This window comes from Vanellus vanellus (genome assembly GCF_965231255.1).
Source record: "Vanellus vanellus genome assembly, chromosome: 1".
Classification (NCBI taxonomy): Eukaryota; Metazoa; Chordata; class Aves; order Charadriiformes; family Charadriidae; genus Vanellus; species Vanellus vanellus.
In genome coordinates, this window is record NC_138905.1 from 64,119,335 (window position 1) to 64,191,423 (window position 72,089).

General features: G+C 45.3%; 1 protein-coding gene across 1 annotated transcript; it reads left to right on the top strand.

Annotated features, from left to right (window-relative positions):
- Positions 1-11,702: 11,702 nt before the first annotated feature.
- Positions 11,703-47,176, top strand: AKR1D1 (aldo-keto reductase family 1 member D1). Its single transcript, XM_082487132.1, has 9 exons — positions 11,703-11,951; positions 28,366-28,533; positions 33,037-33,153; positions 37,565-37,642; positions 39,885-40,007; positions 41,775-41,884; positions 42,366-42,531; positions 43,300-43,382; positions 47,021-47,176. Exons 1-9 carry the CDS (start codon positions 11,859-11,861, stop codon positions 47,061-47,063), a joined length of 981 nt encoding a protein of 326 aa, XP_082343258.1. The 5' UTR covers positions 11,703-11,858; the 3' UTR covers positions 47,064-47,176.
- Positions 47,177-72,089: the final 24,913 nt, after the last annotated feature.

Consider the following 72,089-nt stretch of genomic DNA (forward strand, 5'->3'; position numbering starts at 1 on the left):
CCCAGACCCCACTAATCACATTTCCATAGTACCATCACAGCAACAAAGTGCAAAAGTTTGCCAAAACCGGTCAGAAAACCCCCAAATTACCTTTCTTTTTTTTTTTTTTTCAATTTAATTCAAGTTTCTAACTATATTTGCACAAAAGACCGTAAGATGTTGTACAGAGGTATAACCAAATGACAGCTGTCTTCATCAAATGCTGTTTGCATTCCGAGAAGTGATGGGAAGCGCTTTATGGCAACTTTTTCCCAGGAGAAACACTTGAGTTGCTGCAAGTTCCCAGCCCCAGGGAAGGTCTGGCTGGTGAGAAGCAGGATGAGCCCCGGCAGCCGCAGGGGTTATGGGGGAGAACATGAAGGAGAAAGTTTAATTCCTTGTTGCAACAGATTTCAGCAAAGGCTTGAATTTGTCTCCTACATCTCACCCAGGTGCTCTCCTCTCATGGTTAAGTTAATCGCCATTTGTTTTCTCATTTTTCTTCTCACTTTTTGAATCTTTAAACATTGATCAAGAGGGGAACAGCCCCAGCCAGCGCACTCACAGGCGCAGTGGCTTCGGGTCTATGTTCAGGTCCACCCCAGCTGTGACTTGAAACCAGTTGCCTCTTCACCTCCCTCCTCACCAGACAGGGCTTTATCTCCCGAAATCTCCCCTCCTCGTGTTTCTTCCCGCCATCACTTATAAAACTCTCCTTTTGCTTTGATGAAGAATGAAACCCAGACGTGCCAATCCTGACTTTTTCACGAGAAAATCCCTCACCGCCACTTCCTGCCAACCCCAGTTGTTGCCTTGTTAACACGTATGTGTTTCAGGGGTACAGACTGCCTCGACTGGTGGAAATTTAGATAGGAATTGTGGAGCAAGGGCACAACATGCAACGCAACAAGGATCTCGATAAGGAGAAAATTTGGACTGCCAATACTTGTACAAATGTGTTGCTACAGTATATATGATGATTTCTGCAGAACAGAGGGTATTTCAAAAAATGAAATTGTCCTGAAGGGAACAGCAAGTGAAGAAAGTGAACAAAGGAGGAGATGAAATGAAGAGATTTCTAAAAGAACAGGACCTTTAAAAATACAATGATGGGGCAACCTATAGTGAATTTAAATACCAGCCTGCAATAAACTCCATGTAACAGGATCCCCGAACACAGCCCCGCTCTGAGGGAGGTTTCAGCTCCACTTTCCAGGCCTATCTCTTCGACCTTGTCTCTGTCACATAAACGAACTGAAATGAACATATGTTTTTAAGTTTGTTTCTAAAATAACCAGACCGAAGCAGAAATACTGCGCTGCCCACACGAGTCTCCCCCCGCCTTCCTCAGGGGAAAGAGCAGAGAAAAACCATGCGTGTTAGTCACTTCAGATGAAGTGCTACGGCAAGGGGGGTTTATACAAAACAGAGCCCAAAAAAAGGGCTGCCGGGTCCCAGCTGTGGGCGGACAACGAGCTGTGAGTCCAGGCGGTGACGGCGGGCCAAGGGTCCCTCACCCCCAGTCTGTCTGGGCCCCCCGGGGCACCATCAAGCCCTGCAAGCGTGCGAGAGGTCACCAGGCACATTGCAGGGACGTGTCCACCTTCTGCAATGTGCAGAGCTGAGGATGGGCACTGAGAGCATCCTGTAAGCGGGCTGGGCAGGAGGGGCACGATATTGCTGGCCTCGCCTTTGCTGTCCTTTCAGAGACAGGCAGACCACATCCAAGGGACTTTAGGTGTCAAGGAGATGCTTCTGTCCTTCAGGGGATGCTACAGCAGCCCAAGAGGTGCCCCAACAGGCTCCTTTCTAAAGAGCAAGGAGTTCAAATCACAGTTACTTCTAAATTCCTTTTTAGTTGTTAAGAGACATGTGTGGACCTGGCAAGGAATAGACATAAGCAGGGAATAAAGAATGGATGAAATCGGCTGCTTCCCAGCGAGAAAGGAGACAGTTAAGAGCGTGCGCACTTTTCATTTTGATTGATCCCAACAAAAGTAATTTCTGCTTCTGCTTCAAAACACAAACAAAACCGTCATAACAAAGTTATCTAGTCTAAAAAGCTGTTCTTTACCTTATCTTATTCCACACTCAGCAGACTCCGTAACCTCAGGAGTGCTTATTTTATTTCAAAGTTTATATCCCAAAGGATAGGTTTGCACCTTATGAAGAAGATAAGGAGACCACGGGGCTCTGGCAGCCTCCAGTTTTTTATTCCCACTCTGTCTATTGGTCTGTGCTGCAAAAAACTCAAGGCAAATTCTATGTGCAGCATCAATGATTTCCTGTAGTTCCTCTGCATATTTCTCATTGCTGCAAGTACATCGTTACCTACAAAAGCCAACTGTGACTGCATCTATGTCCACTTGTCTCCTTTCTACCCTGAACGCTGAGCCCTGCAGAGCCTTTTCCTTTCACAGGGCTGCTTGTTCCTTGAAAATCCAGGCTGAATGCTCTCCGTCACACAAAAAAAGGACATTTTACACCCCTGTCTACAATAAGCAGAACAATATACCTGAAATGACAGCTTGGCTTTTCATGAAAGCCAGTTTTCATGAAATTCAGACATATGGACTATCTAATAATTATTATCATGATCACAAAATTATTTTCTCATTTCTCATTTTGGAGACTTGATAGTTTTCAGGAAGGATTATCTGAAAAAGACATCATCAAATTGGTAGGAGAACTCAAACCCTCCTGTTTAAAATGTCACTTACTGAGGCTACGAGTAGGATTTAAAATACTTCTGTAAATGAAGGAAGCTAGGAAAAATGATTTTCCTCTTTGGAGCATTTTATTTGTTGTCTGCACACAACAGTACTGTGCATAACTAGTTGAACTGCTGTCACAGTATAGGGTCAGCATCAGCAGAGCGTATGTGGCTATGTTTTTGAAATGATTAAAAATGTCAGGATCTAGCGCTTCAAAGGTGATTTGACAGCAGTGGAAAAAATTTCCTTTGCAAAATTTAAAAAAGCACAAATTGGCAATGTCTCTTTAGTTGGTTTTAAAACATTTAATAAAAGTTTTATGGTACAATCCTACCCTAGGGCCACCGTTAATCCCTTATAGCTATGAGAGATACCAAGTAAGCTATGGAAGCTGGAAGAGAACATTTCGTCCTTTGTTTCCCACCTATAACTGTTTACTAAACTAATTACAGAAGATTTAATAAATGATCTCAGAAAAATAAGTTGCTGCAAGCTCTCCTTTCTTGTTATGACAGGCAGCCTCATGACTTATTCTGGGTTCTAGCCCCAGCTCTGCCCCGACTGCTTTTCCAGTCTTACGCAAAGGAAGGAATTGTTCGTCTGCCTCCATTTCCTAATTCCAAAGTTGATCGCTACCATTTGATTCGCAGAGACGCTACGCAACGCCTCGGAAAAAGGAGGTTTAACATCATGCTGCCTCGTTGCACAAGATGACACAAGGCATGGGAAAGTGGTGGGGTAGAAGGACGGGCCTTTCATAAAAGGCAGCTATTTGGGCATAAGCTTGAATAAACCCGACAGTGAAGTCCAAATGGGCAAGGTGGTATGGAAGACAAGCGATAGGCTGCTACAGCTTGGCAGAAGATGATGAGTGTGTTTCACAATACATCAGGAGATTTCCCAATCTGCCAATGTTCATGAGAACATCAAAAATCCAGTGGCAATGTGGGAAAAGAAAAGCGGGGGATGAAAAAAAGAATTTTTTTACCTCCGCTGCAAAGCAGACAAAAAGAATGGCCACTGAAAGGGTAATGAGAGGGAAAAAACACCTTTTGGTCAGCGTGCAGCAACTTGGTACTAAATGTGGAATGAAAAGTCAAACGCAGCTCTAAGTCCCACCAGTCCCGATAAAACCTCTGTTCATAACGCACAGACACCGAAAGGAGACTTTGCTTCCTTGGGCAGCTTCCTTGCCCCCCCCCCCAGCGCTGCCGTCCTCCCCAGTCAGAGCACAGAGAGCTCCTCCAGCACACCAGCTTCAGGTAAAGGAGCAAAGCCGAGCTTATCTGGCCTTTTAAAGCACTCTGGCACACTTTAAAAGGCATGCAGGTAGACTAAAATGCATCAGTAGGATGCTTTAAAGCCTACTCTTCTAAATTCCCTGTTCCTGCTTACAGAGAGCATTGCCCGCTAGCAGGTGGCAACCAGCAAAACCCCACAATAACTGCTATTTTTAAAGCATCCACAGGAAATACTCGCAAGCGAAGAAACCAGCAGGCTGTCAGACTTGACCCGCGGGGCTCTCTTTACAAGCTAATAGCTTCCTCCTCCGAACGTTGGCTTTGGCCCAAGTGAGATGTACTTCAAAGGAAGAGCCTCCCTGGGAGGGACTTGAAGCTGGAAGTGCTGCGATCGCTGGGGACTGACCACTTTTGGGACCCTCATCTCCAAGCCTGTGCTGCTTTCGCCCTTTTGAATAGTAAAAGCTCAGGGAAAGAAACCACGAGTGGCTGTTCCCTGCTATTTTATCTCAAGACCGTTTGCCAGGTGGTGCGCCGGGGAAAAACCTTGTGCGCTTTGCTCGCTGTCCCGACAGCGAGAAGGTGCCAGGGAGGCTCTGTTGCAATTAGTCAGATGTGTCTGCTTGTTGCTGCAGGCAAGGAAAGAAACAAGGTGTCAGCGAGGCTCTTAAAGCAGGTAACACTGAAAACAGCTGTCTATCCGGCACAAGCGATTAAAATGATGGTGCATCAGAGCTGAACTAAGAAGACATCCTGCGAAGCCCCTGCAGTGGACCCAAGGGAGCTGTGTGAGGTGAGCTCTCCGGTAAACATGGGAGGCGGCTGGAAGAGCGGTGGTGTACTGAGGCAAGGTAAGCTTGGCCGAGCTCTGTATTAAAAGGAGACAAGAGAGATCTCACATTTTTGGAATGTGCTGAGACCTGGTGATGCTTCTTACTCTATCCCAAGAGCCTGATTCGAAGTAAAGGCCTCGCACGGGGGCACGGCCCTCTCAGTGAGTCACTCGCACCGAATCAGTAGGAAAAAAACCCTACAACACTCAAACTCCCCGAAACACCTTAGCCGCATGACACAGGCGGTGCCAACATCTTCCCACGGTGGCTGTCCCTCCTTGGTACAAGAAAGAGAGCTGACACAGAGGGAGCCACCACGGCTCCTCCGTCCCCCTTGCCTCTGTGAGCGAGAGCGGCTGTGAGGACACGGCCACCTCTTCTGGGGCTGCCCCTTCTGCCACCACTCACTCAGAGCTGGCCGCAACGCACAGGGTATTTTCCACTGGCACCAGGAGGATGGCATACTGGAAATCATCAAGATGGGGCTTAGATTTGCGGGATGCCAAAGGAGAGAGGGCTTTATATTGGAGAGGATCAAATAGCAGGCCAGACTAAATGAGGTGAGATACGAGGACGCTTACTCGGGGCCAAAGGTTAACGCCTCCCCACATGACAGGGGTCGGTATCTGAGGAATCCAGAGGCCACCATGCAGCCACCGACCTTTGCCCGGGGATCTGAGAGAGGGTGCTCACCAGCTCCAGGGTTGCGACTGTGCCATAGCAGAAACTATGCAGAAACTGTGTCTGGAGCAGAAACTGAGATACTGTTGCTAGAAGAAAGTGATAACATCAGTAAACAGGGAGGGGGGGAGGGAGGGGAATAAGCGGGCTTGTGGCTTGATTTGTTGGAAGCCCTGCTAACACTGAACTCGAGCACCGGGACAGTGCCCAAAAGACAGATGGCTGATGAGACAGTGCCTGTGTAAACCACACCGGTAAAGGACTGGGGGATTACCTTTCCAAAGGATTGGGAGGATTACCTTTCCAAACAGAGCATCTCTCTCCCTCTCCCGACAGCTCCTGGTCCTCCACAGGAGCTCCAGGTCCTCCACAGGGCTTTTCAGCCCAGCAGTACCACTCCCTGGAGGATAACACAGCAACTCAGCACCCGAAACGGACCCCAAAAGGCAAAAAAAAGTCCCATTTTAAGGGCCATACTGCTAGCACCGGCCACCCTCCTGTTGTGCCATAGGAAACACGGCGATGGTGTATAAACAGCCCAGCTAATTTTTGTCTCTCGTCTTGTGAGATTTTGCTTCCTCTCCTCTCCCTGGGCTGCAGAGAGGGCAAACTCTCCCGCGTGGCTGCTGCCTCTGGTACAGCATCCACCACAGCTGCATTTGGCTACAACAATCCAAACAAGACGGGGGGTGATGGTGGATTTAAACTGCTGAGCGGGCACTCACTATTTGTACAAGCGCCGTCCCTGGCAGAGCACCCTCCGGCAGCCCACGCAAGGGCTGTGGCAGACTGCCTTCAAGGTGATGCCGTGGCCCCGGGGGCTCTGCACCTGCTCCCAGGTGGCACAGGGACAGAGACGGACCGGGATGACCCGCGGGGAAGCCCCCACCGCCCCGCCAGGGTGCGAGCGCGGCTCCACAGCTGCTGGAATTGACAGAAGGATAATCTGGAGCAGCTGCTGGCATTCCTCCTCTACCCTAGGAACGATCAAAGCCCAGCGGTGGCCTGGCTTTTCCAGTGTTACTAGGAGCAATGGAAGAGTGTCAAGGATAGCTAGGAATTTCCCTTTTATCGCGGCTGTAGCCGCAGCGCGTTTATAGGAAGCAGAAGGGATAAGTGTCCCAGCCGTCAAATATTTCCCTAATTCTCTCCGCAAGCACAAGTGGTACGTACCTTTGCTCCCTGTCCTCATGCTCTCCCTAAGGATCAAGCAGAAGTGCTGTACCAATGCTGGAAAAGTGGGGCAAGATGAGGTCTTTGGAGGTCAGGTACTGCTTTGTGGGTCTTGCAGTGAAGAGTTTCACTAAAAGTGCACATATATTATACTCCCATCTCTACCAAGCTGTAAGTCAGACACAATTTGAAAGCAAACTCTGGGCCTTCAAAGGAGGACTTACCAAGAACAAGTCCTGAGCAGACATAGAAAATTATTTAAATAAACAAGGGCACATCACTTAAGTGTTTCATTGTTTGCAGAGCAGTTCACATGCACCAGCGGGAGCTAGGGAAAAAAGTGTTTGCACAGAAACTGCTAAGAAGGCCTATTATATCACACTTCCCGACAAAGCCCAGGCTGTTATCCCGGCTGTGATCAGCCTCATTGTGCAACAAAGATGATCAAAGGGAAAACACCACAAACGCTTCTGTATGAGAAGCCCCTTGGCCACTCAAGGAGGGAATCACTCAGGCGGTATAAGGTACCACTTGTCTCACTGGGTGTCCTTGACACCTATACCATGACATACATGAGGATCTGGGAATAAAGAGTAAAAAGATGCTACAACATTTTTTGCCAGAGAAGTGTTCTCCAGTTCACTTTATACCATTTATTGCCACACCGAAAAAAGCACTAAGAAGAAAAAAACCCTCCCTTCATTTATAGTCCCCCGACAAAATGCTACACAGACCTTATTTTTTAGAGTTAAAAAGTGAAACTAGAACTTCTCGATATGTGTTAGTTTATCATATTTAACGGTAAAAAATTAAAAGAAATATTAGTCATGACACATGCTACCAAAATCTCTAAGCTAAATCATTGAAAATATATATTATAAATAGATATTCCACATGCACAATGGACACATGCTAGTTTATGCGAGTTATTAAAGGACTAGGCTGAAAATATGCAGACTTTAAGACCATGTTTTAAGAAATTTTAACTAAAAACACATGCAGAGTATGCATTCTAGCAGATAATTACACATAGAGCAGAGCATGGCTCATACAGAAAATAGAAAGAGTGTAGCAAAACGCACTTTTTATCTAATAAATACATGTATTATAAAAGTACTTCCTATTTTCCTTTTTAAAAAAGCTAATTTTTAGGCAGTACAGGTCACCCACCTCTAGAATCTCACTAATCTAATCTACAATGTGTAAACACACCCAGATTTACAAGATCCAGGAGAATACTATTTTTAACATCTTCCCTTGCCCAAAATAACAGCTTGCTAAAAAAAAAAAAAGGAAAAAGGGACACAATCCACAAATCTCAGAGAAACCATGAAACCTGGAAGATGACGAGGCCAGTCCTTCCCAATTGACAACTCCTTCTCGTTTCCATCTTTTATCCTCCAAGAACTGGGGAGGCTATATTTAAAGGCCTCACACATTTTCTCCTGTTACCAGGATACTCAGCGATTTGAGATAAAATGAGTAAAAGGGTGACCTCTTTACTTTAAAAGATTGCTGACAAGTTTTGTTCAGGTAAGGAGGCTGTTAAGTACTTTACCTGAGATTTTTGCAATTTTTTAGCAGTAAGAAACCTCAGATGTCTGATCTACTTCTCCTCTGAAAACTTATATCTAATTTTTCTTTATATTTTTTAATCTATTTTGTTTGTGTGCATATACAGGGGGAAACCCCCCATTTAAGTATAAGATACTGCTTTTCAAATCCCTACTCTTCACTTCTCTGGGATGACTAAAGTAGCTATAAAACTCTCTGCCATCGATCCAGGAATCGTGAACCTTAGCTGCTTTTGAAGGTGTTTTCGTGTGCGTTACAGGCTTTGCTAGAGACGGCGAACTTGTGTCGGTAGGATGGTAATTCTCGTTACTTGCTAGTAAGGCCAGGCTGAAACCTCATTGTTTTTGTTTCCTAGAGAAAGGACTGAGATCACATCTGCATTTTATAAAAGCTCCTGAATAGTTGCTGATCAACAACAACCAGCAGCCAAAGCTTTGCCTCTAGAAACTTGCATTGTTTTGCACTTGGAGTTGCTAGATACTGTGTCCTCGTAAAAAGTCTGGTGAAGTCATTTAAGCTCTGAAACCGAGAACCGTACTCCCCTGAACAGCTAGCAGAAATTATTACTAACGAGAACTATATGCAACAGCCTCTGGGCCGCATTATTTGGCTTCCTTTGTTCTTCAAAGGATACTTATCGTCAGCTTAAAACCCGCTAGTATTTCGAGGTTCTATGAAATAAGGCTATTTAGAGTTAGTAACTCAGATGTAAATGGAAAAAAAATACATTTTTCCTATCTGTTTTCTGGGGTTTAATATGAAATCTGCAAAGGCATTAAAGCAGAAGGGCGCTAGAGCTGCTAGGGGAATTAAAAAGTCGCACGTCTAAGAACTGTTCACACTATTTGCTGTCGGTTAAAGCGGGGGGGGGGGGGAGGACTTGTAAAACCCTCTGCCTCTCTCCAATTTCTCGGACAAGAACGTTGGCTGAATTTTAAAAGGACTGGTCTAACAGTGAATCTAGAAGAGAGGTGACTTTTGCCTGTTACCCCACGGCTGTCTGTCACCCCTGAACCTACCCGGTGCTGGGGGCTCCTGCCTGTAGCTCCCGCCTGGGGCTGCCCGGCTCGCCTTGCCGGGTGACGGACCGCTTTGCCCGACTGTTCCTAGAAGCAGGAGTTGTTCTGCTGCCCAAGCTCCCTTTTCTGTGAATTATGGCAAGTCTGTCAATCCTTCTTTCCCAGTTGTCGTTGAGGGCTATCGTGTATCAGGCTAGCGTCCTGCTGCCAGAGAGGCTCCTTGAACTTGCTCACTTGCCCAGGACAGGCACCGCAGACACAGCCGTGCTTTGCTTAGCTCGGGATCACGCGCAGCTCTGGGCACGCATTGCTCTGATGCCAGAGCACATGAGCAAGCTGGACGTGCTCCGAGCCTGAAGCAAAGGAGCGAGCTGTGCCGTAAAATCCCCTGCAAGCTGCTGGATTAGGAGGAATTACAGAAAAGTGGGTTCTGGGGTGGATTTTGAACACGGGAGGTCAGGGGTAGGAATCAGCCACTGGGCAGCAGCGCCTCTTCGTGGGATACTAGTGCTGGGCTGAAAATAGGGAGGCCTCTGAATGCCCTCTGCCACATCAGACTCTTCTCTACTCACCCCATTTCCATCTCTCTCCATGCTTTTGCTCCTCTGTCGGAAATACTACAGAACAAGGGCTGCAGATCAGAGATGTGGCAGTCTGTTCCACACACTGGCATCCACTTGTCCTACAAACACACAGCATGTGCTTAGGCATGGTTGGCATGGAGGGAGGAGATAAGAGCTTCTCCTGTAGCAAGAAAATGGTAGCCAGCTATACAGAAACAACGGGGAGGCACGGAGGAGGTCAGCGGGTTCCCTTTCTCCATATCACATGTAAATACCTGCTCCCACAGGTACCCACAGCTTACAATAACATGCGGACGGGATCTACCAGGACCAGGCTCCCCATGGTAATTACAGCCAGGTTGTAGTTCGCCCCAGGTCTGTGTCCCCCACCCCACCCCGAGATGAGAACCCAGTCACCTTGCAGCTAGTTCTTTGCATTGCGTTGTCCAGGTAAAGCACAGGCTGTTGGGAAAGCTTTGGCCACACTCAGCCCACCTCCCAAGGAGCATTTTACACCTTTGTCCTACAGGACATCTTAGCTATCGAGCAATTTTTGGGCAGGGATGAAGTGGGTTTGTGCTTAGTCATGAGCTGCTTGGCATGTTCCTACCAGTAAAAGTGGCAATTTTACCATCTCCACTGGAGATCCTTGCAGGTATCTAACGTGTACCACTAAAAAAGTATCTTGGTAGGGTATTCTGCAGGTAGGTCCCCAGCCTTAACAGCCACTAACCCTTCCCCAAATGCAAACTAGTGCGCACCTATTGATTTCAAGAACCCTGCAAAGATAACTTATCGTGATTGATCCATTAACCCCTCTTGGAATTGCATAACCTGCTGAACTATTACCATGCACAGAAAGCTAAGTGGGGTATTAGAGGAGATAAAATAATCTGCCAGGCACGGGACATTGTTATGGCTGAGGAATAATGTTTGCTGAGGGCTTATTTCAGATTGATCTGGGAAGCCACATAAGACCATATATTTCCAAATTAAATGGGGAGAACTCAGCATAGACACAGCTGCAGGACACAAAATAGCTGGCTCAGGACAGGGAACGTCTTTGCAGTGTGGCATAAAAGCATAGCTCTGAGTGTTCTATTAGGGCCAGAAATGACAGTAAGAGCCGTGGCTTGAATTTCATAAAGAACGTTGTGCCCTTCTGGGATATCAGTGATAGGAAATACATACATTTTTTCCACAGCGGAGCAGAACCACACTGCAAGGAACTTGAGCCCATTCACTGTAATTTGGGACTCATGCTGAGGCAGAGGAACTATTCACCAGTGTCCTGCCTGCCTGGGATTTTCTTCCTTCGCTTCCTTGCCCCTCCAGCAGTGGTTTTCAACCTGTAGCCTTTGGAAAGGAGAGGTGGAAACTGTCCCCGGAGGACACAAAGTGTCCTTGATAACCCCGAATTTGAGGTTTTAAAAGGGGGATTTACACCTCTGTGGGAAAAGCTCCAAAGTCTCCCACCCTAAAGCCTGGGAAGCCCGTGCCCTGCTGCTGAGGGGGGCAAAAACACCCCGGCAGGCAGGGGCCGGACCCCTCCCCGGCAGCACCGGGCGGAACAACCCCGAGGGGGATCCTCGGCAGCGGGCATGGGGACACCCCCCACAAGTCTCCCGGGGTGCGGGACCCCCACCGGCCCGCCTCGACTTTCACATGAAGCGGCCTTTGCCTTGCGCGCAGCTTCTGCCGGAGGAACCCCGCGGGGGTCACCCGGGGCGGTGTGCGGGGGGTCGGCGGGGGCCGGCCCGGGGGTCCGCGGGGACCGTCCCGGGGCGGTGCGCGGTGGCCGCGGCGGGGCGGGGCGCGGGGCGGGGCGCGGCGGGGCGCGGTGCCGGGCCGCCAGGGGCACACGTGGCTCAGCCCCCCAAAAAGGCACTCCCCGCCGGCGGGAGCGGGCAGTTCGTACCTCGGTCCCTGCAGAGGCGCCGTCGGTCCGGTCGGGTCCGGTCCGGTCCGGTCGGTGGGTGGGTGGGTGCCGGTGCGCAGGGGCAGCGGTTGGCTGCGGAGCGGCGGCTCCCGCCCCTGCGGAGGCAGCCCCGGGCTCGGTCCGGCCCTACCTGCCGGCACTATGAACCTGACAGCCGAGAGCCACCGCGTCCCGCTGAGCGACGGGAACAGCATCCCGCTGTTGGGGCTGGGCACCTACGCCGACCCCCAGAAAGTAAGTCCGGGGGGCGCCGGGACGCGCCGCTCCGCTGGCGGGGGCAGGTGGCGGCCGCCCTGCCTGCAGACCCCCCGAGCCGGGGCTACCCCCCTATTCCCCTCCCCTCCTCCTTTCCTCCCCTTCCGGCTATTTCTCTTTTTGCTCCTTTCCCCCTGCAAAGTTAAAGCCCGAGCTCTCCCGTGGGCAGCTCGCGGGGCGCAGAGGAGGAAAAGGTGGGAATAAAAACTCCCAAAATCCCGCCCAGCTTGCGGTGTGCCGTTCAGCTCCGCGCCGGTGGGAGCAGGGGAAGGGGGCACGGGGGACCGAGGTTCTGCCGCTGCCCCGGGGGCTGGGGAGCCGGGAGGTGCAACCCCCGGGGCCGCCGCGGTCACCGGGACGGGATGTGAGACCTAGCGAGCGCCAGCTCCCCGGTAAGGCGGTCCGGAGACCTCGGTCCCGAGGAGCCTAGAGCCTGGCGGGGGGTACGGGGACGATGGACGGTGCCGCCGGGTTCCCCCCGGGCCGGTCCCGCTGCCTCCCTGCTCCGAGCGCAGATAAGATGAGGGATTTCGAACCGTCTTGCAGCTTGGCCCCGGCACTTTCCAAGGAATGTTCCTGAAACAAAGACCCAAATTCCTGCATCCTGATTCCTGCGGCTCCCACAGCTGAATGCCAGCGGCCAAACCACTCTCAAATATTCCGCATCTTTTCGGTTTTGGCGGGTCTCGGGCAGGCATCCCATCTAACTGTCGCTGCTTCGGCTGCGTCGGGGCTGTGGAAGCATACCTGATGCTCCTTCCCTCTGCGCACAAGGGATCGAGCGCAAAGGCATCTCGTTGGCTGCTGCCTTTCGCTCTCCTAATCCTAAACTGCCTGATCTTTCGGCACCTTTTTTTTTTTTTTTTTTTTATTGTTTGAAGAGTAGGCAAAGAGATATCGTGGCCAGAAGCCTTCTTGTGTAATAGTATCAGAGTTGAGATGCAATGTTGTGTGTACGACTCCGCACACCACAAGGTATTTAAAAATACCTTTTTAAAGAAAACTCTTTATTGAAGCTGTCTAACAACGACTAATTGTACTATGATATATTAGTAAGTGTCAAAGAAGATCTTCACTAAACACAGCTGCAGGCAGTGCATGAGTGATGCAGAAAGGGTGTAAGAAATCCTCAGGGCTGCAGATCTCCCTGGTTAACAATGCTGGTTTACATGGGGAGAATTAGTGAGAATCTGCAATTTCAAAGGCTGGGCACTGTCCCCCACATCACTAAAGTCTTTGGAGATATTTTCAGCTAGTTTGTTCTTTCAATAACGGTTAGTGAAACAAAATTAAGCTCTCTGACAGGAGTTTTAATGTAGCAAAGCAGAACGTTGCATAATTCAGTGACAAAATAGCTCTGAGCAAACTTGAAGCCTCTCTTTCCAGACTTGCATATCATGTCCCCAACCCTCGAGTTACAATTTCACGGTAGTTTGAAGTTGAGAAAAGCAAGGCTGCCAGCAGAAGGGGTGCTCCTGCCTCCCTGCGCTTCCTTCCCACCTGCAGCCCGGGTGAGCTGTGGCCCGATGCTGTGGCATTATCCAGGCTCAGGCAGGGAGCTCAGAGCGGCATATAACCTGCTGGAGCCGAGAGGGGAGGCAGATGGGATTCCCCTTTCGGAGGCAGCTTCTTGGCAATGCTGTAACCCCGCTAAGAGTTCGTTCTGCAGAAATTCAAATGTCCCAAAATCAGCACAGCAACAGTCCTGCTCCTTCTTCCCTAGCCCTGCAAAATCCTGCCACCTCCTTTGCCCTCCTGTCTGTCAAGGTGGACAGTGAGCCTTTGCATGGAGCTCATCAAGAGAAAAAGAATCATTTTTAGGTGGTGATGATTTTCAGCTGAATCAGCCCTGGGTTGTGGCTTTTTTGGTTTTGCATGTACCTCTTTTGTTTTTTGGTGACAGGAGGGGGGGGACACACCAGGACGATGCAGGCAGGGCATTGCTATGGCAACTCCAATTTGGAGGAATTGAAGCTGCTGTGTAACTGCACCCTCAGCAGGGATGGGTGCATATACCCAACCACCCATTCTCCCTCCCCCCACGTTTGTAGGAGTTTGATTTTCTGAGCTGTCTTTGTCTTTCTATGTGGTAAACATGTTCAAAAGTTATGGGTGGGAGGAGGAGCTGAGAAGAGGTAGAGAAAGCAGCACTGATAAAGCACTTGCAAAAGACTCATTTTTGCAAAAGAGCAGGTGAACCACTGTATATTTATCTGGAAGAGCTGGGCTGAGGATTTACGTTGGGATTAAGACTGCATATTTGAGTCGGGGAACTTGTCACAGAGAAAAGGTGGCAACAGGGTGCTACAGGATTTGTTGCAGAATTGTTTGCAGCTACCAGTCGGTGATGTGGCAGGGCATATAAATAGGTCATGGCTTAAAGCTTGCCCATCTCAAAAAGGCTGCTTTGCTGATAAGAGGACAGGGCGGAGGGGCTTCTGTCACCACCTTGCTGTGGCAGTGAAGTGCCACTTAGCCGGGACAAGCTGCTCTGCCGAGTGCTGACTTGTGCCTGGTGCAACTTCCACCAGGATGCCTGGCGAGGTTTCTGTCCAGTTCCTCTCGCCTCGAGAGCCGAAGGGCTTTGTGGCAACTCAGGTCCGTTTCAAAGTTAACCTTAACAAGGGAGGCTATAAACTAGCACTGACACGTTTCTCTTAAAATGCTTAGCTGTAGCCTTTTTGTGGCTGAATTGCTTAAGAAGCAGCATCTGAGCCACCCATTCTCCAGCAGCCAGGCCAGGCAGCTGGTGGTAGCAATTGTGCCAGCCGTCCCCAGCACACTATTTCTGCTCATGAGTCAGATCTCCACAACTTCTAGTCATTTTGTGCTTTGATATAAAATACAGAGCCATTCATTTGTCAGATTATTCATCTTGCTCTTGGAGGCAGATTTTTTTTTTTTTTTTTTTCCAAAGGTTATTCACCCTGGCATCTCAGTGTCAGAGCAGCTTGTCCAAAACAAATCTGTTTTCTCAATCTCACACTCTAGCCCAGTAGCTTGTAATGAGCCTGGAGTGTTCTTCCTGAAGTGCAGGAATGCGCTTACTGGTTAAGCAAACCAGGCAGATCTAGTTAGCCACGGAGCAGGGAAATCTGCTTCTCCGACAGTCGGTTACAAGAAAACAGAGGCAGGAGGCCAGCTTTCATGATTCGGGCTTTGTCTGGATAAACTGCACAGCAGTGCCTTCAGAATTGAAGTGTGTCAGCAGCTTGCCTTGCTCATCTTAGATAACTTAATTGTTCTCCCAAAGACGACTTTGGGAGATAAGTCATGCTTCTCCAGTTGTGAAACACTGAACAAAAAAATAAATCCGTTGACTGAAATCTGGTCCCCTGTGCAAGTTTACTGACTCAACGAAGTACATCACTCAACTGGAGGAGAGCTGGACTGCTGCAGAAAAGGTCTATTTGATAATCAGATTAATTTTAATTGAACATTCTTTCCCCCTAGATGTAAGAAAGCTTTTCTTCTGACTGGATACAGGTCAGGATGAGAAGAATTCAGCTAATTCTTTGAGACTGAAAACACTGGTAGTGCAATGTTGGGGGTTTCTTTTTGCTTTACTGTCCTAGCACAGCAAGAAAGTGGGATGAATCCATTTGCTATCGGTTCATCTGCTGGCAAAAAGAGAGGCTTCTTCACTGGGTCATAGAATTAGTGATAAATTTGGGTTGTTTATCAAGAAAAGCACTTGGAAATATTTTTTTCTGCTTTAATTGGCGTTTCCTATCCTTATTTTTAAGGGAAGGTAACAATTGTATAACTAGAAAGCTTAGTTTGCTTTTGGGTGCAGATTTCAGTGCGTTGAAGTTGGTTTTGTGTTCTCCTTCACACAGGGAAGGAAATGTATAAACTGTATTAGATTCTTGCCTACGTAAATTAGGCTGTTCATCCCAGCAAGGACGGACTCTAGCGGAACACTGAAAATCTCAGTCACTGCCTTCCCCTGTTCTCTCTTCCCTTCCCCAAATATTCCCTCTCCTCATGGGTGTGGGAGGGAACCACGGCGGGAGCAGTGAATCCGGACTATCAAGGTCCTCCAGACGGCTTTAAAATTCGAGGCCGATTCTGCCTCTGTCTGGCTCTGCGGATCCTTCTGGCAAAGCCCCGTGCGTGCAGGAGCGGCTCTGCCAAGGCTCCAGCAGATGCGCCGTGTCCAGCTTTCCCTCCCTGAGGGCCCCCGAGCCGTTGACCCAATTCTCTGGGGTATTAGATGGATCTGGGGGGGGAGAAGGGAGAGGGCAGCTCCACAGGGGAGGGTGGAGGAGGACAGCCCCCTTGATGAGCCCGCGGCATCGCCCCGTGCCACGGCAGAGCCACCTCCCAGCATTGATGCTCAGCTCCCAGCACAGCCCGGCGAGCGGTACTGGTACCCATCTGGAAGCGGATGAGGCGCGGGGACGAGCAGGCTCAGAGGGGAAAGGTGCTAAAAACACTCCTAAATCCTGGAAATCCTATGCCTCGTTAAAACGGCACTTACGCCCGCTTCACTTTATAACTCATCCCTGTCAACACAGCTAAGATCATCAGCCCAGTGCTTCCACATAAATACCCGCTGTCTCCCTGGAAGGTCAAGGGGCCTTGGCCGCAGCTCCTCTCCTGCCTTCCTGTTTTGACTGAGGGAGGAGAGGGCTTGGAGGGAAGGTTGTAGCAACCGCACTGTACACAGGCGCTGCTTCTGAAACATAAGATTGGGCAGTGCGCTCAAGAATAGCACTGGGTGAGGGTTTTTGGCAAGCTGCGACTTTGCTAAAAATGAGGTTCTGAGGTAGCCAAATCCATTCATAAATTGGAAGCAGTTTTGTGGAATATTTTCAGGCAAAACAAATGGCAAAGCATTTCATTTTGGGCACTGGCAGTACAAGCTGAGGAATCAAAGGATTATTAAAGCAGTTGGAGGTAGCAGTTGCCTTTCCCTGAATAGCCTGCTGGTGAGGGAATCCACACAGGCGGCGGGAAACCAGATTCAGTCCTCCTCTCTGCCTCCGGGCATTAAATTCATATCGCACAGCCCAGGGAAATAACGTGATCGGGGGGGGGGGGGGGAGGGGGTATGCGATAGCTAGAGAGAAGCAAGAAGAAACACGTACAGGCTGGAGCGGGAGGAGCACCCTTCCCGCAGGAAAGCGTGCTGCCCACCAGCCCCACAGCTTTGGATGCTGAAGAACTCGGTATGGCACCCAGCCAGGAGGGAGAGAGACCCGTTTTCCCCAAATCCTTAACTACCACAAAGTAACCCTTGTGAGCGCCCAGACAGCCTGGGTTTTGTTTAAGAAGAAATTGCTGGTTTGAATCAGGGAGAGGAGAAGTTCATCCAGGGCTCCCCTATCCAATCTGAGTGACCAAGTAAAAAAAAAAAAAAAAAAAAAAAAAAAAATCTGTTTCAGATAAGTAAAAACACTGTTTTGGCACCCTGAATTACTTTTTACACCCAAGCTAGAAGCTGAACAGAGTAACTTTTCGTTGTACAGGCCGAACAGCCCCTTGTGCTCTCGTAGGACCTCTCATGCCAAAAAGTTTCTCGCACAAGGATGTGCACGCACAAACTATTTCAATTGCTCTTAATGGTTCAGGCTGCATCTCTCCTGCGGGCTGCCCGCCTTTGGAGCTGCCCGCCTTTGGAGCTGCCCTAGGCTACCTTTAAGTCGAAAGAGTTAATAAGTGACGTGTTCCCCTGATGCGATCTGGATCTCTGAGCTGCAGTAAGTGGGGGATTACACACAATTTAATTCCCTCTGTTTTCCTCCTGGCCATCACCGGCTTCGGAAACACGATCGCCTGGAGACAGCAGTGATTTCAGGTGACTTGTAGAGAAAGTCACCTGGCCTGACCCAAAGCTCATGTATTGAAAGTCCCAGGAAGGAGTGACACCTGAGATCTCTGAAGACAGGGTTGAAGCTTAAAGGCTTCCACTTCTTGATATCTTTCCTACAAATTTCTCCTTCTCTGACTCAGACAACTGTCTTCCTCTGTCTTCCTGAGGTAAACCTCCCACTCAGCTTCTAGATAGTTTTCTTGAAAGAGATGAGAGGCAGTGGCAAGAACAGGAACTGCCCTAACATGCAAGTGTCCTTACAGTCTTAGCTTACTTCCCATGGCACGCTATTAAAATAAATGTATAAAGAAAACACCACAGTCCTTTTAATGTGAACAATAACACATGAATATGTGTTCGAACTCAGCAAGTGCTGAGTCTGAAGTTAGCTCCGCAATGAAATGTTTGTTATGAACCTACATGAAATCACCACAGATGTAGGACAGGGAGATATTTTGCCTTTCTCTTCCCTAAAAAAGGCTATTGGGAACCTGACTGGAACAGAACTGGAGGGACTTAGCTGGGATATTTGGCTACAGAGCCTCATATTTATGCCCTGAACTTAAGAAGTGCAGAAAGTTCCCAAAATGAAATTGTTTTTTTTAAAGTTGTTGGGCCATATCCCCTGACCAGCATTTCCAGAGGACATTGTGCCCCTTTACAGCCCCTTTCAGTAACCACCACTGGCTTTCTCAAGCTGTTTGCTTTCTGAGCGGCAGTATTACCTCATGCGGTACTAATTTTTCTCGTCTTCAGGGAGCGCTTCGGAGCGGCGGAGCCACGGCTGGCTGACACACAGTGACACGCGGTCTTTCAGGGTTGGGATTTCTGAGATGTTTCAGAGGGTGGCCTTATGTTCCCTTGGTCTCTGAGGATATCCTAAAACCATACTCCCAAACCGAGACCTGTACACTTGAGGCAAGGGGAGAAGGGATGCAGATATGTTACTGCAGCCCAGGAAGAGAACCGTGCCTGATCTGCTACGCGTCCTGGAGGGCTCCCGGCCTGCCTGTTAGTAAACTTTTAGCCTATCGTTCATGCTGAACGATCTTTATCCTGAAACTGTGTATCTGTAGCCACATCACTCACTGACAAAGTTGTGACCCAGTTAGTTTCACACTTGGAGGACTAAACCATACTCAGACGATTCATCTTGCACAGACTGCAGGTGGGACGGACACCTTACCTTTGGTGGCCGGTATCCTGGTGTTCAGTGATGCCCTTATTGCTTGATCTCCCAGATTTTACTCCTTGTTCTTTGACTAATTCACAGTTACTGGCAAGACCCAGTTGCCAAGAGCGGATAAAGGCGGGATTTCTTGTTATTTGGTCCCCAGATGCCTTGAGGAGGTGCAGTAGCAGGCGTCAGCTTTTAGCAGGCAGCAGAGCAACGCGGCTCTCGGGCAGGAGCGCGGCTGCTCGCTGGAAACACGATCAAAAGCACTGTAAGGACATACGGGAGAAGGAGTCTGCGTGAGGATTCAAGAAACTGCAGCAGCTCTGGGCTGTATTATTGTCTTAATCCATCCCTGCTGTTTGCTACAGAGGTGGCAAATATGCCAGAGGGTGAGGGATGAACAGATGTGCACTTAAGATGCTGCTTTCACAGATCGGACTTCTCATAGCAAATAAGTGAGAGTACAGAGTAGAAGGCGGCACTAAATAAAAAGGGTCTCAGACAAATTCTGCTTTCATCAATGACTTACTAAAACTTAATGTTGCATGACACATTTTAAAGTTCCCTTTCGTTTATGTTTTTATGGCATATTTACCGCCTACAAAAAGCAGAGTTTGTTTCTCTTACATTCACCTTTTCTGTTCTACTGCTGGAACAGTCTTTCTACATTGCTGTGCCTTCAACATTTTGTCATCTTGATCTTCAGCCATGACCTCTCCTCCCCTGCCTGCAACCACCTCTTGACGCCTCAATTCCTGCTAGCTCGCTGTAATCTCATGTTATACAATGAAATATTTTTGGCTTGCATAAATGCAAGATTGCATCTTTATCTCATTAAGAAAGGAAAATTAAGTCATCTAATTAGAAAAAACAGGTAGTCAGAAAAGGCGCTGTTTTTTTTCTGAAATGTGGCAGGCTCAAAACCTCATGGCTTTTGTGTAAGAACCATACTTTAACCATGAAAGTTGGATTTTGGCAAAACGACTTATCACTCTGTCAAGGTAGAGGAAAGATTTTTGCATGCAAATATGTTGAGGACACAAGCTTTGTTCTTATAACTTTGATTTGCACAAAACACACGGCTCTAAGACACTGTTGAATTTGCAGAAATGCTCGTTTACCTTCATGTATCTTCTCTGCTGACATCTCTGTGGTTCTTCATTTCTATGAATCCTGAAGTTTAATAGAAAACAAATTGATAGTATGACTCATCTCTGCTTTGTGCCAATGGGTTCTGTGGTGTTTCCAGCTATGAACACAATTAGTGCCTAATCATGTGTGGCAGATTAAAAGCTGCATTTACTGAAACAGTCAACACACAAAACTCGCAATGAGGATGGGCCCAGCCTTGTAGATGGGGGTGAATGAGAGACTAGCTTTGTAGCTACAAAGCTCATCAACTTACGGAGGACTTCTGAGCCAAATAGCTACAAAAGTGCTAGTTCTGGAAAAGGGTGGATTTTTTAGTTTGCTCGGAGGATTAGACTGTGCTCAGATGACACCACCACCACCACCACCACCCCCCCCCCCAGACCCGAGCATGCCTTAAACCATGAGTCTTCAAAAAACCTCTTCTTAAAAAGATAGTACCGCTAACCTACGCTAACATCTCAGCTGCTACATGAAAACATTTTCAGGCTGCTCCGGGACCGAGACACATATTCCCCTGCAGAGCAGAGGACTTATACTAATGAAACCGTTGACAGCCAGATAATCGCCTGGCCCCAGCGCAGTGATGCCTGCCTAATCCAAGTAGAGGGGCTGGCTCTTACAGCCAACCTGGCACTGCGTCCCTTGGCTCCCAAACGCTGTACCGACACCGCAAGAGCGCTCCAGAGGAAAACGCTCCCAGAGCAAGGTGACATTTAGGAGATGACAACTTTGTCTGGGAGTCAGTATGGCTTTCGGATGGTGAATATCAGATGCCAACATCACCCACTGAGCTACGCGTCTGGCTGTGACATCGAGTGGAATTGCGTTCAATCAGCCCAGATCCAAAATTGATAGAAAGGTAATCCAGATAAGCTTTTAGGAAAGTAGCACTACCCAAGACCAGTCGTAGGGATTCTTGTTTGAAAAGTAAACAAACAGAAAGCAGACCTTTTCCATTTTATAGCTGTGTACTGCAGTGACAAGCACTAGCTGTTTCAGTATACCCCTCTTCCAAAACCGACAAAGCTAGCTGTTACCAGCTATCAAGACCAAATATTAACACACAGAAAAAAAAAAAATTGTTTTCACTTTTCCTCTGGCTTTCTAAATGTGCTAGATTTTTAACCCTGCTCAAGAGCCACAGGGAAAGCTGTCCTATGTAAATAAAAGTTATGAAGATTTTTTTACAGAAGATGAGACAGGGAATCACTGGCATTGTCAAAGAGGGGAAAAAACTGAACACCTATGAGTGAGTAATCTGAATTAACACAACTGAAAGATACGCTTTTTGGCAAGAACATTTAGATCCCAATTTTCCAGACAAACCTCCATTTTCTAAAACATCCTTGACTGGCTCCATACGTTAAATATGACTGTGCATTCCCATGTGTCCCTGATTCCCCGCAGTTCTCTGAAGAACAGCATAAGCATGTTCTTACAGCTCATGCGGGAAGCTAACATCTGGGTTGTGTCTTCGGTTGACCTAGGAGGCCACATTTGTCAAAACTTGAAAATGCTGCGCAGAAAATGCCTCTCTAGGCTTCATCAAAGCCAACTTTTGTTGGTTCAGCTAACTAGGTGGTGGAATTCCCCAAGTTTTACATCTGCCTTTGCAAACACTTCTGCGAACTGGCGCCAGAAACCTCCCCCCTTTAAGTCTAGGGAATGAAGTAGAAGAACTACTGGCAACCTTTTCCTTCTCATCTGTTATTTCACAAGCTGGTGCTTTATCTTCCCCTTGTACCTCCCGCATCCCTGGGATCACATGTCTTCTCTGAAGGGTATTTTGATAGCATCCACCCTTCCAGTTAGATCCACACTTTCCGGGGCTGGCCGGCTGGCTATTGTGTCCTCCAACTCTTCAGGAGACTGTCCCAGTCCACCCGGCTGGCACTGGCAGTGTGGGGTGCTGGTGTGCACATCCTTTGCTTGGTTTGCTTTAATCCTCTAGCTGCCGACAGGGAGGCATGGCAGCCCTTTAACTCAGGCTTGCATTATTGAGTGAACTTGCATCAAGTGAAAAGTTGTGGCAATCCTAAAACTGAGGATTCTGCAATCAAGTAGTAAAAATAACTCCAGCAGCCCCTGCCAGCTACAATAAGGCGGCTTTCCTGAACTCAGCTTTGGCTAAATCCTAGAATAACAATGTCATAGTCATTCTAGAAATGCTAAATCTGCAGTTATGCAATCTAATTTCTGTCGTATGGGCAATCAAACCTCGCACTTCAAGCCACTGACAGCACATCAGGCTGGAGGAGAAAGGCACCCCCTGTCCCCGCTCATTCACAGCGTGACACGAGGCAGCAAGCATCACCATTCCCCCCATCTTCTCGGGGCGCATTTGCTGTCCTCCACTTTCTATAAGGCAACGCACTGCGTGACACAGCGCAAAGCTCTGGGCCGGCACAGCAGCTCGTGGCTCTCAGCTGTGCTCTCTGCCTCCCTTCTCAGCTCTACCTGCTGTTGCAGAGATCCCTTCGCTGGGTTTTGCTTCCTGGATGGTGGCTGCCAATGCTTCCGGGGGATGAAAGCCAGATTTTCCTGTGTACGAGAGAGGAGGATGTGCTGGCGGTTGCATTTTCCAAGAAAGAGGTGTACAGTACAGCTTCTCCTTTACAAGATTAAACAATTCTAAGAATGTGCCCTTGCGCGGCTCATATCCTCTGGCTTTGTAAACTCAACCTGTGCTTTCCTGTAATGCCTTCAGTACACATGTTTTCTATGCTCTGTTCCTAACATCTTAAGCCAGTCCTCTTTGCCAGTTTGTCCAGAAAACAGGCAAATAGAAATAAGCAATTGGGCTTCTAGAAACTTGCATAAGAATCTGTGTGTGAGTGCCGAGGTCGAGCGAAGGAGGCTCTGAGCCCAGGAATGTACCTACTTTCTCCTTCCTGTATTTAGCTGACTAAGATTCCTAAACAGAGGCTCCACATCTTAAATTATAGGTTAGGACCGGAGCACTTAGCCCACGGTTTGGATCTCTTGTGTAATTCAGCTGCAGCTACATTCAGATTTTTTCCAGGAGATGGCCCTGTCTTTCCCAACACCTCAAGCTCTTCCTCTGAGGATCGCTGTTCCCAGCTGAGGGACTGGATACCGTTGCACCAACCAGGTGAGGTGCTCAGGACTAAGGTGAACGGCTCCTTCCCTGAAGTGCTGCTTCCTCAGCTCTCACAAGCTGCCCAGACTGGTGTGACTCTCTAAAGCTGCACACGTGAAACGAGGCAGAGCAGAATCTGAGAACCTAAGTCAGACTCTTTTCCTTTACTGTATGCACTCAATAAAGAATAAATGACAATAGTGACGTTGATACATTTATAAAAGCGGTGCTGGTGGTAGTTGTTCATGTGGTTTGCAAGATCACGATCTGCCGCTAAAGTGCCCCGTTACATTTGTCTTTGGAGGTAATAAGAATCCCTCTTTACCAGCTGGAAAGCCGATGGAAATCGCTGACCAGAAAAGGATGCTACAGAAAAAGCAAAAGGATTGGTGGGCAGCTGAAATGCCACACCAAATAGCAGTAATGAGTAAGACAACCGCTAACACTGCTGAGCAAATACTGTTCTACGTGGGTACGCCTGCACAAAAAATACTCTCCTGTGGCTTGGTCACATGCAATCCTGAGCAAAACTGAAGGTGTACATTTTCTGTGGTAGGCAGAATAGTTTTTGACAAAATGGGATGTGATGGAAGGTGTCTGGAATAAACATTAAAAAATAAAAAAGCTCACAGTCTCAGAGGAAAAAGAGAGCGGACCCTTTCAGACAGGCAGAACCAACGAAGCACATAGCTTTTTCAGACTCATAAAACGTGGTAACTGGCCAGTTGGCTACCTCATCCACGGAGAAGTGGCCAAATTGCTTCTTCCTTTTTTTCAGTGAAGGTGCAAACCTGAGTCTGCTCCCCCCGCCCTTCTGCCAGATTTATTTACTACGGAACCTGAAGGAAATGGGTACCGGTTTGATCTGTCGCACGTGGTGGTAAATCGGCAGGTTTACAAGCTATTGATTGATAGAGGGAATAATAGTGTGTGTTGTTTCCTTAAACTCTATGACCTTAAAAACAGCCTAGATGCTATTGAAGGAGTTATTAGTGATTGAGAGAGCGGTTCTAGTCAACCAAGCAGTTTTTTCTTTCATCGTAGAGCATGTAATAAATTTAATACCTTTTCTGGCACAAATTAGTGACTGACTGCAAGAGCACTGAAGATAAACATCTGGCTTACAGTGTACAAGTGGTTATAAATTTCCAGTTCTAAAAGAGCAGTCCTTGATCAAAGTAGCATGGTTGCGGGGCACACTGATTAGAAGCTCAAACATTAATTATAGCTAAGGATCATGCATACCTCTTATCTACACTTAAATAAAATGTAATAAAGAAGCAAAGATTTGTCTTAAGGCCAAAGCGTCCTGAATTGCTACTGGCAAAGCACGAAGGTTCATAGGACTGACACATTTCAGCACCTCATCTGGCATCTGTGCTGCTCTAAATGGGAGCCCTGCTTATTTGGGAATGGTGCAAGAATAAAAGCTTATCTGAAATGAGTAGACAGCATAGGCAACTACATTTTAGATAACTTGCACTAGTGGATATAACCCACAGTAAGGAGGAGGAGGAGGCTTTCCTGGTAGAGTAAAGGTGGGTGCTTGGTGGCCAGGCAGCCTGGGAGGCACTGCTCCATCAGCTGCTGCGATTGAAGTGCAGACCCTTATACAACACCACGAGATATAAAAGCAGTCATATCACAAGCTCGTATCTGCACTTAAGTAAAAGTCGGTTTTCAGTTGCTAATCTCCGATCCAGCCACTACTAGGTAAGGAATTTATTTCAATGAAAGACACCAGAAATTAAAACACCTCAGGCTGAGCAGTGGGGTAGAAGGGAAAGATGCAGGTTTGTGCCTTCTCTGATGGAAAGATGGATGAGCAGTGGTGATCCGAGTCATCCAGCTTTAATATTGTGTGTCAGGAAACAATGGAATAAGATACGACACTTAAGGCAACACTTCTAAAAAGCGGCAAAACCACAATATGACTAGACTGTGCAACTCATCAGCACAGTTTACCACAGCCCATTACTGAGGATTTGGAAGGATTAGATATGTGAAATGCTAGAAATGATAGTTTCTCCATTAGAATGAAAATAAACATATGTTATAAAGTTTCCAGACTCGCAGATGTCCCAGGTCTTCAGCTGGGACAGTTCAATAGAGGCAGGATTTTCCAAAAACTGTTCCCTAAGTTGCCTTGCATTTTTATATGAAGCACCTTAGACCAGAATCTGTCAGAACTAATATACCACATCAGATGAAATGAACTAGTGCAATGAAAACATTTATATTTAATATAAACTAATCTCCAGCCATTGGTAATCAAGGCTTGATCCAAAAAAAGCCTCCTCAAGCCCCTAAAGAATAAGATTAATCCTTGGGATGGTAGAGTCTTTCACAAGATTATTTGTACAGATGTGTGTAAGTCCCATGCAAAAGATTAAGAAATACATAGAAATTCAGCTCTAACATAAGTTAACTGATGCAGCCAAAGGCAATTGCAGTAACTGCAAGGTTTCTTATTTTCCTCTGTTCCACCCTTCTCCTGAGCCTGCAACTATGCCATTGCCCTCTATGTGAGAGATGGCAAAGGTGAGACTACGTGAGACTACCCTTCTTCACTTATTCCTTCAGCTTTTGTTACTGACCAAACTGGCCCTGGTGTTTGAGAAAAGATGCTACACTCAAAAATCAACATTTCCTTGCTTTGCGAGGTTTAGTTTACAGCTTGAGGAAATGACTGGGAGCTGCGGTCATGCAACCTCTCAAGAGTGCAAAGAGAAGAGAGAGAAAATCCTAGGATCAGGCCCACACCCCATTTTCAGGTTCTTCAACAAAAGGGAAAAAGTTAAAAAAAACAACAACCAAGCAAACAACAAAACTTTTTTTAAAAAAAATCTGTATTAAAGTAATGCATCACTAAATGCTCTGCTTTCATACACTTGAATGGTCAAGTCAAACAGGCTGAAGTCATCTGAAAGTCACGCTGTCTGAAAAATCGGGTTTCATAGAGAAAAACACCGATTGCACTTTTAAATATCTATTTCTCGTTTGGATAACTAGTCATCGCTTGGACTTGAGCTCACAAGACCTTTCCGCTGAGCCCCGTTGCTCTGTGCTAGTCAGCCTGAGCTCGGCAACCGCGGCTACAGCCTCGAGCAGCTCATTGCTGAGACAGAGGTCTGAGGTTACTGGCATCAGTAACTGCAGGCTTGTAGTACTCGTGTCAGAGATTTTTGCCTGCTGCCTTCCTCAAACCCTTCCTTGCAGGTTCAGGCAGGGACAAAGCAGCGAACATGTTGGAGGTTGTCACTGCTCTGTGCCTCCTGCTTCTGTAATGCTGCCCGAGATACCCTGAGGGAAAACTAGCTATTGACTGCTCCTGAAAGGCTTTTAGTCGCCGTGGTCTTCATTACATCCTACTAACAACTCGAAAAGGGCCGTGGCAGGGGCCGAGCACGCCTTTGGGACGCTTCCGCAGCAAAAGCAGCAAAGCATTGAAACAAGTGTTTCGTTGTGTCTCGCAATTAAGCAGACAAGATTGTGTCATCGTTGCTGTAAATACCTTAGCGTGCCAAATTGTGCCATTTTGCCTCTCAGACCTCACCCACGTCTATAATAAAAAGGGCAAGTGTGAGCAGCTTTGCATATTAAGTAACCCTTAGGAACTGCATCCTGCAGCAGAAAGTCCCCCCTTAGTCTGAATAGATGTCGGTCCAGTCATGTCCAACTGCGGCCAGCCCGGGCGGGATGCTGAAGAGCAGAGTGAGCAGGCCGGGATACGGTCCCGTTACCCCAGAATAATTTGCCACCAACCTACAGCTCTGGGACTAGAAGACAGAGAGGTTGACCCCCATGTGTCTTCAGCAGTCCTTCACAGATCTTTCTTCCACGGGGAGAGGGAGACTGATTGCTCTGGTGAAAAGCAATCCTTCCTAACAGCACCTATTGCCAGTCCTGCTTCTTGTCTTTCTCTGGCATCAGCAAAACCAACAAGTTTGAAATCCTCTCTTCATATCCTGTCTCATTTCCAGATGTCTCTGGCATCTGTTTTGTTCATAGAAGAAGCAGCGTGGTCTTGGCCCTTCACTTGGAGGTAGCAAAATTCACCTCTTGGCATACACTGCTAGCAGACAGCAGCACAGCAGACCAGGTTGACTCACCCTATTTCAGTTTTCATTTAAGTGAATCAGATGTCCCTGTCACAGCAGAGCAATGCCCGTGAAAAGGGTGGGAGAACAGTGTTGCCACGTGTCACTGAGAGCCCTTGACCACCACCACTTAGAGCTGCCCTCTCATTATCTAAAGTGTGGCAACAATAGGACATTTTCAGTACAATTTTAGTGACCAGTCAAATGATTTCAGTGACCAGTCTTATGCTTTTTCATTTGGTTTGGCCTACATGTATTTTGCTTGCCACATTGGCTAATGGAAAACATGACAGTTCTGAAAAAACAAGCTTACTCTGGATTTCAGCAAAGACAAGTAAACATAAGTGCAGCACACAGTACAAAAATGCCACTTGGACTCATTAAGAGGTTTCTTGGTCTCATCTTAACCTGAAGCAGTAAGATATATAAAGATATATAAACGTACACTAAAGCATCTACCAGTTCTCAGCCACGTGCTAAGACAACTGTCCAGAACCAGGGATACCAGTAGACAGTCCTGAGCTGTCACCCTTCGGATTGTGATACCACCAATGGTAAGTTGATTTGAGGAGAAAGAAGTCAAATCCGAAATCCTGCTCTGCTGAAAGCTCTACTGGGCCATAAGATATTCAAACAGCCTCTGATCTGGCTCAACCAAAAAGCCCTTTTCCCTTCAAGTAAGGGATTTTATCAAACAGCTGTTGTAGGAAAGCTCTTGCTCTCTAGATAAGAAACTCTGAAATAATTTTCTTATCGAATACATTCAGTTCTACTTTCTGAGGACTCTAGTACTTTCTCTTTCCCAGAGTCATAGAGAATTTTTTGCTTTGCTCCTTTTCCCAGTGTAATTCCACATTTGCGGCACTTCTGAAGAAAAGCGCAGAGCACGTTTTTATTCACAAACACGGGTATCTGGGGAGGTACGGGATGGTTAGACTGGATGAACTCCAGCATAAACATTGTGCATATCTCAGGGACTCTATAGCATTGCAGGAGAGGCGAGCAGGAGGCTGAAACTATGTTTATTCTTTTTGTTCTCCCATTAGACTCCCAAAGGTTCCTGTTTGGAGTCGGTGAAGATTGCCATTGATACTGGTTACCGCCATATTGACGGTGCCTTTGTCTACTACAATGAGCATGAAGTGGGACAAGCCATCCGGGAGAAGATTGCTGAAGGAAGGATCAAGCGAGAGGACATTTTTTACTGTGGCAAGGTAAGAAGCTGCACTCAGATTTTTTTACACTAAATCCAGGATTTCTGTGAATAGGCTTTCTTAAGAATGCTGGTGGTCAACATCTGGCATGCTTCCAAACTCAACACCCTTTATTGTTCTTTCCTAGCATTGCCACAATGCCGCAGAGCTTTATGAGCACTAGGTTCACTGTTAAGCACAGGAATCACTGTTGTTCTCAGTTTAATGCTCTGTTAGCAATGGGAACCATGCAACATCCATTCTGCCTATTATTGTAAGCACCTGCAAGTTTAGACCGTTGCTACACTCGGCAATGCTGCCTAAGCTGTTACTACTGTCCCATGCGTCGTGCTGTCATGCACATTTGTATAGTCACACACTGAGCCCGACCTGGACAATGATCCTGCAAATGAGTTATTTTCTGTTAGAACAATTCCCCATACAGGTTTGCTCCGAGATTGCACAATGAAAGGGGTGGAAGCAAGCACGTGTATGCAAGTGCCTGCGTACAGGAGAACAGCAAGTGCTTACATTGGTACTACTGCCAGAAAATTACTCATCAAGCTACACCCTTAGTTACTGTATCACCTGTCATTAAAAAGTTTGAGGATAGTGAATCAGCTTACTTGCAGAGATGTCATCACACTTCTGCTCTAGAGCAACGAGGCCAGAGTAATGCATGAGCAAGTTAATCCTTTAAAGTCTTAGCCATAAGAGCTGTTTCTCTGCTAGAAGAATGAAATCCCGTGTCCGAAGAAGTGTCTGACAAAAGCTGTTACAACTACAGTAGCTAGATCCTATGTATAAGAGAGAGAACTCATGGCACGTTGCAGAATAAAGATCAGATGGCCCCAGAAAGTTCACGGTGCCTGTCCAGTTTCTAATGGAGTTTATGGCCTGAAGTTCCCTTCCTGCAGAGCTTCTTTGGACATATCAACCTAATATTTTCCCCTTCTCCTTTCCCAAATAAGACGTAATCCTCAAAAGTTACTCAACAGCCTTGGAAATAAATATCACGATTCCTAGAGTGAAAGATCCCATGGGATAAAAGACCTGTTTTACTGTGAGCAATATAGTTAAGCTCTGTGATCTGGGAAACTAAGCTTTGGATTGGGTAGTTTGCAGACCAAGTGGATTTTCAGCAGCTATAGACCAATTTCCAAGTACAGCAATTTCCAATCTGTAAAGTATGCAACTCTTTTCCAAGTTCCCTGCTCAGTTCTACTGGTAACAACCTTGCCATCCTGAGAAAAGAGTCACATCCTCAAATTTTCCACCTTTACCAGGGTAGTCTCTCATATGCCAAATATGTTGATTTGGATCAGTCAAAATATTTTGTTTCAACTGTTTTATAGTTTCACTACTGCAAATTACCAGTAATACTTCAAATCAAAACCACAAAGTTGTGCCAAAAGGTTAGAACCAGATGTCGTAACAATTTTGAGTCTTCAACTTTCCCAACTGCTTCCCCTGCACATTGTTTTCCCATATAAACCTTTAGGTTCTGTGAAAGTGCATCTCTTGGTAAAATTTTATCACACTTTTAAAACTTACTTTATTTATTAAGCCTTTCTGTATTCAGTTGTTCGATCTAATCACTAGATGATATTCCTAGCTGATGACCACTACTTAAACATTGAGCCACCTGTGAAACTGCATTTGATTTCTTGATTGTAAGTTCAGTTGTTCCCTACACTGCAGATCCTGCAAGCCGCAGGGCTGCAACTCACAGTACCACGATAGTCAATACCTGTGGTTCCAGCCTGCTTTGTGACAGTGAGATCGGACACGAGTGGATTTTTCTTTCTGTCGTGTCCTGTTTGCGCTTGACAAAACTTCAGGTGCTCAGGGCGGTAGTTCATTAGAGCATCTCTGTGGTCTTTAAAGAGTTCAAAGGCAGAAGTGGAAAATAATCTGCAACCAATTCAATCTGTCATGATCCAGGATTTTCATAGGTTTCACTGAACGTTTTAACAGCAGTTCTGAACTTTCCAGGAGGAATGGGACTGGATGTCCCCTGCCTTACGACCTTATGTATCTTCAGCTTTACGTACCTTTCTAACTTTGGTATCTTATGAACTATAGACAAATATCAAGCCACCAGTAGATGCATCAGCCATTGATTGGTAACTGACCAATATGAACTGTTGCATTTCCTGGGAAACCTGGAAGATACAGTATACCATTCTTGAAAGTTGTCTGCACAACAAAAGTTGGTTTTATTTCCAGCCTTCCTAACATAAGAAGTACTAGAATTTCCCAAGACCCTTCAGACACAGGCCCCTCATGCAGATCTTTCCTTAAACAAAGATGATGCAAATTGAAGGCCCGTCCATGAGCAGGGCCTAACAAGAAGAGCCCCACTGAGTGGCAGAGTTACTGGAATAGTGACTTGGTGCAATGGAGCTGCATCTGCCAGTTGAAATCATCAGCACTTGCACTTGGCTCTCGCTGCTGGCTGGCTGATCAGGCAGAGCAGCTCAGCATCCAGAAATTTTAGAGGTTTTATATCTAACTGCCAACATCTCGCTTGGCTTATATAGCAAGACCTTTTTGGTCTCCTTTTTCATCCCAGGATATTTCTTTCATTAAACTAGAAGTAACATTTCCAGGAAGTGCGGTGTCCCAAAATGCCAAAGCCAGCTGGCAGCTTTGACTGCTCAAAAGTCTACATGGGTTCTACTTAGGCAGATAATACAATAACTTGTACAAGTCATGAAAACAGTTATGAAACTCTAAAGTTTCCATGGCATCCATGTATTAACATAGTACAAATGTTTGCTATTTCTAAAGGCTGTTTCTTTAGAACCTCTGCAGATTTTTAAAGGGAAATATATTCACTGGCAGGTACTGAGCTCAATAGCACTGGGCTAGAAAGGGCACTCGGAAAAACGGCTTCTAAACTATCAACATACCTCAGGTTACTAAATTGCTAAAACACAGTAACAAAACAAACTAAACGTGAAGACTATACAGACTCATTTCCTTACCTATATTTAAGTCCAAAACAACATCTCATTTTACATGTAAAATGCTTAAAAAACACCCAGACCAAAGGCTTTCAGGAAATCCAGCGGAACAGCTTAAAACTCTGAGAGCGGGACCTTGGTCCCTTTACTGCAGTACACCTCAGCCTGTGTAACCACTGCCTAGTGATCACAAACTCTTCACACCTTGCAATGTGCAGCTGGGGAAGGCATAGTACGAATTTCCAGGTGTCAACCACTGCTTCGGTTTGTCAGCTTAGGGCAGGGTTAGATGTGCGGCTCTCAGTGCGACTGAACTTCAAGATAACATGCCCTTGCCTCTGCTGGCAGAACCGAGCAGATGGTTTTCCTGGGGAATAACTATAATCCGGTTTAAAAAAAAAACAACATACATCTAAAACACTTTAAAACTTACCCAGGCTATGTTCTTTGACACCTGTAATCAATATCTTCTCCTGAAAATGACAATTCAAGTGTTTTGTGTCTCAAGAGTGAATTCGTTGTATACCTTAGCATGCAATGAACTGGCTGGACAATGACCATACAGACAAACAGCAGTTTTTTCCAGCCGATAAAGGTGCCAAAAACCTCAACATGACTCCATATGTCAGTTTTGTCCACTGAAAAAAGAAGATAAAATAGCCCAGCTTGTTGTGTACAAACAAATGGCACTTTAAACCTTCTATTGTGTGTTAATTCTGGTTTTTTAACTGCAGCAATCAGTTTACAAAGAGCTCTTGGTTACTAATTACCATGCTATGGTTTTACTCTTGCAAGAGATTTGCATCAGCCGAGTTCAGTTAGAGATAGTACTGAAAGCTAATCAACTAAGCACACTGCATAGCAACCTCAGGGCATGACCCCAAAAAGACAGTTGAAATTAAAGAGGTTGAAAAGGCTGTGCTTTAACTAATCACACCTGTGTTACAGCAACTAAACAATAGTATATCTTTCAGTGAGGACTGGGGAGTAAATTAAAACTTCCCTAGGTCAGGCAGTCACTCAGGCTCCACGACCACAGGAGAAAACCAAAAGATTCTCTGTGCCGGGTGCTTGGCTGTTCAATAGCTAACTCACATGATCTGAGCTTCTGCCTTCAAGCATAAAACTGACCACAGATTTCTTGTGGGAACAAAGTTTTCCAGTGAAAGCATATGCTTGGAAAGCTCAGAAAACAAAAGGAATCTGCCTAAGTTCATTGAGAAAGAGTTTGCAGTATACTCAACTCAGAAGAACCTGTCTTGTAATAAACAAATATGCAAAGGCTTAACTGGGTCAGCACCAGGGCAGTCCCAAGCAAGGATTCCTGTCTTAACCTCTTCATCTGCCTCTGGCAGAGGACAGGACAAGGCCCCTCACCTTTGTCTTGTCTTGCAGTGATGTAGACCATATTGTCTTTGCTCTGTGCATAATGGGTTCTGTCAGAAGGACGGGAGAGAGAGAGAGAGAGAGAGAGAGAGAGAGAGAGTGGTGCCAGCTGGAGGATGTTCACCATTCCTCCTGGCACCCAAAAAAGAGCCTGTGCTTGCCTCTCCAGCTATGGAATACCTGCCACCCCCCAGAGCTGGTGCGTCCCACGCTGGAGAAAACCCTGAAGATCCTGCAGCTGGACTACGTTGACCTTTACATTATTGAGCTGCCAATGGCTTTCAAGGTAAAAAGAAAAATTGTCCTCAAAAAGTGCATGATTGGCTTGAACCAAGGTCTCCATCCAGCATCTTCCTTGCAGCTTCCAGTCCTTGCTGAAAATAGCACTTTGGCCAGGTAATGTTTGATATATACTGCATGCATACATTTCTGTGCACTTACCCACGCAGAGAGCCTTATAGGTGGTGTGAGAGCAGTTACTGACAGCTGTAGTATGGGGTCTCTCCATTGGAGGGAGAAGCCTCCTAACTGGGGTTCAACACCTATGCTGAAGAATTAGTGTAGCTGAAGCAGTACATGCATCTTCATCCTCTCCGAGCCATGAGCCAGTCACTGGAGGAAAGTGGTTATAGAAAGCAGCGAAGGCCTAGGGGCAAAGTTTGAAGGGAGAGTGGGAAAGTGGAAAAAGCCACCAAGTTGATTTCCTTACTCTGTTCCAAAACCCAAATAGCCTCAGTACTATTAAAGCCGCTGGGCAAATCATGGTTATGATCGTAATCTCCTTAACTCCAGTGCTCCTCTCTGACAGCTCCACCAGATCACAGTTGGTCCCAAACGTGGCTTGTCCATCTCTCGCTCTCAAAAGTTAAAACCTGACATTCCTTCATACTGTTGGCTCTGGGCAACTTGTAGCCAAAACCTTTGAATGGAAAGAGCTCACATTGCATGCCTCCCTCCCAACAAGCTCTTTCAAGTCCCCAAACTTTCTGGTTTCACAGCCGTTTGTACCTTGCTTTACAGTTTTCCTCTGCAAGTACATGATATAAAGGCAAATTAAATAATAGTGAAATTAGAAGAATGAGATTCAAAACGTATTTAAGTGGTTTTTAACCAATTAAATCCTTTTTCTTACAGAGCATAGGGTCAGGCAATTAGCTGAGTAATTGTTTCTGTGGGAGGTTTAAGCTCTAAACTGGCCTCTTTTTGCAAGGAAGGTAGTTCTCTGACTATTAAAATTATATTTTACTGTGGAGTCCCAACTGCCAGAAGCATCAGGTAAGAAGCAATTTACCAACGAAGCAATCACCTTAGACTTGCAGTTCCTTTTTCCCCATGGAAGCCATATGCCATTAAGACCTGTATAGGAGTAACTGCACTTAGATATTAAAACTTTATTTATACAGTCCCATGTATAGAATCCTTTTGGCTACATTTTTAAAAATTTCCCACCACTTGCAATTTCCTTTTTCCCTTTGTTTGTGTTTGTATTCTCTGGTAGTTCATTCTCCCACATAGCGAAGGTCATTGTCTCACAATATAAAGATATAGACAGCTGGCTTTAAAGTAACGTACATCTGGCTCCTCGAGGCCTGTATCAACAATCTGAGTTGTTAAAGGAGTAGCAGTCCTGGAGACTCATTCAAGTCCCCCTTGAGAGGAGAGAAAAAAAAAAAAAAAAGTTGCTTTCTGCCTGAAAAATATACATTTTTCTATGCCAAACACAAAAAGGACTCCCACCCCACCTTCGCAATGGTGACAGGTTTCCTTTCTTTACTCCCTCTCCCAAATATGCCCATCCCACACGCAATGCTTGCCTTTGGTGAGGAGTGTGCAGGTGTAACGCCCGCAAACTCCTACTCTGCCCTAGTCTGCAAACGTTGGTGCTTTTCTGTTCTCCCCAAAAGCCTTCTAACAAAACTAGCCTCTGCTTGGAAATCGGTGAAGAACATGAGACAAAGCTTACAGTCCCACTCTGAAACCAGTAAAAAACATGGCCCTGCAGAGCCCAGCAGTGCAAGCTCTCATAGGGGCTTGTAGGTAGAGTAAGAGGAATCTATCTGCAGAGATCATCACTCAAAGGAGGAAAGCCCCACCACACCAGCACTTTTGGATGGATCAAGAATGGCTGACGTCTAGGGTGACATTTCACTGACCTACCAACATCAGCCTGCATCTCCCTGTATTTTTCTCTCACACAGATTCCCCATTCAGGACTTTTGTCCTTCCTCCCTTTAGCCCAGCAATGGTCATCAGCCCCTCTACCCTAGCAAGGCAGATGACCAGCAGGAACAGGTCTTCTCCAGGCCACCACGTGCCGTCTGTGCCTGGGAGCTCATACCCACTGACAGGTTTTCTCGGGGGCTCTGCTCAGACAACTGATCCATCAGTAAGCAGGTACCTGTGCACTAAATGATCTCCAAATCCCTCCCAACTAAATTATCCTGTGTTCTAGCAGGGAAGCAGGTATTTTAGCCTTACATTGAACAAGTCTCATCCAAATATCTTCTTGTTATTTTAAGAGAATAAATCAAAACAGACCAACGGCCTCACTATTTGACTTCCTATTGCCTTCTGTTTATACAATAGGCATTCACAAGTTGTTAAAATTGCTCTCTTGAGAAAGCCCGCTTGTCAAAGACCATGTTGTGAAAGCGATGGGATGTGCAGACCTGTCTTCCTGCATCTGTGTTGGTGAGGAAATTATTATGATGGGAACAGGGCTTTTCCTCTCAGTGGTTACCAACTGCTGTGTTTTAAATACACAAGTAAGTTGTCTGGTAGCTTTTGGAGTGCCTCCAGACTTGGAACATGACATGATACGATGTGATCCCTGCATAGTGGCAGTGACTGTACAGTATTGTCCCACCTATTTCAGTGCTTGTACCGCAACATGATAGGATGGCACCTTACATTCAGTCTAAGGTGCGTGGCTATCTCCAAGAGAACTGCAAAAGAAGACAACAGCATTTGTGGGAATGACTGGTGTGGTATAGTCCATAAGAACTCAAAGCTGAGAAATGTGACCAACTTCAGAAAGACCTTCTCAAAGACCCAGTAATCACCATCAAAACACTGCCTTTCTCTCAGCACTTTATCCATCTGCAGACAGTTATTCCACTCAGGAACTCCCTTGCATAAAAAGGTAGCTTGGCAGGGAAAGTATTGCCTGGATACTGTTGAGCAGAGACAACTGTACTTCAACATCTTGTGCAGTTCCATGGAGGCAGGAAGGAGGATTAATCCTTGTGGAAATCCACAATCACTTATCTCAGTAAAGATAAGTTCATCTTCAAGCACCCTGTCCTTTTTTGCTTTTTAGAACACAAGTGACAGAAATAGAGGAAAATGGTAAATTAACTAGTGTAATTGCTGCCTATACACTACTTTTAAAAAGTAATTTTGAACAAAAGTTAATTAATTAGAAATGGAACAGGGTAAAAAGGTCTTGAATTCAGACTCGTTCCCTGAAGTCAAAGAAGTCCAACTGCTATACATTGAGCCTGGAGAGTCTGCTAGGATATCATGGGGATGAATGATTTGTTCCAAAATACCATGGGATGGTTTTGTCAACAGGGCTTCTCCACCTCAAGTTACGATGGCAAGCGGTTTGCCTTCTAATAGAAAAATGTACCCAAGAGCCACCTATCTCCTTGTAGTCAAGACTTCTTTTTTTTTTCCTTCGGCAAGACACAGCAACAAAGGCAGTAAGTTGTCTTTGTGGAATTCATTGAGGAAAACCAGCGCATTTGGAGGAGACAGGCTTGTGCCTGTAACTTAGACCTTGGCCTCTGAAATCTGAGACTGTGTTTTCCTTAGGATCACTTTTCCCATGAAATGCCTTGAATTTGAACTTCTTGACTGAATTGGGAGGCACCAGTTACTGATCATATTAGTCACAGCTGCACATTCCCAAGGAGTTACCATCTCAACATCTTGTACCCAGGCCTTTGAAATGTAGCGGTTTGCAGTCAGATCAAATGTCAAACACCACTGAAGAGTATTTATGAAAAAAAAAGTGAAATTGGAAACAGACAAAAGGGAGAGAGGTGTTAATGCATTGCCTGCAACAGCAGTGAAATGAGCAGCAAATAAGAGAAAGCTGTGCTCGTGAGATATCAGCTCATAACTCATCTCTGAAGTCTTATTTATGGGGGAACAGAGGTGGGAAGAGAGTTCCTAGTACCCAAAGAAAGGTGGATAATGCACTTAGGAGGTTCACAGCCTGTACTACGCACATAGCCCTTTATTAGTAAGTAACTCTTGGAAATGGTCCCTCCAGCTGTTGGGAGCTGTACTGAGCTGGTACTCTTCCCAGATGCCTAGGACACAAGCAGGATCAAGGGAAGGGCTGGAAAGAAAGCAGGGAAGAAGTGGAAGAGAACACAAGCTGGTACTCTAACCCAGCCCTTTGGAAGTAGACTAGTCCTATGGATGCATAACATAAAGGTCAAAAGTTTATTGAAAAACAAGGCTATGCAGGAACTCCTGAGTGTGCACTCATGTGACAGTTCAGAAGTGTTTCCAAGGATGATCTGGCAGTGGAGGATGTGGTAAGCCCAGCATTAATGACCTGTTGAACTTAGGGTGTTTTTGAATTTTTTTTTTTTGTTTGCTAGTAGAAGAGTCCGTGGAAAAATCTTTGCTCTAAGGAGTGAAAAATTTTCTTTAAAGCACAAAATTGTGGTTTCACTTTTCAGCCTGGAGATGCAATCTACCCAAAAGATGAAAATGGAAAATTTATCTACCATGAGACAAACTTATGTGCCACTTGGGAGGTAAGCAAACACAACATCCATCCACATATGCTTTAAAAACACAGATCCTCATTGTCAGTTTTACTTGTGGCCCTCATAAACATGGCTGAGGCATATCGACAGGGCAAATGGATCAAATTCTACTAGCTCCATGGATAAGTTTTACTTCTGTCCCTAAGGATGTTGCTTCTTGCAATCACTTAATTATTTTTATATCAAAATAAAATGTTGTTGAAATATCTGACACTCACATTCCTCCTTTCAGAGAGTGCATTCTACATTTGCTAGTTGAGATATCCATAGGTTTTTACCAAGTTCTCCTCTTTATCAGATCTTTATAGCAGGAGAAAGTTGGAGCCCCAAGAAATGTCTGAATCCTTCTCAAAATAAAAGGAAGTTTTTCATCTTCAAGAAAAAGAAAAAAAAAACACACAGAACTTGCCCTAAAGCTCACAAAAAAAAAGACACCACAAAAAAAACCAAACCAAAACAAAACAAACCAATAAACCCCAAGCAAATTCACTCACTTCTAAATTTAGTTATCAGATGAGAGTGCAAGCTTTTTCTGTTAAGAAAACTTGGAGGGAAGTAGCATCTGCCTGAAAGATTGCAGCCTAAATTTTTTGTGATGCACTCTAGTCCTATAGCCAAATGTCTCCTTAAGCCTACTGCCACTTGGCTTCAGAATGTCAGGTGAGGCAGAAAGTGAGATTAGCAATCTGCTCACGTTCCTGCCTTTCAAAACCTTGGATGCCCTTTAACCAATGGCCGAAGCTTATAAGATCTCCTTTTGCACCAGGTCTGCTACAAAAGCATCACTAATTCAGCCCAGTTCACACCAAGAGAGATAACATGGGCTACTACGCGTTCCACTTCAGCTTGCACTGCCCAGAGCTGGATAGTTGTGTCCCAATTTAGCTCTACTTGAGGCGCAGCAGACAAAGATGGAGAATGGGGAAAATCCTGAGTGAAAGTTCAGAGTGGGAGAGAGCTCGGGGTGGGCTTGGGCTTTCCCCTGGCAGTGGAGCCATCCAGGCTGGGTCTCAGGGGGAACGGGGACTTCCACATTAGCTGTTTATGTTACCCTTGCCTTTGGCTGATGCAGATCATTCCTCTCTCTCGCATTGCTCAAATGTTGAAAGCAACAGCTGTCCGAACGCTGTTATCTTTTTATCTTCAAGCTGGTGCTTATTGTAAAGGATATATTGTAGCAGGTCGCTCCCGTTGGCTAAGAAGCCATGAGAAAAATAGGTGGTGGTGAGTGCCTGCAAATAATAGCATCAATCTAAATAAAACTGGCTAAACTCAACCCAGATTGTTTCACTCTCTCAGCATGGCGCTAGCAGGCAAAAATGGCTCCAGATGATTATATTTGCTGACCTGTCACTGAGTGATACGAAGCATATGAGGCCAACTAGAGGTCATCAAATACATGGTGCCTCTTACCTCCCTGCTTTCAGCTCCTGTGAGACAGAAAGGAATAACAAAAATGGCAGGAGGGGCATCCAGCTCCACGGTGGGGTCTGCTCTGCCTCAAACAGTCACTAAATCATTTGTGTGCAGAGTTTCTGGGAGCAAAGGGGCAGGCCATAGGAAAGGACCCTCTTTCCCCTTAATAACCCAGCAGATGAAGCTGATGAAGACCAGGGCATGTATTCATATCCAGTATTGTTAAGGCTTTCACAGCTATTAGGATTTGTCTGAAGTGCAGAATATTTAGAATGCCTCTCTCCTCCCTTTTATTTCTACTTTATACTGTATGGAAATTTTCTGTGCTGGTTTTGTGATATGCCTTCCAGATATTTGGGGGATTTCACTGGATAGAGACTTCATACGAAAAACTGTCATACAATCAAAAGGAATAAATTGACTTATGAGGAAAGCAATCTGTCTTGTTCGCTCTCCCTTCTCCAACTTTGAGGCAGTGCTAAAGCAGCATAAAGTAAGCAAAACTCTTTGAAAGCAGATGTCTAGCATTTAAGTATCTATATCTCAGATTAATCTTTCTGCTCTCCAGACAAACTCTACCCCCACAGGAAGTATAAAACATTAGGGTTTGGTCTGGAAAGTGGGTCTACATGGGAATGGAGTTTAGAATAGCAGAGTGGCACCAGCCCTCACGCTAACAGAGCTGTTGGTTGTGCTGCAGCAAAGGTTTTTCTGCAGTCTCAAGAATGGACTATCTTCCACCTATCTCTAAAATGCATGTTCCAAGGAGTCAAGCCAACATGTAGGACTCCACTCATCTTTGCTTTCCTTGCAGGCTATGGAAGCATGTAAAGATGCAGGCTTGGCAAAGTCTATTGGAGTATCCAATTTCAACCGCAGGCAGCTGGAGATGATCCTGAACAAGCCAGGACTTAAGTATAAACCTGTCAGCAACCAGGTATGACTGCAAGCCAAGGGCAGTGCTGCGGGGCCACTGCCCTGTAGGGAACACAGAGGCAACACGTGGCCTAAGCCACCGTGTGCAGACAGGTGACATACGCTTTGCCACAGATGCTGCCCTCCATACTGTCGCACTTCCATTTCTAGCTTGAAAACATTACTTATCCTATTTAGGCTAGAGATAAATATTTGAAGATGCTGGAACTATCACTCTCTTCAGTTCCTGCTCCAGGGCTGTAAAACTGGTGCCTCTGTGACAAAGCTCCATAACAAGGTTGAATGCTGAGTCAATGCAGATCTTAAGTCTCTGCCATGTACTTTACTTCAAGCCCAAAAGATTCCCAAGACAAACCATTCAGAGCTAACCGGTCCTCAATGAAGCCACGTTTACTTTAGCTGACACCAAACCAAAACAACCCTCAGTGTCAGGGATCCTGAGTCACTCTAAGCTTCCCAAGTTTAAAAGCCGTTAGAAGTAACTCCTAAATTTCCTGTTCTTGCTCTCCTGTGCCTATCCTATAAGACGTCAGTAAGAGTTAGAGAAAAACCTAAATTAAAGAGGATACCTCATTAAGCGACCAACTTGAGCTGAACAAGCCCACGAAGATGATAGGGATGTCCAAGGCAAATCGCAGTAGTGGGGCCCAGAGAAGGCGGTAAGTGGCAGTGACCCATCTGAATGCTCAATACCCTTAACTCTGGCATTTGGCAGCTCACTGCGTTTCCTAGAAATCACTGGGAAGCAATTCCAACTCATCTGGCACAAACAGATATCCATGTTAGCAGTATCGGAGAGGAGGCCAGAGACCAACTGGGACCGACTTCCCACCCTCAGCTCATGGCCTGGAGAGCCAGGATTGACATGGGGCATGGCAGGTTGCCTGGCCATAGCCTTCATTTCTGTCTTTGGCCTGCAGGGAAAGGCAGCCTGCGAGAGGAGGAAATTCCAGCACCTTTCACTGGTATTAACATGCCCAGCGGGTGCAAAATGCAACTGTTGTTTCTGGCGTGCCCCTAAGACTGCACTGAGCATTGCTGCTGCTTCCTGGGGTCAAGGAAAACCGGGCACAAGATTAAGCCCTGCTTAGGGCAGCGAGCCAGCAAGCAAGCATGGATGTGCCAGCTAACTTCAGACTGCCTGCAAATAGTGGTTGCTCTGTGACCTCGTAGACATCCCTTTCCCAGAGACTGAGAATGCAGCCAGAAAATCCCTGCCTGTATGGGAATGATGCACAGTATTTGCAATGTGGGAGGGCAGAGCTTGTAACAAGGTCATAACCGTTATAGAGTTGTCTCACCTTTTACGTATCCCCACCCTCACCTTTCTATCTGGGACAGCTCATGCCAACACTTCCCCCAAAACCAACATCAGATCAGTCATCCTGAATGCAAGAGACAGAGAAACAAAGATCTGACCCACATGGGACGGGTTGCCTTCTCAGCCTACTTCTCTAGTGAGCTTCCCTCCCCTCCAGCCCCACCACCACTTATTGCCACCTTTCCACTCAGGGCCAATAAAAATTCCCTGCAGCCAAATTATAATCAAACGTTGATTGATCTGCTGTCCACCAAAAAAAAAATAATCCATCACCCAGCAATGTACAGTTAAAACAGTAATCACAGATTGAGTTTCCCTATTCCTTAACATACACATATCCTTTCCTGAAAGCATGACCTGTTCTGTAGCTCTCACAAATATTGGGACACCATCTACTTCTGTATCTGGTCCTGTTGATTAATCATTCTTCCTATGTTAATCTTCTAGGTTGAATGCCATCCCTATTTCACCCAACCCAAACTCTTAGAATTTTGCAGACAACATGACATTGTTATTGTTGGGTACAGCCCATTAGGAACCTCAAGGGATGAAACATGGTAAGTCCCCACATTACTTTCTAATAGAAGGACAATATTCAAGAAAAGAATAGCAGTTCTCTACTGATGGGTCTCAATGCAAAATACCTTTGTCCCCATTTTTCACAGCAGTTTTTAACTTCAGTGTCTAAATATTATTGTTGTGAATGTAAACTTGCAACACTCCTGCTACATGCTGTCATCAAACAATGCCAGGTGTCTGTGTAGGAGTTCACATTAGGTCTCCTCTAACAGAAAGCAAGTGTCTGTAATTGACAATGTTTAGGCTTAGGTGAGGAAGTAGAAACTAAATCAACATTAGGGCGTCACATAGTTGCCTTTGACAGCCTGCAAGCCTAAATACCAAAGCTTTTCTCCCATCTTTCGCAGTACTTGTCAAAAAGGTGTAGTATTCTGTCCACAAACAAGTAGATGCCTCTATGTTTTGACATTAAAGGTAAAGAGTTTTTTTTTATTTTCTTTTTTTCCAATTTTCTTCCAGGGTAAATGTGTCCTCCCCTCCTTTACTGAAGGATCCTGTGCTGAATGCCATTGGCAAAAAGTACAACAAGACAGCTGCGCAGGTTGCTTTGCGTTTCAGCATCCAGCGAGGAGTGGTGGTTATCCCAAAAAGCTTCAATCCACAACGCATCAGAGAGAATTTCCAGGTAAATTCATGCTCCGATGGTGCATGGATGAATCTGCTTACACTGGCTTAGCTCCTATAGAAGGTGATTTTCTCATTTCTTTCTGTAGACATAAGGTTTGACCAACATCAAGCTTTGCCACATTTGATGTTTTTTGTCTCCGTCACTTAATGGTACCATGATATGACAATAATAGAGCAAAGCAGAGAGGAAATTTTGGTGTCTTTTAACCCTCTGGATTAGCTCAAGTTCCAGCCGGTGGTGTATCCCAGAGCACTAGTTGCTGCAGAGAGCAGGACAAGCTAGATGAAGTAATTCAGTAGGTCAGCAGCCCAAGGTTGCTGGCTGTAGGCGTTCACGAATGACTGGCTTGTTCTGCCCAGTCTTCAGGTACGGGACGGCTTTGTTAGGGAAGGGTTACTTCATACAGATGTGCCAGAAACGCTCATAACCACACCACCAGAAAGCATCTGGCTTGACCACCACACTCAAATAAGATGAAGCATTTGCTCCCATGTCCCTTGCAGGGTTCAGTTGCTCCCCATTTTCCCTGCCAATGTATTGCTTTCAAAGCTGGTGGCCCAGTACTTGCCAGACTGCCTTTCTCTTCTTGCAAAAGAGTGGAAGAAAACGTGACTGGAATTTTTCATGCCCTCAAGACTTTCCAATAAATGCAAGCAAGTATGGATTTGTGGGGAAGAGGGGGGATCGTACTTCTGAAATCTGGAACATATGAATGTTGATTATGACAAGAAATGCTGACTTATTCCTAACATCTCTTTCCACTAGATCTTTGACTTCTCCCTCACCGAGAAAGAAATGAAAGAAATTGAAGCCCTGAACAAAAATGTTCGTTATGTGGAACTGTTAATGTAAGTACAGGAAGAATCTTAGATCATCACAGAACATTCCTGTCTTTTCAGAGGATTTTTAAAAAGTCACTTCCTTTTAAAAATTAATTTTTGTATTAACAACCTTATTTTAAGGTAAGGCTTAAGTATGGGAGGTCTTTAATGAATCCTGAATGTGCTCCTGGACCTGTTAGAAAAAACGTGTGCAATACTTGCTTACACCTCAGATGTCAAAAGCTCACCTAGGAGAAAGTGACTGCATCTAGCCGTTCCATCTTTGCTCCGTCTCCTGAAATGCTTTTTGCCATATGTTGTAAAAACAGTACCAGCCACTTACAAGGTGTAGCATTGCCCTTTCTTAGCAGTGTGGAGATCAGAGCTGAAATCCAAATAGGAGCACTTTTATTGTCCTTCTCCTCCTTCCCACCTTCACTTCTAGTGCTCAGCAAATCACGTCACTGTTCAAGTACAACGGCTTATGGATTGTAAACCAGAGGCAACTTGTCCTAAACTGCCACGTGGAAAGCTAAGAATGAAGAACACTGCTACGTGAAACCACAGGGCTAGTTTAGGGAGAGCTCGTTCCTTCTTGCTTAATATTTTGGTTATAACATCAAAATTTGCCTACCCAACTTCCTCATAAAAGACGATACACATTAGTGACCACAAGTGGTCTGAAACGTTGTTTTGGCCTTTCCTCTGATGTCTTCTTCAGCAGTCTCCCACTCCTGCTGTCATGGCGAGTCGTTCCTTCTTACATGGAAAGCAGAAAGCCACGCAGCTTGTTTGACTGCTAGACTGCTTCCTAATTATCTCTTATGAGAACTAACAAGGCTTGATCTCTTGCTGCTTGTGGTCTAAAGCTTACCACCCAATGTAGTTTTGCTTCACCTGAAGGCTGCACTACCCCAGAAGTCTCAGACTGACCCAACATCTCCTCTTCCAGAGAACAAGTCCGTTTGTTTTTCTCCATCAGCTCAAGAGCATCTACAGTTTACGGCCAAACTTTATGATTTCCCTTTTTCAGGGCACTCAATGTGTAGCCAAATGCTAGAGATTCGTTTCCATGCATTTCTATTTTTTTACCTTGGATTATCTGTGTCTTGCAAAACTGTAGTGTGCTCAAGCACTAAAAATAATGAAAAGCAGGATGGCAGCATCAATAGCACTCTAAAATGTTGGCCATTGCTCAAAAGATGGGGGGAATGTTGCAAAGAAACAAATAAACTACTTACTGTGCTGCATAAATATGATAGGAAGCGTGAACTAAGTTAAAAGCATCATGATGGAGTACATCTTTCATATTTAAGCTCAGCCAGGTGCCCTGAAGCTTTAGTTTCCTAAAACTTAAAATAGCCTTCCATCAATTAGCAGCACTTAGTTCCAGAAGGCTTCTCACAAATGGCCTAGCAGATTCTTACGTGTATTTTGGTATTTGAAATTGTTTTTTCATAGCTAAGTCGAGCTGTAACATCATTTAAACTTTTAGTGAGTATATACACAAAACCGTGGTGCAAATGCAAGAGTCTTTCCCAGAAGTAAAGTTAAAGGATGCAAACGCTCACAGAAGAACTTTTTAGCCACCAATCCAAAACCCAATAAACTAAATGCTTTGCTTTATTAGACTAAATTTGGCCACAGGAGGCACTAAGGACAAGGAAAACAGGATGCATAAGATGGACGTTGCCAGCTTTATTTTTCACAGTAGTGCCATGTTTGGGGAAAGTGCTTAAATACACTCTGATGTCAACTATGAAAAATGCCTTCTCAGAAAAGTGACGTTGCCATGTAACGAGCAGCTAAACATATATCTGACGACTATGTGTTCTAACACTGAAGTGTCTGGAACTGACACTGCAACAGATGAGCTACCAGCCTAAAGAAGTTTCTTATTTCAGCCAGCAATACGTATCTGAAAAAGTCAAACCATTATATAGGAAGACTTCTGGTTGGTCAGCTTTGTGCAAAACCTTGGACTGCTGTGGTGCAAATGCCATCAGGAATGGAAAAATTCAGCTTTCCTCTGGCTCTTCCAGTTAACAGGTGCCATGGGTACTGTGTACAAGTCTGTTGTTCTGATGGTGTGAGTAAGCCCATATGAACAGGATATTGCAGTCAGTGGAATAAGTTAGCAAGTTAATCCTCTGAGCAGAAAATGGAGGTTTTGTAAGAGTATGAGTACTTCAGGAAATCTCAGTCCAAAATGGTTTCTTCTCCCCTTGGAGAAATCTGGAAGTATTGTGCTGGGCAAGTTTTACTGTCTGCTTGATTTATCTTGTACTCCCAGTCTCTACTATGGATATTCTTCCTTACCAGTTACTTGAAGCTGCATTGACTCCTGTGAGTGAATCGTTTTCACTCAAAGGACTCAGACCTTTGAACATGTGAGATCTGGTTAGCACGAGTGCTCTATAGATGGAAAGTAGAGATTATGACACTGGCAACTCAGACATTGTCAAATTATACCGAAACCAAACAATCCAAAGTGTTGCAGCTTGTTTTTTTGAACCAACTCAATCTGTTAATGTGTAAACACTTCAGCTTGGCTCAATATTGGAATTAAATGTTTTGACACAACCAATTCAAAATGTTTGATGCCTTCCAGTTAGTTAACTTCAATATTGTGAAATGTATCCTTCCCAAACTGGAACGATTCACAGCTGGGATAAATGCCAGTATTTGTTGTGCTCTGCTTTAAGGCAAGGCAGCCAGCTGCCATGGTGCACCTGAGAACGCTCTTCAGAATTTTTTGATTTTGCTAATGCAAAATGTTTGTCAAGCCAGGGCTTGTGGTTTAGCATCATCTTCTCAAACAAACAAACAAGAAAACCCACAACAAAACCCAATGCCCTCTTTCTCAAGTCTACCAGTAATGGGCAAACAAGGTGTTATTTTTCTCACCTGCCTTTGGCCCTGAGAATTCTATTCTTGCCTTTCATAATGATCCTGGATCGTGCATCTTCCCTGAGCGCGCAGTTTTTAAAATGAACCTTGAAACATCTCTACCATTGGTAGTATGCAGCCATGAGCCTGCCTTTCTCCCCTGAACTGGGTCACCTCAAAGCTTCTTTGTAAATTCTCTGCCACTGGTGCTACTAACCTGGCAGAGTAGAGCACCTAGGCTGGGCTAGAGGACAGCCAGAACTAGTCTAGATATGGCAGCCATTTGGAGAAAGCACCATACCAGGCCCAGACCTGTTCATGCCAGCTCTAAGTGCATAAACCAAAGTAGTACAGTCTGGAGTCTCCACCTTTCCTTCAAATACGGCTTTCATTTCTGAGGGTCTTGCACACGTAGTGAAGCCATCCCGCTTCCCTACAACACTTCTACTAACCCAAGTTAAAGCCACTCAGTTAAATAGCAAGAATAGCTGACATCCAAACTCTTGTTCATTTTTCCCATCTGTCCTTAAGGTATGCAGTCTGCAAGCCTGAAAAATGGTCTTTCACTGTCCTCTCCTTAAATGCACAGGTTTGCTTCCGACTCGGCATGGAAGATTATTCAGAGCAGACAGCTTCTGCATAAGCAGAAGAGCCTTCCATGAAGGCCACCTATATATTGCAAGGAAAAGGTTTGCTAGACACAGGACAATTGCATCAGTGACATGAGATCCTGCTTCACCCAAGAAGCTCACTTGTTCAATCTGATCTATCCACAGGTGGCGTGACCATCCAGAATATCCCTTCAGTGATGAATATTGAAAACAAGCTGTGTTCAAGCAGGTTCCTAACTCAGTGCCATTAGGCTTCACTGAAAGAGACCCAACGTTTGGTGCTTTGACTTTATGGGAGACTGTTCAAATCAGCATTAAAAACATGGCATTTACTTCCTCTTGTCTTGTCAGTCTTTTATTGCTACTGAAGAGCAAATCTGTTTAACCTATTGAATCTCTGTTTTGGCTGAGGAGGCTTTATCTCTGAGCATTGCAGGTTCAAAACTGACAGCTGATAAAACTGAAGATTTCTCTTGAAAACAGGCTAACTAGTTCAAGCCAAATCAATTTCACTCAACCACACATTCTTCACTGAATTTGAAACAAGAAGTTCTGCTTCAGTAGATATGAAGCAGTGTCATTTTGTTTCACAGCTCAAGTGAGAGAAAGTTAGGAGTGGGGAACTAATTGGATTTGAGATACATATATATGTGCATATGTATATTGATATATAGATAGATATAGATATACTCACTGCTTCATGCAGTGAAGCCTGTTTCACTCCGACCAGAGTATTCTTCAGCTGCATACATGAGCTGCATTCCATAGGTACACCCAGCTGGCTCCACGTGCAACTAGTTCAAGCCCTAAAGCATTATAAGCATGTTCATATCCCCCCCACCCTCAGCTGAGGACCTCAATGGAGGAGAGTGTATGACTATTGCTTCTATATTTGAGCTGCTGTACAAGGATAGTATTGCATAGGGTTGCATATGCAACCCGGAGCCATCCTGGAACTAGCATTAGTGAGAGCCTTATTTAATGAAATTAAAAATCCCTTAAACTTCTTTCCTGCTCTGCAAACTGATATTCACCCAAGAAAACCTCTGTCAGCTTCAAAATTCTTAGTCTTTTATATAAACTCCTGACCAAGACAACTCTAAATTAGAAAGCTAAGTTTTAAAGGAGAAGAAAGTTATATTTTGTTAAATACCACTTTCTACTGTGCTTTGAGGCCGCAGAACACTGGCAGGTCCAAGAAAGGGTAGGAATCAGGCGGAATCAACTGGGCTGAAACCTGGATATTTCCTTCAATCTGTCTGCGGTGCTCTGAAACTTGGAGGGAAAAGCATGGACACCAGAGTAAGGAAGACTGATGCCTTCAGCGTGAATTTCTTTTTCAGAGCACTTGTTTGCTCAACAAGTTTTGCAGCCTATAGCTGCATCAGCATATACCCACATCTTCAGAAGGCTACTTTTCCTCCCTCCAGTGCCCGAGCACTCTGGTTCCCTGCCACAGAGCGGGTACTCTAGAGAGGTATTGGAGAATAAACTAAACCATACGTAGAGAAAGTACTTCATGTACTGAAACACGTCTACTGCCATTGGAAAATGAGTCATACATAATCTTCAGTCTATAGCATATGATTTTATTTATTACCATTGCTATTTGTTATCCCCAGAGTGACTTGAACAGGAAAGCACCAAATATATGGCTCATTAAGACACTTCTGTTGGGTCGGGGTGTGCTCCTCAGAGCTAAGGCAAAGAGGTACAGGGGTGACCATTTCAGAAGAGAAGCAGGCAAGGGTCCCAAATGGATCTAGTGCCAACACATCCCAGGATGAGCTCAGTGGTACCGCTAGAGAAGTCAGGTCCCTTCACTAGGGGTGGCCTTTTCATGGCACTTATAAATCCATTTACAAAGCTATGTCAACAGAGGAGCATTCTGCTTGCTGGAGGGTACCTAAGGGCAATTCCCATTCTATTCTATTACCCACTTAGACCAGAGGTGGAAATAAATGTGAGGGAGGTATAGCTGAGGAGGAAGATGACACATTAGAAATCTGCTGGTATAGATCTAAGGACTATCTCAAGGTCAGGTGGAGCTCTGCTCCCAGCGGTGGTCAGAACCGCTGTCACAGTCCTGCTTTGCCCCTTTGCAAACAGCTGAGGTCCTGGTATAGCTGAGGAGGAAGATGACACATTAGAAATCTGCTGGTATAGATCTAAGGACTATCTCAAGGTCAGGTGGAGCTCTGCTCCCAGCGGTGGTCAGAACCGCTGTCACAGTCCTGCTTTGCCCCTTTGCAAACAGCTGAGGTCCTGGCATAAAACCTGAACAAAATCCAAGTCTAAATTCAAGTGCCAGAGAGGAGCACAGTTACCACCATTCCCAACATGTTATTCCAGTTGCTTCATGAGTACAAGCCTTAAATAGAGCTATTGGGGCTCAACTGCTTAACGGTAGCACTGTACAAATTTTTGCACTGTAACTTGACCAGGTGCAAGTCTCCAGCCATGGCCAACATTCAGGCTGGGTTTGGCAAAGCTCTTGTTTTCTACACTGCAAATGTCAACTAATGCTTGGCTTAAATGCTCACAGCAGCCCCTTCACAGCTATCTGCTCTTTCCAGGCATCCCAGAGGTTAGGTAGCGCCTGAGGTTCTAATAAATCAGGTGACCTTGTATGTGCAAGTAAGCAAGATGATACACCGAAGCCTCTCTAACAGGAAATACCCTATAATCAGGTCTTCAATCTGTACTGAGTTAACAGGCAGGACAGACTGTGAGTGTTCCTCCAGCCCAAGTCATGCCAGCAAATCCCTTCCCCCTCTCTCACCCACCCCCCCCCTCTATTTTTAATAGAATCCTCCTCTTTCTTTGCACTGCCTCATTTGAATGTGATGAAAAAAGATTCAGCGTCTTCCCAGGGGCAAATGCTCCCATACTCGTTTCCATCGGTTATGAAACTGGTACTGACGTCTAGCCTAGTTTTTCCCCCGCTTTGCTCAGTTTCAGACCATTGCTCCCCATTGTTCTCCATCTTGCCCTACAAAGAAAAGGTTTAGAGGAGGGAAAATAAACAGGCCTGCAGATGGGGGCTTGGGAAACGCAGTCCACCAGCAACGGCACAAAGAGACAGAAAAACCCCAAACCCCGGCCCCACATACGATCTGTTCACATCTAGCAAATTTCAGAGGCTCATTGAACTCGCTGCCTGGTGCGAAACGCGTCGCTTGGAAGCGCCGCAAACAGCCCTGCTCCAACTGGAAGGGTCAGGCGCGGACAGAGGGGACTCCAGCGCCTCCTGCTCTGATCTCAGTCGCACATGACAAGAATAGACCCAAATGTGTACCAGGAAAACTTACTCACTTTTACCACAAGTAACCTGAGTAGTTTGTGACTCTTCCTGTAGCTGCGAAGTGAAATGAAATCCAGACCAAAGAAGTTTGCTTCAACTATGCACAAGTGACTTTATGGCAAAGAGAAGAACAAGTGATGCGGAGTTCTAGATTCTTTTTCCAGCCCAAGAGCTGCCCAGCAGAAAATCAGGCGATACACTCACATCTGCAGCAGCAAAGCAGTTGCCACCGGTGTATATTAGAGCACGGGCTTACCCGGCTGTCGGAGGAACGTGACCTGGACAGACTGGAGAGCTGGGCAGAGAAGAACCTAATGAGGTTCAACAAAACCAAGTGCAAGGTCCTGCACCTGGGGAGGAAGAATGCTAGGCACCAGTACAGGTTAGGGGCGGACCTGCTGGGAAGCAGCTTGGAGGAGAAGGATCTGGGGGTTGTGGTAGACAGTAAATTATCCATGGCCCAGCAATGTGCCCTTGTTGCCAAAAAGGCCAATGGAATCCTGGGCTGCATAGGGAAGAGTGTGGCCAGTAGGTCGAGGGAGGTCATTCTCCCCCTCTACTCTGCACTGGTGAGGCCACAACTGGAATACTGTGTCCAGTTTGGGGCTCCCCAGTTCAAGAGGGACAGGGAACTGCTGGAGCAAGTCCAGCGAAGAGCAACTAGGATGATTAAGGGCTTGGAGCATCTGCCTTATGAGGAAAGGCTGAGAGAGCTGGGACTCTTTAGCCTGGAGAAGAGAAGGCTGAGGGGAGACCTTATTATGGCATACAAGTATCTAAAGGGTGGGTTGAAGGAGGATGGAGCCAGGCTCTTTTCAATGGTTCCAAGTGACAGGACGAGGGGTAATGGGCACAAGTTAGAACACAGGAAGTTCCGTTCAAATACACGGAAACAGTTCTTTACGGTGAGGGTGACAGAGCACTGGCACAGGCTGCCCAGGGAGGTTGTGGAGTTCCCTTCTCTGGAGATTTTCAAGACCCGCCTGGATGCAGTCCTGAGTAATGTGCTCTAGGCAATCCTGCTTTAGCAGGGGGGTTGGACTAGATGATCTCTAGAGGTCCCTTCCAACTCTGATGATTCTGTGATTCTGTGAGGAAGAGGCATTCCCTGTTGTTACACAAGCTCAGGGCAGAGCACAAGGCTTTGGAGCTGCAGCAGCCGGACCCTTCCTTGGGCACGTGTATGTTCACGTGTAATGGGTGAAACGACAAGGAAGCGTTGTCAAGCAGTTATCACGCAGCACGCTGACATTACCCCCACCCTGCTCTACGTGGTTAGCTGAATTTGTTTCCCCAGGGGGAGGCAGAGCTTCATCTTCCCCAAGACCAACTATCTCGAATAGGACTCCTTTTCAGAGGGGACACGCATCCAATACTCCCTGATGCTGTGGAGTAGGGCAAATAGTAAGAGGCAAAGTGGGATGGGCCCAGCATACATTTTATAGCCTTACATTAAAGATTGCCCTTTGGATTTATATCACATATTTTTTGTACCACAAAGCTATCAAGAGGTTTTACAAGGGTGTATATTGTGTCCTATGGAAGAAAGGGCGAGTGGACATACCAAGCCATCAGCCAGAATTAGGACACAGTTCAGGGTAGGCAGAACTGGACACAGGGGAAGGGAAGGCAGTAACTCCCATAGTTTTCATCCCTTGCCATTAAGGCCTAAGTGCCGCAGAACTGGGTGCTCTGCGGCAAAAATGACATCTCTCTTCTCCTGGCCAAAGTGTAATGATAACTGAGGACAGAAGGTGAGTTTTGCAAACAGCAGGAGAGGATTGGAGGCCACAAAAGACAGAGCCTTTGGTTACATACAGCAGGGTCCTCACCTAATAAGGCTTCCTCACTTCATTCCTCTCTTGAATCCAATGAACCCTGAAAGCTGCTCACCTCCAGACTGACAGGACAGTTAACCATTACTGTATCCAAAGGAATTCAACAGCAGAAAGGCTTCTGTTTTCCTTAACTAATTAAGATCACCTCATAACCAGAATCAGAGTTGATGCTTCAATTTAGTGTGTGAAACATTTAAACGTGGAAGCAAAGCCAGTGTTGTAGAGGCCCTTAGAGAAAAGAAAGCAGATGCCTGGGAAGTGCGAGGCATCTCTCAGATCTCTGCAGCAAGCAGAGAGGATAAACTCACGTCCCTCATGTACAGTAAGTCTGATTTGTAGATTTAAGATGAGATACCAACCTTCCTCACTGTGAGTAGCACCGTTGCCATCTGCTAAATTGAAACACTTCGAAATAAACCAGTTTGGTATTTCCAAGACAATTCCCTTATTTTCTAGGGGAGGGGAAGGGAGTGAGCTGCTGTTTCCAGACATGTTTTGCACAGCTCTCAACAGGACACAATTCACCCATCTAGAGGAAAGCACTGAGGTGGAGAAGTAAGTCCATAAGAGTGACATGTTAGAATGAGATTCAACATGCTTGTTTCACTTGTGACCTAAACTGCAAACACATTTGCCTTTGGGGGCATAGTAATCAGCACACAGTTGAGTATAGCACAGTTTTTATACTAATTGATTCTCAGCAGTGCCATATTTCAGCTCTTCCCGACATCCTACTACCCTGGAGCAAAAACCCTAGCTTATAATAAAGGGCTTTGAGAGTGTGAAAAACAAAAAAGTTTATTTTAATTTTTCAATGCCAGACAGACTCCTTGGGGAACCTTAACTCAACATGCATGAGCAATGTTCACAACAGGACAACACATTGCAAATAAAATGCAAAGCAGAACCAAATGGAAAAAGAGGAGGGAGAGAAGGAACTGGAAAGAAAGACAACACACGTGTAAACACATACACATGCACACAGAGGGGCACCGCTCAATAAAGCTGCTCAGTTTTTGCTCTCTAGACTGCAGAGCTACCTGGATGGAGTCCTCAGATCAGTCCAAGGTCATTGAGCATAGCGAAGGCGAAATCCTGCACTGGGACAAATGTGGACTCAATTACAAGTTAAATGAGAGTTCACGACGACCTAAAACACATCTCGGGGCAGCCTCATGCATAATGAGCTAAAAACCATGCAAGCTCAGGGTGTTGAGGGCACTGGACAGGATCCTGCTAACATTTCAGCACATACAAATCAGGAGTGACTCTGCTGACTCAAGGTTTACACCACTATAGGTACAGAAAACAGAAGCCCCACACCCTCAGTGCAAGGAAACTCATCCTAAATTTTCTGTTCTCCCAATTAGCCTGGCCAGTGCTGTTCTCCCAGTTTGGGACAGACCCTGGTGAAATCTTGCAAAGAGTATTTTGTCTTTGTGACCTCTTACGAAAAATGCTTTGCTCCTCATGCCACCACGTCTCAGCTTCCACCTACAACTCCACTCCACACCCAGAGCTCCTCATGTGTGAAATAAGGAGGTTTTGCAGCAAGGTCACCCCACCAGCCCACGTATTCAGTATTGATGTCCCCAGGCAGTCCAGAATAGCCCAAACCAGCTGTTTGACAGCATACCTTGCACAGTTCCTCCCTGCTTTTCCACAGTGGTGAAACTGCAGTCCTGCATTGCTTTTCTATGGCCTTTACATTTCATCGACTACAGTGATTTGTACTTGAGGAACTTTAAAGAGTTCAGAAATGTTCTTCTAAGTCATGGATCAGAAATCCACCACCTCTTTCAACAAGCCACTGCTACCTCTCTGGTCCCCTGTGAGGTACCGTCCTCCCAATATAGAGCAGAAGAAACAACAAAGCAGAAAAGTAAGAGGTAACATATTAGAAATACCCACATGATTTTTTTTTTTTTTCATGGCATTTAGAGCACACCAGCAGTCATTAATTCCCTTGGCAATATACGCCTCTCCAGGCCTGAGACCACCAAGTTACTTGGCTCATGCCCCTGTGTTCACAGAACTGGTCTGTTGGGTGTGCAAGATTTTTAAGGCAATAAAAGTGCTCTCAGAGAGCACTATTGGAGGGAGGGGGGCGTTATACCTCCCTTCCCTTGGCAGTTAGAGCACTAAGAAGTGATGCAGCAAGTCAGGTTCAAATCTTTATGGGGGTTTAAACCTACACGTCTCACCTTATCCAGTTACCAAGCTGTACAGCTTTCTGGAAGGGATCTGGCTCCATCCACCCCACTGAACTTTTCAACTTCGCATGAGAAATTCATCACAGTGAAAGGGGGAAGGACTTGGTAGCTGAGAAACATAATGCATTTTCTTGGGAAGGAGGGCACTTGCAGTCCCGCCCCCATTCAGGTCAATGCTGACTGGAAAACACTCCCACAGAACAAGGATCAAAACTTTCCCCCCATGTCCTATGGCTCATTCCTATGCTATGCAAGTTGTTCTCTCTCTGCTGTTTCTTTTGGACACGACACCAGTTACATTATCAGAGAGGATTCTCCGTGCTGGAAGGACAATCAAAAATACCTTTCCATCACAATATGTGTAAACATGAATTTCACTGCATTTCTAGAGTTTGTTACTACAGTAAGATCAAACCCCATAGCATCACTTAATCAAACACTTACCCCAGCAGGCTGCACAGAGATACTACAGATCCAACTGAATTAAGACATTGCTTTGCACCTCCCTCTCACCCAATTGCTCCAGAACTCCACAGGCATTATTAATTGACCTTGTGTGATTACCTTTGCCTCCTCCAAACCTTATTCCTTTGACCCTCTTTGCAGCTAAAGACATCCATCCAGGTGTTCTGCCCTCTCCCAAGTTTCACTTTGCCACATACCTAAACAATTAATTCAATCACACTTGATTGTTGAGTGAGAGTCCCCCTCACACGCTGTCACTCCCTGCAAAGTTGGCTTGGACACTTGTCCCCATTCTTCTGGTTTTCTCCTGTCCACTGAGGAAAGAGGCTTTGACATGGCCCACCGCAAGGGAAAGGTCACTCACGTAAGCTATTTCGCAGCTCTGGTAAAACTCAGCATTTAAAAAGAGCATTGGGTGTGAAGTACGCCTTTCCTGTGGCATTTATGCTGGGAATGTGGATACGCTGTGGTACATCACGAGAATCATAAACCAAAACTTACTAGCAGAGAGAAAACATGAGGAAACAGCATTGTATGCCTTTCAGTAATTTTGACTGTGTGAAGGATTATGAACTTTGTGTGGAATAAAGGCCGGCTGTATCCCACAGAATACAGCCTCTGGCAGAGTCAAGGTTGGAAAAGGGTAAAAATGGTGATGGGGAAGTCAAAGAAGCCAACTGATGGGCTATGGAGACTGTTTAGAGTGGTACAGAGGAAGCAATATTCTCCTATTCCAAACCATATAATAAGGGAGATGCATTAATCTCTACATTTACAGCCTATATCACGATAAAGGAACGAGGAAATAGCCAAAGAAATCAAAGAGCGTAAGATTGGTCAAGATACATGTTTTTAACTATGCAGAGCTACAGCCATTAAAGGGCCAAACAAGGGTGTTGGGGTTTGAACCTAGTAGCTTGTATAATGGTCAGTACATAATACCCCTGTGTCAGATACTGCCTAGCTAGCTGGCCGAGAATGTGACGGGAAGAGGAGACCTTTCCCACCTCCCCCTGCATGCTGCACACGGGATTATATGACTGAGAACTCAAAAGGGATTTGTCTGGTGCCAGGGACACATGCTGTTCGGGGCTTAATGCTTTCAAGTCACCTTCAATAATAGCACCTTTTTTAAAAAAAATGTAACTCCAGTGCTCCAAGAGGAAGGCCAAAACCCAGAGATATTTGGAGCTTTTCAGCCAGGAGGTTGGGTGTATTTATGATTGCAGACTCACACAGGCATGCACACCCACAGGCTGGGAATCCTGCCCTCTGCAGAATCCTGCCACACATTTCCATGGGGAGGTGCTGGGATGAGGCACATCAGCTTCCATAGGCACCCAGAGCACCTCATCGCCTGCAGCCATACATACGGCACTTCACTGGCACTAGGGAATCGCAGGCCGAGAGCAGCACAACAGCCAAAGCCCAACACATGCACCACAGATACAGCCTCCCAGGGAATATCACCGGGATCTAACAAATAAAACAAAGTGCTCGGTCCTTTGCATTAGCTTAGCACCACATTGATATTAGCCATAGCTTAACCCGCTAGCCTGCGGCAGGTTGTTTCACACCCACTGTGCTCTGTAGCTTGACGCTTTCTGTTCACAGAAAGGTTTCTCATAAACAGGCCTGAAGCAAAACCCAGAAACATTTTTCCACCTACACTCACCCAGGCTTTTGTCAGTTCCTCAGAAGTCCCTGAAGCATCCCACCTTGTAGACCCACCCTCTGATCAGGGGGGAGGCAGGGACCTGCCTCCCCAGTAGGAGCTCAGCAGCCTCCCCAGTAGGAGCTCAGCAGCCTCCCCAGTAGGAGCTCAGCAGCTACTAGAACAGACTGACTTCACCTGACACTTTCTTCCTTTTTCTTTCCACCCCCCTGCAAGAGCAAATGTCTTACCTGAGGGAAGGAAAAGGTGCAGTAAAACCAGCAGCCCCCACCTCAGCAGCTTGAACTGGAACCAGGAAAAGAAACAGGCCACCCTACCCCTCGCATCTGAAGGATCCAGAAGCTATGGGGAGCTTATGTGCTGCTAATTTGAGAAGTCACAGGTGCAGCTAATCTCAGTTACCCCATCCTGAGATTGGGAAGAGGTAGAAAAAAAGCCCCTGAGCAAGTCTTTGTGCTATATTCTTGGCGTTGACTATGGCTCAGGCTGCAAGGTCAAACACTGAACTTAGGAAAATAACAGTCTGTGTATGGCTTTTAACTTATTTTTTCTTTCCCCTACATATGAAATTTATCTCTACTGGTTCTGGTTCATTAGTCTGCAGATCTGCCTTAGTCATCCAGCTAGGGTGTTCACAGAAGAATAAATAAATGAATCACGCTCTTTGCAGGCATCACTATGAAATAACACCCTCCCCCTTGACTTTCCTGTATTTCCCAAGCCAAGGAAGCCAAGGTCTACGGCAGCTGCAGTGAGCATGCTTTGGTCATTGACTGTCTCACCGGGCAGCTTTGCAGAAAAGCAACCTTCAGAGAGGAGATGTAAGCTTCAGTCTACTTCCAGAGTGAATTAAACACTAATGTTTTGCCTGTAGGAAGGCTCCCATTTCCAGTACACCTCTCTCCTGGAGAAAAACATGAAGGTTTTCCTTCTGAAAATCCAGAGGATAAATATTTGGCCTTTCAGAAACTCAATGAGAAGAACAACAGAAATTTCCACCACCCTTTAACCACCTCAGTTCTCCAGTCAATAAGTGGAGCATTAAGCAAGGCCATAGAAGACCTTGGTTTTCATCACTTTTTGACCCTAAAATATTTGCTCTCCTTGACATTTTTGAGGGAAGCGTCCTAGCGCAAGGTTTCAGACCTGCTGAACCTGTGTTTCCCCAGGTCTTTCAGGTTATGTGGTGAGTTTAGACAAATCTTGGTAATCTCTGTCGGAGAAGTCTTGCAGCCTTCTGAGCAATTGGGTTCAGCGCTTCAATTCATCGTGAGGGTTAAAGTTTGCTTGGCTTTAACTACCTACTGTTTATAGCAGGAAACCCAAAGAGCACTCCCAGGATCCTACAAGCAATCGCTCTTGCCTATTTGTAACTACTATGATGCATTAAGACGGGACTTTCCACCCATCTGGGGAACACTATATTTTGGTCTAGTTTCCCGAAGAGTGTGGTCCTGCTGGGATCAGTCCCTCTCCAAGCTGCCCCTTGTTGAAAGATCTTGACAGAGAGCTATGCAAAAGAGATTTATGTGCAAAGTGACCTAATTTTTTTTTCTTTATGGTCACTGATCTTTTTTTTCTCTTTTTCTATACCTTAACAAAAATCGTATTTTGCTAGTTACTGAGTGTGATGCTCAGTGTGAACCTTCTGTGAACAAATTAGTTCAGATCATTTCTCTGAACAAATTCTGAGACAAGCCAGTTCTCAGGACTTGCCCACAGTTAGTAGTTTTCTGCATTTCTAGTAATTCATGGAATAAAATTACTTGGCCTTCAGTATTTTAATAAAACTTTCCTCTTCCAAACAAGGTGTAGAGGTTGTTGTTATGTTGTTACAGATCTACAGAAGAATTTTTTCCTTCAGTGGAGAACTGCTCCTCTGGAAATATTTCTGCTTTGGTAATAAAGTTATAAAATTTTATTTCTTTATGTATGTGCTTAGATTTAGTTTTACCATTCTGTTTAACACTATTTATCCACATTTCTCTTCTGTGAGTTTTTGTTGTTTTTTAATATAAGGAACCATTATATTATCACAGAATAGAGAGCATTGCATTTACCCGGCACCTTGATACTTAGTACTATCATCATTCCCCGTCAAGCAGAGTCACAGAATTTTAATTAATACTCAGTATAATTCTAGCAAGTTAAAAAAAAAAAAAAAAGCATAACTGAAAGTCCGTGATTCCTTATGTATAACAAACATGCCTAATTGCCTAAAGTAAGCAGTTATCTGTGTGTTCAAGTGATCAAATGGAACAAAAGACAGCTACCCATAACACATCCGGTCTTATTTACTAGCTCCTCTTGCTGTTCCCTGATATACAATCAAATGGATCTCTAACTTCACCAGAGTGATTCATTTTACCAATGTCAGAAGAGCAAAACACTGTAATGCTCTTGGAAGACTCTCAGGGCTGCAACCGATGTCAGTGCCTGCACCCACTTCTGCCGCTGTGTGGATGTCTGCATCCTCCTGAAGCCGCTTCTGTGTCATTGGCATTCACGGGTCCCTGTGCGTTGACCTTCTGCCCGTTAGCAAGCAAAGAATCCTAGATTAGACATCACAGAGAGTTTCCACCTTTATGAGACTCGCTAACCAATGCAAGCTTTTGGAGAATCTGTGTGCGGATAGTGTGATAGGTTTGAGCATGGGTGGCATAGATGTGCTTCTAGAAATGGGTAAGGTGGCCCCAAGACTATTTTGGGGTGGTTACAAAGATGAGGTGTGAAGTCATGATCCAGCTAAAGTCTTTGAAAGCCATAGTTTCAAGAGATGGCTAAGGTCCCTGTAGTTTCTGAGGGTTTCTTGTGCCTGTGGATGAGATCTTAGATGGGTCATGTTCCAGCTTCTATTTTTTCCCTCTAGTTAGAGGCTGAGAGTGCTTTGTACAACAGTCAGGGAATGCTGGTTCAGAGGAAATGGTTGAAAATTATTTCAGAAGTGATTTCTGTAGATAAACCATGGTAGGAGAGGAAGAAACAGCTAAAAAATGTTTTGTGATCTATAGAAAAAATGTAGAAAAGAATCTGGACAGGACAACAGAATAGGACCATCCAACCCCAGGATGAAGCGACCGTACCATTTTGACAGATATTCTTAAAGGTTTTCCTGAATGGGATCCTCACTTTCCCCAGCAATCGGTAGCAGGGCTGAATTGCCCTTATTAGTTCAAAGCATTTTACCCAAGTTTAAGTCAAATCTTCTCTTGCTGTCTTTCACAGTCTCTCTGCCTCTTGCTGTGCCCAACGGGGACTCAGCCCTCCTGGTGAGGGTGACCTCACTCTCTCCTGTTTCCATCAAATACCACACAACAGTGTCAGGGCTGGGTCTTTTACCACAGACCTCCAAGTTGTCTTGAGGGCCTTGGGAAGCTTTATGAGCTGCTTGGAGTGCATGTTCTACCAAGACTTTTGAACTAAACATCTACAGCTTGCTAGCAAAGGGGGATGGGTCTCAAGGACCTGCCCATCTCCTTCCAGCACCGTGCTTTGGCGCTGAGCAGCTCGAGTTAGACACCATTTCCATTTCATGTCTTCTGAGCACTTGAGAAAGCTGTATTCCCAAAGCACACAAACTGCCATGTCAGAACAGATCAGATCAGGTCATCTAGCAAAAATAATAAGAGGAGAACTATGGGAAAGTCTGTCCATTGCAGAAATTTTATTCTAAATACCCATCAGGTACTGGGCTGGGTCATGCCTTGAAAAGGTGAGGGAGTTATACTGAAAGGCGGTTGATGAATATGAGAGGGAGAAATATTGTTTTGGATTAGAAAAGAAAATTCTTTCCAGCAAAAAGGAAAAAATTGAATTGCATGAGTTTTCAGCCTTCTGCAAATTAAAATGGAAGGACATTACTTAAGGGAAAATTGTTTCAAAATAAACCAAAAAAGTTGTATTTAGAAAATCTAAACCATTGTAACTTTCCCCAGCTTGTTTTGTTTGCTTTGGATTAAGGCAGTCTGGATTTGTAGAGCACATGTTCCATCACCTGCCGAGGCTGTCTGTGCTTTCTCTCCCCTTTTTCCTCGTTGGTTTAGTCCAACTGCCTTTCCAAGCGTCCTGCTTCTTTTTCATGCAGTTGGCACTCTGAACATCGTTTGCGGAGGATGTCCTAGAAAGACAGAGCCTTTTCCCCAACCCAGGATCTTCACAATTAATCCTGCATTAGCTGCCAGCAGCTGCATGCACTCTAGGTAAACCTCATGCAGACCAAAGGCAAAAAGTTGTATTAGGTTATTTAACTTGTTCTTCACAACCTGATCATCATGTCATTTAAATTCAACATGTAGGGGAGTGTCCCTCTTTTCTGATCAAGTCCTTTAGTCCTGCAACAAGGTCAGCGTTCATTTACATGCCACAGTCACTTTTAGAGTCAAGGAGGCTTTGGCGGTTCAGGTGACTCTCACTGGTTTTGGTGGTTACTCAGTACTGCAAGACGGATGTATCTCCCAGGCTTGAATGCATTTACCCCCCCAGCATTCATGTGGGTCAAAGCAGTGACCTCACTTTATGGGCTGGGAACCGAACGCCAGAGAGAATAAAAAATGGAGCAACCTCGGCAAACACATAGGTCCCCACATTTCTGCCAAACTTCCCCAGCTCCCTCTGTCATGACAACATCTAAACATTCCTAAGAGCTCCATATCATGCTGAGGTCCTGCTCACACAAATCCGCACCCCGAGACTGGCATGGGACCAGAGCAGCAATGCTCATTGTGTGTTACGAAAGAGGAGATGATGGGGAGGGTAAGAAAAAAGAACGACTTCTTTCAGTGACAGTCTCTGACTGCTTTTTCGGTGAAGTATTAACCAAGAAAGCCTTGCTTGGATATACCTTTCCATTCATTTTTTTACTTGTCATTATTTACTTGAAGCATATAGTTGTAGATGGGCAGCGAATTTTCAGTGCTGATTTGTAGCTGGCATAGCAAAAAAACATACGCACTTTTATGTCCACGCAGTGGGTGGAGAACGTAACACTGACTACTGCTGGGTTGCCTCACCCCTTCTATTCTAACACCTTGATTTTGTCCACAGCTAGCTTTGCTCTGTGTAAACATTGAAATTTTCCATGTTAGAGAGCTGCTTCCGTGCGGTTATTGTTGTTATTTAACAACATTAATATCCAAGGAACATTATAACATTTATTCCATGAGGAAAACTACGCTTCATAGCAGAACATCAAGTCTGGCAGAGCAGCAGTTTTCAGGGCAAGGCCATGTCTTTTGCTAATCCCAGGAAAATCTGCCCAATTTGGTCAGTTTATAAGTCTTTGCAAAATTACACTTCACAAATGTGCTGTTGAAATGCCTTTAGACTTCTTGGCAGCTGAGTTCCCCTATGGCTTCTCCGTGTTGCTCAGACATTTGAACAGCCAGTCCTTGGGACCGCAGCTTGTGCAGTCTTCTTCACTACCTTCACTTCTGGCCTTCCCTCGCTAACTTTTTCAAGAAATCATTTTCGCACTCTTGACAATTTCTTTAATCTTCTGGGTTTTGTGCGTTTGTAATTGAGTACAGGCAGGCTATCTCACAGAAACAGTCTGAACTGATTTAAAACGATTAGAAGATCTTGGCAGTAGATGCTAGAGGAGTATGAAGTGTTTACACTGTGTCTATTTGCTTGTAATGCACCTTTGCCAGAGCCATAATTCAATTTATGCATATGGATCAACTTTTTAATACCTTCCAGGAATAATTATTGTCATCATTTTACGTTTCAGTGTGTGTATTCAAATAAAACATGTTGCAATTGGATTGAAAATGTTGAATCCTGTTTTGAAAAGTCTCACATAAAGTTAATGGGTTTTGGCAGTTTCAGAATAAAAGTCATTTTAAAAGTTGTGATGTAGCAGTCTCACAAATACATTTTTGCAAAATATGAAGACATATAGTCCTCTGTGTTCTTACAGAATTTAGCCTAATGAAGTGTGATTTCATTTAGTAACTTTCATTGAGATATATATATACACATGCACGTGTACGTATAACAAAGCAGAAAGTCCACAGCTCTGTACGTTCCAAACTATTTCCTGTGATCTTACCTAGGACTATTTGAAATCTGTAATTATTGCTTCTTGACTTTATTTAGAAGCACATTCTGGTGCAGTTGCAAGAACCTGGTGGCGCTGTATGCTAAGATGCATGCATTGACAACCGTGTAGGCAGGTATGAGCAATAGACTGCAATCCCATACCGTTCCTCCGGCTACAAGAAGTACAGTCCTATACCTTTCTCAGTATTTTAACTACTGAATGTCAAAACATTAAATAACCACTCCTTAATAAATCAATGCCAAAAATTTCTGTAATAACTACTTTCATGATGGTCAAGGCGTGCTGCCAAAATCAATAAAATCATTGTCTGCGGTAAAATTTGTCAGCACTGCTATGAACCATAGAAACATATTATCAGTTGTTTTCCATAGATGCATTCGCTTTTATGTATTTAATTGTCGGCTCAAATTTGACCTTTTGGTTGGCCGTGACATGAATGTTCATTTTCATGGGCAGCCACCTGTCTGAGATCGCGGACACCCCCCGGCCCCCGCAAGCCTGGATATGCTGACAGGAAGGAGTCCTCTTCACACAGCTGTCATCCACCAAGTCAGCCTAACCCCTGTAGCATCTGTTTGTGTCCACATACACAGCTACTCCAAGGCGAGCGCATGGAGTAAGCATTAGTGTTAATCAAGCATTGGCTGCATCCGCTATCAGGTTCACAGAAGATGCTGCTGGAAAACACTATGGCTGCTCTGTTACACCTTCTGTCTCATTCACCCGCCACCTTTGCAGCCTGTGGAGACTCATCTCCCTAGACTTTGAGGCTTGGGGTTCTTCTGCAGTGTCCAAACCCCAGTGAGTGTGGACATTCAGCCAATGCTCCCCATCCTTCCCGCCCCCCAGCGTGGTCCCCGGTGCCACAGCTCACGCACATCGGCAAAGGAAGTGCCAATGCCCAACTTCACATTTGCACCACACACACAAGCGAGAACGCAGAGAGACTGGATGATTTGGCCAAATACCACCCAACGTGCTGCAGTGCAGCAGTGACACAATTCTGCTGTGCTGTGGATTTGTACAGGGATGCTCCCGCACGTGCTTCCTGGACCAAGCACAGCAGGAACCTCACCTTCCCAGGGGACTGTGGAGGGGCTACCACAGTTTACTGGTAATGCCAATAATTTGTCAGAGCTATATAATAGACACACCTATTTTTCCACTGCAGTGGATGACTATGTAGCACTTCAGATAACAGTGGATCTGTTGCTGCATGTAGGCAAAGTCTTCTAAAAGTTACCCATATTTTAATTCACACAGTGACTACAGATATAATATCTCACCGTGCTTCTTGTCTAGTCACAGCAGTTTATAATGTTCGTCGTGTCAGCCTTAACATGATGGAGCGTTTCACTTAGTATCATTAGTGAGGGAGAGACCTTTGGAATAGAAGTCACCAATAACAGCTCCGAGTGCAACAAATAAGAACAATTGTATTCATCTGATTTCTCACTAATCAGCACTTAGTAATAGAGCATGTTATTCTGACTCCAGCTGAGGAATCAATGAAGAAGTTTTATTCCAATGGATTTTGAGTTTTTCTAGATCAGCTGGACTCATTTTCAAACTGCTCTTCAAAAGCGTAAGTTGCAACTGGGGATATTTTTTCCAGAAAAAAAGGGAATCAGAATAACTTTTCCAATTACCAAAGAACAGCTACTATTAAAGATTTTGCTTTGGAGTGGGAAATAGCTTGTGGTTTTATACAGCAGACATTTTTCGTGGCACGCAGTCAGCACCACGTCCTCTTCTAAGAAGCCGGCTGATTTTAGTCCTTGGCGTTCGTGGGGCAGTGACAGCCCCGGGAGGAAGAGCGGCTGCGGCCACCCTCCGGTTCCCCTGCTGCTTCAGTGCGCCTCTAAAAATGAATCCGCACATACTTGTTTTTCGGAGAAGAGCAACGGGCTTGTTTCACAACAGCTTTTGCTATATTTCACTCGTGTTTCTTTCTCTCGCTCCCTTCAAGGAAGAAAACACATGAATTGAGCCTCTGTTCAGAGCGGCAGTCTACACGGCTTAACCCTCGCTGCCCCAGAGACACGCACCGTCGCAGCCTTCCTGGCACAACACCCGTCGGGGACAGGGCACGCTTTGTCACCTACATAGTCATGAAAAACACAGAATCCCACCTATATATGACAACATATGCCTTCGTTGTTTTCCAGTCTCGAAATCATACTTTACAAAATCCACATCTTAAAATCAAAGTGCCTGTGTCCTGCTTGGTACTGAAAATTACTAAATACAGTATATATTGCTGGTGGTTTGCTTATGCCCTACTGCTTAGAGTATTGTAACGGTGCTGGCTGCTGACAAACAACTGCTGTTATCGTCAGCAATAACACTGTCACACATGGCAATCTGAGAGAACTGCAGTGTTTCAGACAGACAGACTTCGACTTTTCCACCTGAAATATTTGGATCTCTGAGTTTTGCCCAAACTGGTAGTGCCCATGTATTTTTTTTAGGAAGATTGAACCAAGCAAATATTGATGTATATCTAATTACTTAATTACTGTCTCGAATGTTGTTAAACACCAACAGAAGAATGACGGAGCATGCAAGCAACCTCATCCACTTAATACCCGAGTTACTGCGTGTCACTGTTAGTAGATGCCGCCCAGCCCAGGTTTGTGGCAATGTACAACGTGGTGTAGTGCCATCTTAAGTTATTATTATTGGTACGACTTAGAGAGAAAAAAAAAAACACACTAGAAATAACAAATTCACTCTTAAGAAAACAAGCTGATGAACCACAGAGAGAAAGAAAGCAGGAAACTATCTATGAACATTAACATCAGCAACTTTGCAGTAAACTGTTTTGAATAGATCTTGCCACGGAGTTATAGTAGACAGTTTGTCTATTGGATACTGACACTGGTTTTTTAACAAATGATTGAAACATTTCTTAGAAAATGCCTCCAATTTGGAATTATTAAAATAAACATACAAGGATACTGGTTTTTAAAAGTACCATATTTTTATTCAATAATTTCTTCGGCCTTTCATTATTTTACTCCAAATGGGATGGAATCTACGATAAACTTGTTTGGGATTTCACACTGTGCCAAGAACCAGAGCACTCAACTACCGAGCCCTGCATTTCGGTCACTGTCTCCTCAGTTTTAACCCTCATCCACCTCCATCTTTGTGTTCCCTACTTTGAGCTACTGAAAATACCAAGCCTAACACTGGCTGAGGTTAGATGTTACCAAGGTCATCTGGAGCACCACCTGGAGCTGGGAGGCTCTGCTGCTGCCGCAGTGAATGACAGAGTGGGCGATACCAGCTAACTCCGAGGAGTCAAACATCTCACCCACGTGTACCAGCCTGCTTCTGGCTGAGGCTGGAGAGCTCTTGGGCACACTGAGAAAACCTTCTAGAAGATCCCCTAACAGTTGCCATGCTTTTGTGAGGGCTTAAATTGTATTATCTATTATTCAAGAACAAACTCCACGAGTCTGGGGAAAAACCTGAAATTGCGGACGACCTACCAGTCCTGTTGAAGGATTTCTGTGGGTTCAAGTTTGAAGCTGAGCTGCAGTATCAGGACACGCTGCGTAAAATGAAGAGTGCAGCTGTTGACAGCCAGACACCGAAACAATTTGTTTAAAAATAAAGCAACTCAAGAAAACATACTAGCAACTTCAGTGCCTTAACAGAGGCAGATGCCAAAATGTTATAAAGTGATAATTAGAGTGAACTGCCTGAATGCATAGTGATGTTGTGCAAGACAGATCAGTTTAGAAACGTACAGCTTGTGATGAAATATTTGCTTGTTCCAAGCCATAAGAATACAGAACATTGAGTTTTCTGTTCTGAGGGCGTGGGGATGTTTGGTGGAAACGAGGTCCTGCTGGCCAGAGGGCACCCTGTGCTCCAGCAGGCACCACCTTCTGATAAAGTTTTCTTTCTTCCTTCATGGGAGGACAGAACCTGGGAAGATGAATTAATGACCCAAACCGAATAGATCTCCCACGGTGCTAAATTCCAAGCCTGCACCTTTTGGTGGTGCTGCCAGAGACTGACAGGGACAATGCTAACACCGAATGGGTGGCACACATTTGATTTCTAAAGCCTGCTGAAGAAGAGCAGTGTGTATATGCATATGTGCCTGTACGCACTGGACTCTGACTTTGAAATGAAACTGTTTATGTGGGAGAGCCGCTGCTCTTTTTTCTTTTTTTTTTTTTTTGCATAAGAGCTCTCTGGCAGTTTGCCTGATTTCAGAGCAAAGCTATTTTGCAATTATTGTTGTCTGGTTTGTCTTATTCTTCTTTTTCTGTGAGAGACACTGCAGCAGGACAACCCCTTCGTGTACTCTCTTCTCCTGCTTCCAGGATGCAAACCCATGGCTGCAGAGAGGCTGGAGAAGGGAAGCAGTGGGGGATTTGCACAGAAGGAGGACTGTGGGGATGATTTCTGTCTGCTGATACACATACCGGGGTATGGATGATACAACAGCGTATGGGAACAACCAGCCCTCCTCAGCTATTTCATTAAAATAGCTCCCGAACCCAAGGGATTGCATCCCTGCAGGCAGTGAGAACAGCACCGTGGTCCAGCAGAAAGAACTTGGGGCACGTTTCCTAGGAGGGGGATCTGCGTAGGGGCTAATGTCCAACTGAGCCTTGCAGCTAGGGGGTTCCTTTGCAATGTGCCCAAAGCAAGGCAGAGGGCTGTTTGAAAGTGGTTCGGGGTTTTTTTGGTTGTTTTCCAGAATAAAGTCTGGCCCAGAGACCTCCCTTAAGGTGGCCGTTGCATTTGCTGTCCCCGGCAGGCAGGAGAGTCCAGGTCCATCTGCCACGTGGCATCGCACCCTCACGGGCGGGCAGCCTTGGTTTCACCCGAACAGCCTTGCTTGCCCCACTGATCTTTCTCCAGGAACCTGTTGCTCCCACCGGACTGCTAAGGATCGGTACGGCAGCAAACAGAGCTGCTGCTTCGCTGTGAAAGAGAGCAATGGATCGGGCTCAGCTTCTGACCGAGGAAATCAGCTGGAGGGATGTGGCTGCCTTATGAGAACCGCTCCACAGTTACAAATGCAAACCTCTTCTCCCACCGTTATCTGGGAAAGAAGAAGGAGCAAAGGGAGGACCTTGGGTAGAAAACACTTCTTTGATTATCCCAAGCTGTAAGCAGAAACTGTCCGTTTCCAAAATCAGGCTAAGCCAATGACACAGTCCCCTAATTCATGTTACGGTACTCATTCATCCCTTCTAGGTTTTAAAGGAAATAAGTTACCCTCTGTGTTTTCTCTTACCCCCTTATCTCCAGATTTATCCTAAGTTCTCATGTATTCTCAGGTTCATTCACACAGAAATGTAAAAACCTAACAGTATATCAATAAATGCATTTTTAACTAATGAAACCGCAAATCGAAAATGCTCAGGTGTCATTTGGATGAAATGAAAGTTTATGTTAATATGTACTCACATTCACACCGTATGTGTGCGTATCTATACACAAGTTTGCTTAAAGCTGTTCAGGAAAAAGAGTGCCTATCATTGGGTACACAATTTTAGAATCAATCTAGTAAAATTAATATTTTTAATGGTCAGGAAATAGACAAATTAAAACCATGGTGAGTGGGGGGGGAGGGAAAGAGGTAAGAAAGTCTCTGATTTTAGAGATCAAAAAGGAGTTATAAGAAAAGGAACAGTGCTGTGCTGAGATGCTAAAATCCAAAACGCTCCCCTGGAAGATACACTGATTGCACTACAGGTTAGGCTTTTTGAAACACAAAGATAATCTCTTGTTTATTTTTAAAGGACATTGTGACTAGAAAGGCACCAGCAGGTACTAAAGTGTGTCTGGTATGGCCATCAAGCATGAACTACTGAGTTTTCAATACCCTTCAGAGATACCAACTATCTGATGGGCCGTTGTCACTGTTGCTAAGCAGCTGAAACAAATGGTAAGTGAAGTGGCCAGAGCACCATTTCCATAGCACACAGGAGAATTCAGATCAGCAGTATCACTTTTGGGAGCCTTGCCCACATTACGAAACCCAAAGCAAACACAGCCATTAGCTCAACAAACGTATAGTGAGCTGGGAATCCTCATTAATTCATTCAGTAAGAGGGCACTCTCTAATTTGTTTGCCAGGAGCATTAGTAAATAAGATCCAGCTGAGTGTGACCTAAGCCATAGGACTTGTTCTCACTCAACTTTGCGAAATAAGAGCAATTAATAAGGCAAAGAACATACGTCCTGCTAAAAAGAATTGAGTATTCGTAAACACTATTTAAAAAAAAAATAATTTAAAGACCTGCTCAGCTGGAGAAAGGACATGGTGTTGTTTCTGCGTTTTGAGCAGGCACACCCCCTCTTAGGGCTCAGTTTGTAGCAGGAGCAGAAAACCAGCTGGTAATCCCCAGTCTCAATAAAAGGGAGTCCTTCTGTGTGCTGTCATCTGCCCACCCAGCCTGTGTGCTGTGAACCCACGGCCCAACGTGGGGGAACAGAAACAATTTTATTGACAGCTGGAATTGCTGCTATTTAAGGACAGATGTTTGTGTATGTCATTTATTAACGTCTGCGTGTTGTCAAACGCTTGATTACAAGAAGGGGGGCGGGGAATCATGAATGATCAATTTCTTCAGATAAAAGGTATTTTGTTCTGTCAGGGTTAAAGAATTTCAGATGCTTGTGCATGGTACTATGTAACTAAAGTAATGACAGAATTTATTCAAATAAAATGGCTTTAGAATTCATTAGTTTAATAAATTGCAGTATTTCTGCAATATGTTCAAATGCTGTTTGAAAAAAACAGTTGTGGGGTTTTTTAGTGTGTTTTTAAATATCCTTCTCTTTCCTTCTGAGAACAACCGTGATGTAGTAAAATTTGTGTAAAGATGCCACATTTGTAACCTATACAAGAAAGAAACAAGGTACAGAAGAAAATCACTCTTTCCCCAGGACAGAGAAACTTACTGGAACCAATGTGAGAAGAAAGCAAATTAAATGATTCCATCCCAGATATATTAGAGGGATTTGAGATTTATATAGACCTTACACTCCTTCCTGCACAATGATCAGTCGAATCCCAGCCTCTGCTCCAGGGAATATTCAGGGATTTCTGTACAATGAACCGATCTGAACAACAGCACAGACCAAGGGGTGCACTTCAGAGAACTGTGCTGCCTTGGTGTATTTGATGTTTTGAAGGAGTATTTGCCCTAGTTGGGTGTATTTGAAGGAGTTTCATTTTTCAGAGTCTAAATATTGACATTTAGATTATCTTGCTTAACTTATCTTGGGTGCTTGTCATAGTCCCTGCACCTCCTGAGAAACAGGTGGTGTTTTCTCTTCATATTACAAAGCAGATTTGTATAAAACAGCTACAATGACGCATTAACGAGCGTGCTTGATGTACCTTGGTCCTCAGAGTCCAGGTCACGTTCAGGTAGCTGCTGAATTTCTGAAGGGGACCATGTAGTGCTCTCACTCATACTATGATGAGACCCATGGTACAATCCCAGCTCTGGCTCTGCAGGTGGCCTATGGTCAGGACATGCTAGCAACCGCTCTTCCAGAGGTTTTTCTCTAAAAGAAACATTTGTTTAATGCTCAAAATCAGGCCTTCTACCATTTTATGCCTAATTAATAAGACCATGAATCAGTTTTGATTGGGTTGTCCATACATTTCACAACACCCTTTATTTACCCAGCTGGCAGCTGGAGTGCCGTAGGAAGCCTGCCATGCTAGCTCACCAGCCTCTGCTCCTGGGGGCAGCATCTGAGCTCTCCTTGGCCATTTTAGCAGCCACGAATTCACCTCTCACCCTGGAAGGAGCATACGGCCAGCTCCAAGCGCTACTGCTTTTCTCATATAGAGCCCAGAGAGCAGCAGTTGGGGATATTATTAATGCCTCTCCCTACGCATGTGCCCAGCTCGATCCTTGCAGGCACCTCCTCGTGGTGCCACAGCTGCAGAGCTGACCACAGAAAAGTCGTCGATGAACAGTCAGCTGCCCACAAAGTCCCCCCCTGCTGTGGCCCCTGCTTTCTTGCTCTCTGGCACCTTGGCCCACTTTCTGCCGCCACCAGCCAGAGGAAGGTGGTGGCGTTTCCTGCTGCCTCCCTGACCAGGGAGGTTCATCCACGGCCACAGCTTGGGGATCCAGCCTGGCTTCCCCCCATTAAGAGCTTCCTCTTCACTGGGGTTTGGCCATGGCGTGCAGGCAGCCTTCACTTTTGGCTGCCAACTGACTGTTCCTGGGTCACATTTTTCTCACCTGAGGATTTGAATGTGCCACATTTCTGTCGCTGGGACTGAGTAGACTTGGGAGGTGGTGTTTAGGTATTGACAGAGGTCTTTCCTGGTCATCACATCAATAGATTTTCTAACTGTGGTGTTGTGAGTGGATGTTGGATTTGAAGGTCCTAAAGGATCTGTCAGCCATCTACATTAGAGGTTAATGCTTTGTGTACCAGCTTGCGAAAGACAGTTAGAACTCTTTCAATTTACAGGGGCCTGTGATGGTCTGTGGACCTGGGAAGATTCTTCCCAGGGCCAGAAGTAGGCTGAAAGCATCGGGGTTTGTAGCCTAAGCCGTCACCAGCAGTATTTGAGGAGACAGAGGCTGCTGGGTGTGTGACCTGACTGCAAAGGCTGCAGGTACCCGCAGCTCTGGGTGGGCACTGACTTCTGCTGTTTTGAGGCCAAAGACAGGCTGTACTATCCCAGAAACAGTTTTAAAACCAGAACCAGTGCTTAATACTCAGCTGTGAAGCAATCTTTCCTTCATTTTCAAGCTATCAAATGCCTGCAGATGGGCAGACTGGCATCCCACCTATGAGAGCTGCACCACTCTGCAGAAAGTAACGCGAACCTGTAAGGCTGGGGAAAGAGCACGATCAAGAAGTCATTCTGTGAGTGACTGATTAGGGAAAAAACCTTGACCACATTTCCTGCCATGAGCACTCTGTGACTCCAAGGTATATTGCCTGCCTTAGTACGGTTTGGCTTTCTGGATGAGTTCCTGACCAGAGCTGCAGCCCTAACCTTGTCCTCAGGTTCATATCCTCCTCAGGTTTCTAAGTCGAAACCCAGATGAACTCTTGGTTTCACCCTTCCTTGAATACTCCTGTCCCCCCTTTCCATATGACATCTGTGGGTTACCCCCACAGAGATCTGATACCTTTCCAGGGAAAAGCTATCATCCTGTCCTCCGCATTGATGCAGTAGCCAGCTCTTTATTGTGCCTCTTAACAGCATTTCCTTGAAACACTTTTCACTTACAGAGAAAATCCTCCTATCCTATTGGAATAAGCTGATTTCCAAGGAAAAATATTTTACAGCTACTATTTGTTCTGTGATTGTGTTAGAAGCCTCACTGGGCAAAGTTTTGTGCAAGAAAGAAACCCCTTGGACAGCCTCATCCCAAGAGTTAATACAGAAATGGGAAAGTTCGTTCCAAGCAGAGGGAGCAGACACTGACGTACGAGAGAACAACATGACTGCCTGCAGCCCTTCTGCAACCATCTTCTGATTCAGTACTAATTAGCCTTTGCTTCCTACTGCCAAGACACCCTGCCATTACCAGTACTGAACTGGAGCATTTTCCGTGAACCTTATCTAGACCTGCAGGAACCAAAAGCCATTATTTCCCATGAGAGTTATAAATCCCATGCAGTGAAAACAGCTACATTTATCACACTCATCTCCGT

Coding starts and splice junctions, on each gene's coding strand:
- AKR1D1 (XM_082487132.1), top strand. CDS start 11,859: ATGAACCTGACAGCCGAGAGCCACCGCGTCCCGCTGAGCGACGGGAAC. Junction 37,643..39,884: donor ACTTATGTGCCACTTGGGAG/GTAAGCAAACAC, acceptor CTTTCCTTGCAG/GCTATGGAAGCATGTAAAGA. Junction 42,532..43,299: donor GCATCAGAGAGAATTTCCAG/GTAAATTCATGC, acceptor TCTTTCCACTAG/ATCTTTGACTTCTCCCTCAC.